This window comes from Magnolia sinica, chromosome 14, assembly GCF_029962835.1.
Source record: "Magnolia sinica isolate HGM2019 chromosome 14, MsV1, whole genome shotgun sequence".
In the NCBI taxonomy this organism is placed as follows: Eukaryota; Viridiplantae; Streptophyta; class Magnoliopsida; order Magnoliales; family Magnoliaceae; genus Magnolia; species Magnolia sinica.
The window spans coordinates 75,787,329-75,859,417 of record NC_080586.1 but is presented as its reverse complement, the minus strand read 5'-3'; the positions used below and the strand labels follow the sequence as shown (position 1 = coordinate 75,859,417).

The following is a 72,089-nucleotide window of genomic DNA, read 5'->3' as shown; positions in this document are numbered from 1 at the left end:
TGATGATTGGAGTCGATTTTATATAATCATCATGATGAGCCCAGTACAAATCAAGGGTAGACAAATCACATGTCAACCTAACTTTTTGACCTAGGCCTAACATGGGATTACATGTGTAGTGGTTAGAGTGGATCTCACATATACATCATGGTGGGCCCCACCAAAATTCAAGGGTAAGCATCGTGAAAGCTAGATCCATCCATCATGGTTGAAGCCGATTTCATATATTCATAGAAAGCTAGATCTATCTATCTAAAGTGAGATTCATGGAACTAATCATGCCTTTACACATGCGCCCGAATACATATGCCAATTATTGAGTCCATTCCGGCTCGGCCACACCACTTGAGGGTTAGCTCTAAATGTGCTCCATGGACTCAGCCAATCAGATAGTTGACACATGCATCTCCTGCATGAGTTGATACTTTTCTTGTTGAAAAGCCTCAAACTTTGAATCATGACTACAAAATTATTGGAATACCTTCCTCGAGAATGTTGTTGCTTCATCCACCATTAGACACCATATCCTGGAAAAAGACTAGCACTCTAATGCTAAATAATATAGCAATATAATGCATCGGTAAAAGAGGATATTATCATCTTTTTTTAAAAATAATAATAATTCCTAAATCTACAATGGAAAAAAAAGTCTTTAAAAAAATTAAGAAATCAAATTAATATTATTGATGAAAATAATCCTTACAACCTATCTAATAGTCTTTTATTAGCAAAAGAGACCCTAAACCCTAATTTCACTCAAGGTAAAAGATTTTTTAAAATATTAAAATTTACTAAAAAATATTTAAAATACGTTTAAACCTACTTAAAACTAGTAAACAACTTTTAAATGGCTAGGAGGAGGACACTCGATCACATTCGTGGTTTTTAAAAGCCGAAAAATAATAAAAATAAAACTTACTAAGATTAATATATTTTAACTTAAAATTCTAACCCGAATAGTTAGTTTTTCACCATCTGTGAAATGGTTACGCAATAGCAAAATTATAACACGCTGCAAACCATAGTGCTTAAAGCTGTTTTTTTCCCAGCCGCCCTTCTTTTTGCCATCCTAACCATCCGTCGACAAGGTCCACTATATGATGCCTTGAATGCGTTTTTGTACTTTCCACGAATCGAATATTGAGTGATAATCCTCTCCCAAATCTGGAATTCAGTCCATCTCGACGGTCTAATCGGATGGACTTCTCTTACCCAGATGAAAAGAATTCAAAAATAGATAAATCATCATTTAAAATATTTTTTTCTAAATGATTCCATATATGGATATCATCCACCACATGGACACGGATTGGATCTATCATCAGATTTTCCACATTTAATTTACTTGGCGATGAACATATGTTACTGACCCAGCGCGACGGATTGGACGAGCGTAGGTGGAATAAAAGCGAACGGCAACAGACAACGCACGCCGCGTCTTATCTCCTCGGGATTGTTACGCACGTGCTGAATAGGGGGCGCTGATTACGTGTTACCCGGGTAACAGCTCAGTGGTTGTTACCCATACTGTAGGGCCCACCTTGATCATATGTTTTATATACACTCCATCCATCAGTTTTCACAGATTAGTTTATGTGATGATCCCAAAAATTAAATATATCAAAATTCAGGTGGACCCTGGTGGACCACACCACAGGGGAAACTTATGATTGAATGCTCACCATTAAAAACTTTCCAAATCCCACTGTAAGCAGATACGTAATGTTTATTTTTCATCCAACCAGTTGATAAGGTAAAAAAGAAATGGATGAAGGGAAAATATAAATATTATCTTGATATAAAAATTTTGTTGCCTGTAAAAAGCTTTAAATGATCATTTATCACTTTTCCATTGGTGTGGTCCAGTAACGATTTAGATCTTCTTAAATTTGTGTATAACTCCATTAAATAATATTTAAAATCCGATGGATAGCGTGGATATGATAAAAAGTCATCAAGATTGTCCCCACACGGTAAGGGTAACACCTACTAAGTTACCCGGTAACAGCTAATCCGCACCTGCTGAATAGAAAATCCGCTGATGACGTCATCGTACTGCCTAAACCTATGGGTAATCGGACTGCGTACTGAGTTACTCAGTACGCTCTTGTCGTACTGAGTAAACTCTGTTGGGCCCACTGTGAATTCATTTGGTTTATCCACGCCGTCCATCCGTTTTTTCAGATCATTTTAGGGGTTGAGCCCAAAACTAAAGTATATCAAAAGCTCAAGTAGACCATACCAAAAGAAACAGTGAAAGTATTGATTTCCACCATTGAATCCTAAGGCCCCCATTGATGTTTATTTCTCATCCAAACTGTTCATAAGATCACATAGACATGGATGAAAAAAGAAATATCATCTTAATCTAAAACTTCTGTGACCCCCAAGAACTTTTCAACCGTAGACTTCAATTCACACTGTTTCGGGTGGTGTGGTCCACGAGATTTGGATATGATTAATTTTTAGTTTAAAGTTCTCAAAGTATATGATAAAACGGATGAACGGAGGTGATACAATGCGTGAATGACGGTGGTCCATTTGAACGTCCATCATTAAAATTCTCATAAGGAAACGGTAGTGATTGAATGTCCAACATTAAAATTATCCTAGGGCCCATTGTAATTCTTATTTGACATCCAACCTGTTGATTAGGTCATACAGAACTGGATGAAGGGAAAAAAACAAATATCAGCTTGATCTAAAACTTCTGTGGCTCTCAAGAAGTTTTTAATGGTGAGCGTTCAATCAACATTGTTTCCTTTGATGTGGTCCATTTGAGACTTGGATCTAACTAAATTTTGGTCTCATGCCATAAAATGATCTGGAAAAATGGATGGAGAGAATGGATGAAATACATACATCATGGTGTGGCCCACATAGCAACGACCACTAGCCATTTGCTGGTGGCACGGTCACAAGCCAATCTGCGTCCATCCCACGAGCGTACTGACAAATCTCGTTCGAGGAAAGAGAAGAACTTAGATGCTCCAGCAGATTATGATGGATGATACGCATGCACTTAAAATTTACTTTTAAATTGCACACGTATGATATAAGTAGTAAAATTGAACTGTCCAAATATGGTACTCGGTATGGATGTATCATGAACAAAAACAAAATTTAAGTTTATTTGATTATTCGAATATGGAATTGGCGGACATTTATTGGACGGTTCAAAATGAAAAAAATCCAACAATTCTCTTGCCACAATCGATTCTGTTTTATTTATTTGAGTTAATGTGTAACATGTGTACAATATTTTAGTGCCTCTGATTTTTAATTTTTGAGGCTTTTCTCCAGGTATTATATGAAAATCTTGCTCAAGAAGTATAAAATAAGAAATATATATAAATTAATAAATAATTTTAAATTTTAAATATATTAGATAATTTCTGAAAAGTTTTCGTGAATCTTCAATTTACCAAAGAATTCCCCCATGGATTAAAGTACTGGTATGGTTTTTTTAGATGAGAAGTTTCCAAATTACCTCTTATATTGTTTTCCATATATTACTTTTCTTTGAAAAATGATAAATTTAAGTTATGTATGACAAACTTGTTAAACATATACATCAACCATGATAATCAAACTTACTAAAAAAATTTGTCATCAAATCACCTAGTGACTATGCATGGCATTTTGAATCTTTTAAGTAGGGTGTATTGTCGTTTATGGTGTAGCTCACCTCATATTTAGATTGACTACTGTGTTTGTTATTAGAAACATCACGATAGATTACACCTATTGGATGGGTTGGATATTATAAAAATGTCATGTGGGCCATAAAACTCTTCACCTCATTATTTTCAAAATGAAAAACTATATAGTAAGTGGACTCGGTTTGGCCAATGAACATCATGATCGATTACATCTATTGGATGGGTTGAATATTACAAAAATGTCATGTGGGCCCTAAAACTCTTCACCTCATTACTTTCGAAAGGACAAAGTGTATAGCAAGTGGACGCGGTTTGGCTAGTGACCCTAACACAAGCCAACTAACTGGTGTCAAAGCTACAACCCGATCCTACCATATCGTTAATAGTTTGGGTGGTGTGTCTTATCAACATTTAGGGTGTGAATGATAACCTTCATCCTAGATATGATTGTCTATGGGTGACGAGCCTTAATATTAACCCGCTTAGTTGTATGGAGTATTGGGTGATGATTGCGTGCCAACCATTGCGCATATTATCATGAAATTTATTATTGGGTTGTGTTGCGGGTCAACCATTACGCATAACATCGCATCATGCATTAAATAACTAACTTAAAAATTATTTGTTTTGTATCGCTATCGTTATCTATACTTGATTGTGTTGATAACATCTGTAACTTGTTTTATATCTGTGTGTTGGAGGTAACATGCTTATGAGTATTACGTGTAGAAATATGTATTCTTATGATTTTTATTTTTTTATCACTAAGATGTTTTAAGTATAATCTTAGGGATATTTTTTCACTATGTTGACGTTTAACTACTTTTATTTCACATATGCAGATGACTCAAAAATAAAATTAGATGATTGTGCGCTTAAGGAGCCCTAATAAACTTATAGATCCATTACTTTGGTTAGTTGTATTTTTCGTAAATATTGTATTTATTGTGATTTATATAATTCTCATATGGGCGAACACCACGTTTGAAATTGTATCTTTGGATATTAGCCCTATATTTTTTTGATTTCATTATCTCCCACAAGCTGAAATGTGTTACTTTGATTATTTGTGTATGAAATGAATGTGAATCAGAATGAGGATACACATACATTTTCATTAAGTTCATATCTGAAAATTTGGAATCAGAGTCTCTGTATTCGAGAGTTGATTTTCAGTGCATGACATTCCTGATCTACCAATCTAGCTTATTAGTTGGTCTGAAATATGCTAATGATTCTCCCTACTCGATTCATTTGAACTTTCAATGATTTTTGGGTCTACAATCGATTTTATCAAAGCCAGGTTGAAGATCAAATAATAGTTTATTTTCATTTTGAGTGGGGTGTCTACAAACATCTATAGTTCACCAATCTAGACCCTCAATCTTATTGGACACACAAATTATTCAAATGATCTAAATTCTTTAAGGTTGAAAAGCCACGTATTAATTTTTTTAGACATTTCATTCAGCTTGTTGTAATTTTATTTATTTTGGCTAAACTGTCTATTTGTAAGACAAAGATTGAAGGGCAAAACCTTTATTCTCCAAGCATTTTAGGTTTTAGGTGCATGTGTGGCTCACTTGACAAGTGTGCATGCTAACCCGATTTTGGTACATTGCATTTTCGCAATGGCCTTACCTAATGAATCGTTGGGGTTTTTTACACATGATATATGCATGGAGATTTGACACGTCCTATACCTCAAATGAGGGTCGACCACCCATTTAGTGCAAAATTCTTAAAGCTTGAAATTTATATTAGTCAAATCTTGGCGAGCAAGAAAAAATAATAATTTTGGAAATTACAATTTAAATTTATGCATGAAAATTTGAGATCGGCGATAAAATGCAAACTCTTCCAAAAGTGGAACAAGAATTCAAACTCGATTAATAAAATATCAATTAACCCATAAAAGAGGATTCAATGTTGAACGAACATGTGACAAGAATTCTTGAATTTCCTTAGAAGTCTTTGTTGGCTAAGCTAACCATAGCACAAAGTCACATGCAATTAATTTAGGTCCCACATCCACAAGGTTGAACCTTCTCTATTATAATAAATGTGGACCATCCATTTTCCTAGCTATTGATGAGTTGTTCGTATTATCCAATTAATCAAAAGTACACCCCACATGATAGACGTTCAATAACCATGATCAGACTTTCTCTTTTAACATGATTTGATATTCTATATTTTTTTTTCTTGTGATAATTAATTAGATGGTTAGGATCATTCAATCAAAATGATTTTCTAGGAGGAATTTAAAATCAAAGAGGACCCAAATCATTAACCAGATGGAAAGATCTATGGCCCCATTCAGGAGATTTTTCTGGACTGGTCCACCAATATGGGACACAATAAGCTAATGGTCTAGATTTCCGTAGCATAAGGTCCCACTTGTTAGGATTGAGAATTTAAAACCATTTTTTTTTTTTTTTTTGGAAATCCACACGTTGGGTATCCAATACTTCTCTCCTTAGAACACTGGCAAAGACAGTCTTCTCAAAATGAAATTCTCATGTGTTTGCTAGCTAAGTCAGTAGATGGTCAATTTTGGAAGGATTATAGAAACTTGACAAATAAGCATGCATGTGACGCATATGATGCTGACATGTGGCCCTCCTGCGAACTGTTGAACCGACATAGAGGTCCCAGATGGGCCCCACTGCACGTGTATAGATGATTGTTCAACTTCCAACCTTTCTTATCTGTTTTTTTTATTTTTTTTTTAAGTGCCACAAGCAACATTAGATTAATTAAGCTTAAATAATTATAGTCTTTGTAGGACAATAGTGACATCTCTCCCACGATGATATTACCCCATTATAAATAATCTGGTGAGCCAATTGTATTGGAACCTTCTCATGCACATAGTTTCATTTGGACTTGTTGCCATCCACATAACCCCTCTGGGCCGTCCATTAGGTCTAGTCCAATATTTATAGGCTGCCTAGAAAATATCATATTCATCGAACGGTCCAAACTGTACAGTTGTGGCATGCAAAAAATGGATGAACAAGATATTTAGCTAAAGGAGAGTAAAATGGACATGATGGAAAGTCCATATAAGTGCTGGAAACGCCAAAATCACCATTTGCAGCTACGAAAGGTTTCTATACAATTAGCTCACTAGATCATTTCTCTAAGGAATGGCCACCATGGCTTAATTACATGTTTTAACATTAAACACTATTAATTGGCATGGTGCAATAGGGAAGTTTAAGGACTTTGATTCAGGTTTGAGTCCCAATGTAGAGTAGGTCGCGGACACTTTCATGACTAAGATGGACTATAAAAGGCCTGAGGCGAAAGTGATCAAGACCGTTAGAACCTTAAAATAGTCATAACTCGCAGAGTGGAATGAGTTTTTCGACATACATATATGATTTTAGGTAGGAGAAGCTACTTTAGCTAGCCAACCCCAGCAACCCAGTGGATTTGTGAGATTCCATCCAATTGACTGTAGAAAGTTTATTTTATTTCCGTTTTTAATATAAATAACAAGTTTTAATTCGATCATAACTTTTGATCTGTTGAGTTTTAGGAGTAGTGCCCATCATGAAAATGGCTTAGAAAAATTAGGAGAGTAACGCGGATAGACCAAATTAGACACTTACTATTTTTTGCCAAAAACCATAAAGTCTAGTAGGAATCATGACCATCTATAAATAATAAGTTTACCATTTATGGTAAGCCACAGTTTTGCAAAGTCTAAGTTGGATCTTGAGTTTGAAACTCCATCCTAAGTTTGAGTTCATTATTTAAATGATTGTAATTTCATTTTTTTATGATCAATTAATTTATTTTTAAATTTATTAAAATTTACTTCTATTTTTCTATTTTTCCTCGTAAATTCATGGAATCTCTCTAAGTCCGGAGAAGCTCCATCAATTCATAGTAATTATCCCTTGAGGAAGACAGTGATTGGCCTCATCACGTCCATCCTTGCGTCAAGCGCTGTGCTGTGCTCACACCGCCATTCATAAGGCGGGACCCGAAATGTACATGCCTTGGCGTAAGAACTCATTGATTGGGCTATGCATGTACAAAAAATTGGATGTTTAAAAGAGATTATCCAATGATCCACATTCAATTTGATTGTGTTTGCCACCTGATGAGCTAAATGGGCCGATCTTCGGGGACAGGGCCATAGATGGTGGAGCCCACTAGATGAACGGTCCCTGATCTTATGTGCGTATGCCACGCTACCAAATGTTCCATCCTACTTGAATCCAAATAGCTCATAGCCATCTAGAAAAGCTTGTGGGTCACAGATGCATAAGATACAGGTTGATGCTGATTGATGGCTGAAAGGAGCAATTTATAACAATTACAGATGCATAAGATACAGGTTGATGCTGATTGATGGCTGAAAGGAGCAATTTAACAATTTCGATCCAAGCGGCTCGAGATAGAATATGTAGAGCTGCCTGATGGTAATGGGACACGCCCCATTTATCTTTCATTTTCAAGTTTACAAAATCAAGATCATTATTTATATTTCAATTAAAATCCAAAATGTTGTTTGATCAGGAGGCAGATTTTCCTTAGTATGGACCTTGATGAAAGATAATGTATACTCTTTTAAATAACCAAATAAATACAATGAAGGTGTCATTTCAAGACTCGTTTAAAAGAGTGTGATAAGAGAGGTTTGCTCAAATACATATGGATGCATTGCAAATTTGCAATACAATACATCAGGACTTTGCTTTTCAATCTGGGTCATCTTCCCATGATCCAAGCTGTTTATACCATGAGTCTCACTTTGTACGGTGGAAATTCAACGAAAAAAAAAAAAAACTCTCATTCGGATTATTCAATCCTTTTAATAATTTTGGCTCTTTTGCTTTAAACATGAACGGTCACTGTAATCTTTGTATAATCAAAGGGTTGAAATATTTAATCTGAGAGTTTTTTTGGGGGGGGGCATCCACCATCTAAGGGAAGCTCTATTAAATAAACGGCTTGGATCATTGAAAAAACACAAATCCAATGGCTAGAGTCACAAAAAATCTTGTTGCAATATGTAAGAATGTATTCAATCAAACCTCCTGACAGAGATGCTTCTATTGTTATTCACGAAAGAAAATTTTTAATGGGCCGATGGAACACATTAGGCCATTAAAAAGCCATGAAACGACATTACATATAGTCACATACAGACAATTTTGTAGGAGCTGAGAGAAAAAAGAACCTCATTTGCAGGAGGCTTGACCAAACAAATTGATTTTAATTAGAAGAAATGTAGCTGAGAAAAAGACATGTAGATAAATGACCGTGTCCCAAAAATTTCACCTCTTAGATTTCTGGAGCTTGAGGGCTTGTTTGGACACATCTTATGAAGAGGTGTTTGAGGCCGAAATGGTTTTTAAAATAATAATAATAATAATAATAATCCAAACGGCATTGTGAATTTGGATGAACTTACAAGATTAGAAACTGTTTTTCTTTTTGAAAAATCACTTTTTTGAGGAAGTGCGTCCAAACGGGGTCTAAGGCCTGGCTTGGGCGTCGCGTCAAAATGAGTTCATTTACTCAGCTATCCTTGTTTGAATTGATTGCAGCCGATGCTTCGTGCTTGCCAACACATGGTGTATGGGGTTTAAAACAAAACAATTAGATCCTATAACAAAGTTATTTTTGAGAGGGAGGGATCATCAAAGGTAGTTGCACATAATGGATAGGCTGGACCATTATTGGTCCTTTCTTTTGTAGTATAATCAATATGTATCATCCATTTTTCTAGTCATTCATCATATGCTTTAAGTATCTTCAAACCCCTTACGAAGCATATGCTTTGATATAGATGTGAAAAAGCTTTCCACCTATTTTTAAATGATCTAGAGCATTTTATTTTTATTTTTTTATGTTCAACCTCAAACCAACCACAAATGAAATTATTTTTACAAGAATTAGCATTTTAGCTCACAACTAGAAATAAATGTGATATTGGTTTGAAGCTCAAACAACTAAACTAGATACTAAAAACTTCAATACTTACAGGAGGATACATGTAAAATAGATACACTCTAAAAGTCAGGAAGAGACTACTTCCTTACCTTAGAAGGTTCTTATACCATGATTTGGGGTCCTTCTTTGGTGCTTATCCATTGTTAATTTCATTTTGATGAAATGATCCTAAGAATCCGATAAATAAATAGGAAAATGAATATCTTATATTGAATACAAAGTTCAAGTGGACCACACCATAGAAAACAAGGGGGGATTGAACGCCTACAATTGAAAACTTCTTGGGGGCCTTAGAAGTTTTGGATCATGCTGATATTTGTGTTTTCCTTTAATTTTTGTCTATGTGACCCTATGATCAGGTTGCATCTCAAATAAATATTACAGTGGTTCCTACGTAGGTACGATGGATGTCATTATCCCCACTATTTCTTGTGTTGTGGTCCACTTGAGCTTTAGATCTACCTCATTTTTTGGCTCATGCCCTAAAATCATCCAGCAAAATGAATGGACAACATGGATAAATAACAAACCCAAATGGTGCGGCCCACAAAATTTTGGCACATAACTCAGGATAACTTCGTTTTCCAAGTAAGGAAGAAACCCAAAGCGGATTCAATGCCAACATCTTACATATGAAAATTACCATCGTAATTAATAAATGCTGAATATTGCCAAATTACTAGTAAATACAACAAACCAAACATGCCCTTAGCTTGGCTTGTAAGATAATGAAAAAATTCAAGCCACCGGTCGAAGCCCTCTTTTTAGTTAACCGGTACCATTACTGCAGTGCACTTCTTAATTAAGTATCAATTTGAAGGCCACAAAATGAGAAGTTAAATTATCACATCAACGAAACTTCGAAGGACTGGTCTAGCCACGATGTCTATTTGGGCACGATGAGTTGGGTTAAGGTCAACTTGGCTCTGCCTAATTATTTTTGGGCTAAAAGGTTAGGACCGCACTCTATCAATTTATTAATTGAAATTTTGATTTCAAAGATTTCAAACTCAAGCGAACCTATTAACATCATAAACTAACATCTTTTCACCATATTGAAAGACCTTAATAAAAACACTTAGGCCCTAATCCTTTATTAATCATGCTTGAAAGCCATGCCCATACCATACTCATGGGGCTCTATTACTTTTTGCTAACCATATCTGACTAGATTCAAAACCCAATGGGACAACTCAACCCATTGCTCCCTTGGCGGCAAATGCCTCCCATCCACTTTTCTGGGGAAAAAATGATTAGCATGCTATCGATTGCATTAGAACTTTTGGAATCAACTCCACTAGTTGTATTAGAACGCTGCGCATGAGCTCCCTATATAAACATCTCATATGGATGGATTAGGATCTGTGGACGATGGATTCTGAATGAAATTAACTCGTGCGTTCCATGGGTTGCCTCTCCCGAAGGCTTTTGCGTTTGTATGTCTGAAGGGGTTTAATATATGATAGGAGTCACCATTAGTCAGTTAATTTGATACAACTGTCAGCTAAACCCTCTAAAAACGCTTAGGAGAGAGAATCTGAAGATTCTTAACCTTAATATGACTCCTTAATTTGCGGCCAAAGATTCGAGCTAAGAGACCACAATTACCGAGATTGAAGGTATTATGCACCCACTCTAGCCATGCAAATATACTGTTTCTAATTCACCACATCTAACTTTCGAGGGTAAGGATTAGTTTTTAAGCACTTATGATGAGATAATGTATATGTGGTGTTGTGTTAAATGTAATGCAGTAGACGTGTGTGAAACCAATTAGTTTAAGTTTCTGATGGGCAGGATCCAACTATATCAGCAAGCCACATAGCAAATGTTTGAATTGACCGAATGCTGAGTGTTATGTATGCAATGTATATGGAATTATGATGTTGTGTTATACGCAATGCTTATGACGAAGCGTGAGTTAATCAACTGGGTTTCTAATGGGGTATGATCCGTTTATATCAACTAGTTGTAGAGCATCCGCCTGACCCAATTAGAGAGGTGACGTAATGTAATACGAAGATGATGAATTCAATGAGTAGGAGAGTTGAGAGGGGAATGAGTTATGCATTATGCTAATGCTGGGTTGAATGAAACCGATTAAAGATAAAATGGTTAGATGGACTATCATGTCGCATGGACTGAATTGACTGGTTTGGATCAACACATAGATATGCTCGAGAGGCTAGGGATTTGACTAGGTTTGGCTAGACTAGGGCTAGGCTCTCCCTCCTATGGCTATTTCCTCTCCTTGGTGGAGGGATGAAAATGGGTAGCTAAGAGACTCCTGCTTAGTGATGGATGCTTCAATGGTTACTGGATTATTCAAATGGGAGGGGGATAGTTATAGCCCCCAAGCTCGGTTTTTTGGTAATTCTAGGTAAGTTTAAGGTTTAAAAGGGTGTTGATGGTCTAGATTTAAAATTATCATGTGGCAACATCTCATGAGTTGGATGGGTTAGTAAAATAGTAAATATGGGTCCAAGTTAGGGATATCGGAGTCAATGCACATTGTTACACACTCGGGAGTTGCAAAAGGGAGAAACCACATGCGTAGAAGTATCCTGCCCACACAGGAAGAATGTCATGTGGCCAGCGACTCCCAAGGAGCTGCCAATCACACACAGGACCTCTTACCTTGGTAAGAGATCTCTCGTACTCATGTGGAGGATCTGCCTTCTGTGGTGTTAATTTGTTATTTGTCCTGAACTTCAATTGGGCTTGGGTTTGGGCTCGATTCAAGCCTAGTTTTAGGGTTAAGCTCAACTAGGTGAGTTGCTAGGTTGATAGATTGGGTAGGCTGGCCGGGCAAGTTGACCCAGTTAGCTGACTCGGTGAGTCCACTAGTTCAAGTAAGTTTTTTCTAGGATTAAGCTCTTAGGGTTAGGGCTCGTATTAGTGTTTGAGATTTAAGTTAGGGTTTAGGGTGTAGACTATGGGTTGGATTTGAGATTTAGCCATTCGTTTAAATAATTGAACTTAAATAAGCTCATCGACCTGAGGTGGGGTGTCTACAGGATCATCCTTTAATTTATTCTAATGCGGTTGGATTAGATTCCAAAACCCAATCATCTAATAATCCTATTCATTACAACTTCGGTTTTAAATTGGAGAAAAACGATAGATGGGTTTGTTTAATCATTATGATTTCTTAATTATTGGCCATGTACAATAAAAATCATTAGATGTATAAGAGCATATTAGGGTAATTTTCTTACCTTAGATATTTCTTTTTTATTAAGATGTAAATTTTTATCAATCTTTTATATTTTATATATATTCTTGTTATTCTTAGTTAGTGACGTAAATATGTTATAATTTCAAACTCAATGTGATCTATTATAGTTTAACAAAATAGTCAATCTTAGGTCACCTTGCTTTGGCACGTGTATAGTGTGAGGCATCTCATGCAATGGTTGTATTTTATCCAATATCTTCTTTTGCATGGGAAATGCATGGGTGGCCTGCTGGGCCCGATGAGACCCGCCTTGCTTTGAATCAGGCTTGGACCCATTGGCTTAGCCTGTGGGCCGATCCTGCAATCAAATTTTGGGCTAGGATTGGACTAAGTCATTTTAGCCCAGCTAACCCAACTTCATACATACATATGTAACATATCTCATATTTTACAAATGTACCATTTTAATTATGATTAAGCAACCCTTGGATATTGATTGTAGACCATCAATTTCAATTTTCCAAATATCTATTTGTTTATACATGTGTGGCCCACTCAATCAACGGATAAATTAGGAACATTCAAAGGAGAAATATGGATTTTATTAATTTTCAGGCCAGCGGACCTAGACCCAACTAATTTTTCCTGCTCGGATTTGGGCCTGTTATGCTAGCTGGGTTCGATCCTTGGGCCTCACGTACTTGTGGGTCTAGACCTGGGCATAACCTGGTCGGGCCCAAACCCGGCCCATTGCCACCCCCGGAAACTCCTTCTCACGAGCAAACCTTTCCAGGTGCTCTTTGCTCACATGTGCCAACTTACACACTATGCAAGATAAACCGTCCATCGGACAGAACTTGCCGTTGATGATGCCTTGGGTCAACAAGCAAGCAGGTTGCGTGTGATGAACGGCTTTGATCATACGGGTACTTTTTTTTTTGGCCAAAGCATTTATAGACATGGGTCCATGTGATGAACGGCTTTGATCTTTGGTATGAGCTGCATGTACAAGTACACGCGCTCGAGTGCACTTCGCTGCTGCTCTAGATCTCATTGTCCTCCTGAACACCTCCGCGGATCCGCCTACAGCGCCTCTCCCTGCAGCATGACCTGGCTCAAGCTCTGTGGGCCCATATTGATGTATGTGTTTTATCCACACCGTCCATTAACTTTTATGACTCATTTTAGGGCATGGTTTGAAAAATGTGCTAGATCCAAGGCTCACGTGGACCACACGATAGGAAACAGGCCCACCGTTAAAAGGCTCCTGGGACCATGATAAGTTTCGGATTAAGGTGATGTCTGTGTTTCGCTCCATCCAGGTCTGTGTAACCTTATAAACAGGTTGATGGTAAATTAACATTAGGGAGGGCCGTCGGAAGGTTTCAATGGCGGGTGTCATTATCCACATTGTTTACTGTAGTGTGGTCCACTTGAGCTTTTGAACTGCCTCGTTTTTGGAATGATCCCCTAAAGTGAGCTGGAAAATGGACAAATGAGATGGATAAACACATATATCACTGTGGGCCCACATACGTCATGCAAGAATAACCTTGGAGACGGACGCTGCAGGTGGTTGCCGTCCTGTTGCCATCAGCAACTCTGTATGGCCACCATGATGTATGTGTTTTATCCATGCTGTCCATTTATTTTTTTCATATTATTTTAGAGCATGAGCCAAAAAATGAGACAGATCCAAATCTTGAGTGGACCACGCTACAAAGAAAATAGTGATGATTGGACGCCTGCTATTAAAAACTTGTTAGGACCCATTGTAATGCTTATTTGCCATCCACCTATTGATTAGGTCACAAAGACCTAAAGGAAAGAAAACACAAATATCATCTTCAACTAAAACTTTTAGGGGCCCCAATAAATTTTTATGTGTTCCTTCAATCACCACCATTCCCTGCAGTGTGGTGCAAATGATATTTGCATCCCCTCTTTTGGGCTCATGTCCTGTAATGACATAGAAAAATGAATGGACAGCATGTTAAAACACATTAATCATGGCGGGGCTGTCCAGTAGCTACTGACAAAGCCAAATCAACCATACTAATAATAATAATAATATATTTAATTTTTTACCTATGCCTAGCTCTTAGAGATTTTTATGTGCTTTTCTCTTCTTCTTCTTTTTTTTTTTTTTTCTTTTTTTTTGTGGGGGGGTTTGTACATTTTATATCATCCATGTACATTTGAATACATGACCTAAGAACGCTAAAATCATATGCAGAGAGTCTAGGGAGAGTCCTCTTAGGCCCGTTTGGCTGGGCGGATTGGAAGGGATTAGAAGTTAAATCCTCGGATTGGCTGAGTGTACCAAACAGACCAAGTGATCTTATACCGGGATATAGCAATCCCATGGATCTTAAGACAATCCACTGACAACACCATCATTACCTTTAAATCCCATCCAATCCACCCTAATCCGTTCAAATTTGCCTGGGACGTGTTTGGTTCGAGGGATTGGAAGGGATGGGAAGGTTTAATCCTGTGATTGGCCGGGCGTGCCAAACAGACTCAATATAGCAATCCCATGGATCTTAAGACAATCCAGTGAGAACACCATCATTACCTTGAAATTCATGCCATCTACCCTGATACGATTCAATCCCTTCCAATCCACCTGGCCAAACAGGCCCTTAGGACCTTTATGGCTCCATCTCACATGTCCATTTTAATTAAATAGTTGGGAGAATTTCAAATACAAGCTTCTTTAATAATCTCCACATCTAACATAATAGGTCAAGAACAATTCTTTCCCCATGCAATTAGTATTAGGAGAGTACTGATGTTTGAGATTCTATAAAACATGAACCGAGAATTTAGCAGCATCAACAAATGGCATAGATTTTTGTGCATGAGTAGCTTGCTCACACCTCTCCTAGCTTTTACGCATGGTGCTATGTGGGGCCTATCATGATAACTGTATATCATCAATTTATTCATTTATTATGTAGCCTCATTATAGGACTGTGGATAAATAGGAGCTAGATTTAAAACTTTAGTAAGCCGCACAACAAGAAAAGGTGTGGATTGGTCGCCACCCCATTGGTGCCTTCTCTTTCCATCTCCCTGTGCATGTAGCCATGGTATTTCCTTTCATTCTTCTCTTATTTTTATTCTCCTTTTCTCATAAAGCATTCCTACTTCACATTCCAACTCACGTAATATTCCATATATATATATATATATATATATATATATATATATATATATATATATATAGAAAAGGTTCTGTGCATCCAGCTCATGGGAACTTTCCAGTGAGGTAGAGCTATGTGGGCCTCACCGTGATGTAAGTAGAACATCAACACTGTGCATTTGATGAGTCCCCTTTAAATTATAGGATATCCCAAAAATCAGCTATATAAGAACCTCAGGTGGGCCATACCATGTAAAATCATGTGAAGACATGCCTAGAACATATAAAATCACTTGGTGGGGCCCACTTAAAATTTGTATGCATCTGAAACTTGGTCTGACCTCTCATCCAAGTGAGACACACATAATGGATGGGCTAGATTTGTGAACCACATCTCGGTGGACCCAACAAATGATTATGAATGTTTAATAGGAGGGTAACCCCTCTCAACTTTTGTTTTTGGTGTGGCCCACCCAACTCAGGGATTGACTTGATTTTTAAGCTCGTGGCCCACCATGGGATGGTGCATCTGACTAATGGGGTAAATGTTCTACACGCATCACGGTGGGGCCCTATATGTGTGTGTGTGGAAAAAGTTCCATGCAATCGAGCTCATGGGAAGTTCCCGTGAGGTCGAGTTGTGTAAGCCCCACCGTGATGTGTGTCGACCATTTACCCCATCAGGCAAATGCACCATTCCATGGTGGGCCTAGGACTTAAAAATCAAGTCAATCCATGACTTGTGTGGACTACACCACATACAAAAGTTGAAGGGGGTTACCCTCCATTAAAACATTTATAACACTCGTTGGGTCCACCGAGATGTGGTTCACAAATCTAGCCCATCCATTATGTATGTCCCAATTGGATGAGGGGTCAAACCAAGTTTCAAATGCATCCAAATTTCAAGTGAGCCCCACCCACTGCTTTTATATGTTTTATGCATGTCTTGACATGATTTTAGATGGTATGGCCCACCCGAGTTCCGTACATGGCTGATTTTTGGCATATCTCGTAATTTAAAGGGGACCCATTAAATACATGGTGTTAATGGTCGACACGCATCACAGTGAGGCCCACACAGCTCAACCTCATGGGAGCTTCCCATGAGCTCGACTACATGGAACCTTTTCCCATATATATGGGTTGGGTTTGTTTAGCCCAAGCCCGGTCTTACATGCCTAGACTGGCCATAACCAACCCAAACACCTATCTATGCTAGAAGCCCACGAGCTGGCCCGCCCTAGACATGGCCAGAGTCTCATACTTCCATGCTTATTAGCTGGGCAAGCATGTCAAAACCACTGCAACCAACCACTTACTCTCAATGTAAAAGTGTGGCCCACCTGGTGAGTGGACCATTTGGGTTCTTGGTAACCTCAACATGTTGATGACCCCAATCCTGAGAGTGGATCAACCCAGATGTGTGGGCTAACTTAGCACGTGTGAAATCACCCCAGAATTTATATTTTACCAAATAATTCTTCACAATTAACTACCTCCTAGGCCTGGAATTACAAAAATTCTCTTGTCAAAGTTTTCTTTAAAAATAGTAAAGCAAAGTTTTCTTTAAAAATAGTAAAGCTCAAGACTTGTGGGCCCATATGGTATGTGTATAACATTCAATCTATAAAACATATTCACCGTACTATGATGATAATACAAAAAATAATAATAATAATAATAATATAATAAAATTAAAAAAATTTAAGACCAATCAAACCTTCACCTGAGTTACACTTGAATTAGGACATTTTGAACGGTGTATATTGTTTTTTACGAATGGGCTCACCTTATAATTGAGTCATTCATATTTATGATTGGGGCATTCATATTTGTAGCTCATTTGATAATAATGTCATTGTGCATTTCTTGGACGGTTGGATGTGAGACGTACACATGTGACTCATAATTTTCAATTTTCCAATTTGTCGTTGAGAAACAAAAAGGAAAAGCGAAGGTGGTCATTAATGTAATTTCAATTCTTTTAAAGCACCGCCCGGTAAAATCCATAGTTTTCTGCACCTGGTAATCAGTACTAAATGCACTTTTTCTTATTAAATCTGAGCCGTAGCTGGCTTTAGTCTTTACTGTCGATTGTCACGCCTCTGATGACACGGTTTGGATAGTCCAAACAGCATTACCTTAGGTCTCTGTCCCATTCACTATCGAAACTACTGCTGAACGAGCGGTCAAACGTGGTCCCACGTGTGCGGCAAGGACATTGAGGCACGGTACCTCCCATGTTCCCAGATGCACTGGATCAGCTACTCAGAGAGACGTTGATTGCTTTCTTCAGAGTTTTGCTACTGTAGGCCTCACCTTTAGGCCCGTTTGTTTTTCAAAGAAATGAGAAATGCCCGGGTAAATGGTAATAATTATTTCCCTCCGTAGTTACCGCACACTTCCCCATAATTGATTTGACGGCCTACATTTTGGAGGTAAAAGCAGCAAATGCTGTAAAACATTTGTAGGTCCTACCACGATGCATATCATATATCCACACCGTTCATCCATTATTTCAGATAAATTTATGTTATAAACAAAAAAATGAGGCATATTCAATGCTCAAGTGGACCACGCCAATGAAAAATGTGAATTAAATACTTACCGTTAAAAACTTCTTGGAGCCATTGTTTCTTTTGGTATGAGCCAGTTGAGTGTTGGATCTAACTCATTTTTCTTCTCATATTTCAAAATGTTGTGATAAAATGGATGGACGGAACAGATATATCATATACATCGAGATGAGGTCCTAAAATGGCCACTACTACTTTTGAACCGGTTTCCAAGAAGTGAGATCCCCGTGAATATTCAAACACGTGAAACGGTGATAATCACCCATTTCCAGGGTATTTACCTTTTCCCGGTGAAACGATGAAAATCAAACAGGCCCTTAAGCCATCAACCTTATCACGCCCCTCCAAACTTACCGTATTAAACTAAGCCCCTGGGGTATGGGTAACTTTTCACCTGACCAAAATACCCCTGCCATACCTTCCGGGAGCGGATTGGGTGGTGTGCGAAGACGAGCGCTGACGCTCCTTATCCTAGCAGCTCAAAAGATATCAAAGTTACATGGCCCCGCGGTTATGTATTTATTATATCCACAACATTCACCCATATTTTGAGATCATTTCAGAGCATTATTTTAAAAAAAAAAAAAAAAAATCATATCCAAAGATCATCTGGACCACACCATAAATAGCAGCGGGGAAATTGATTTTCACTGTTAAAAATCTTGTAGTGCCCACCATAAATTTATTTTCCATCCAATCTATTCATAAGGTCACAAAGACATGGATGAAGAGAAAAAGCAAATTTCATATTAATCCAAAACTTCTGTAACCCCTAAAAGGGTTTCAATGGTAGACGTTCAATCCCCCGCCGCCTTTTACAGTGTGGTTGACTTGATAGTTAGATCTATTTTATTTTTCGTCTCGAGCCTTAATATGAGCTCGTCAAATAGATGGAAGGTTTTATTTACTTCATTCACGTCGCGATCAATTTCAATCAGTTCGAGGTGAATTTCATTCACTTCGCGCCCAATTTTATTTACTTCACAATTAACTTCACTCTTTTCGCAGTTAATTTCATTCACTTCATTTATTTCGCAGTGAATTTCACTCACTTCACGGTGAATTTCATTCGATTTGCAATGACAAGGGAAGCAAATAGTGAACAAGGGAAGGCCATTAGGCGAATCGACCTAGCTGCTCGTAAGCTTCTTAAAGAAGTGAACAAGTGTGTGAACATTGGCAAGCCAATCTTCAAAAGCGTGCCCGAGGTTGAAATTGGTGATGAGTTCCACTACAAGGTGGTGCTTTCCATCGTTGACCTTCATCGGCCTTATCAAGGTGGGATAAATTACACAAAGGTAAAGGAAAGGATTCCGGCTATAAAATATCAACATTCCTCCTAGTCATTCATGTAACTCATTAAGGTCCATCAACATTCCTACAAAGTGATTGAAATTCACTGTGAAGTGAGTGAACTTCATCATGAAGTGAATGAAATTCATCATGAAGTGAATGAAATTCTAGGTAGACTACACCACAAGAAACAATGATCAATGGCCATTAAAAACTTTTTATGGGCCACAAAAGTCTTGAGCCATGCCGAGAGTTGTGCTTTGCCTTCATCCATGTTTGTGTGACCCTATCAAGATGTTAGATGGCTAATAAACTTCGCGGTCAATTTCACTCACTTCGTGATCAATTCCGTTTACTTCATTTACTTCGCGGTGAATTTTCTTCACTTCGTGGTCAATTCCATTAATTTCGTGATGAATTTCTTTCACTTTGTGGTGAATTCCATTCAATTCATCTACTTCGCGGTGAATTTTATTCACTTCGCAGTCAATTCCATTCACTTCGCAGTGAGTTTCCTTCACTTCGCGGTCAATTACATTCACTTCATTTTATTCGCAGTGATTTTTATTTACTTCGTGGTCAATTCCATTCAATTTCACGGTGAATTTCTTTCACTTCGCAGTGATTTTCCTTCACTTTACGACCAATTACATTCACTTCCTTCATTTCGCGGTGAATTTCCTTCACTTTGCGGTCAATTTCATTCAATCCGTGGTGAATTTCTTTCACTTTCACAGTGAAATTCCATTCAATTAATCTACTTCGCGATGAATTTCATTCACTTCGCGGTGATTTTCCTTCACTTCGCGGTCAATTGCATTCACTTCATTCAATTCACGGTGAATTTTCTTCACGTCACGGTCAATTCCATTCAATTTGTGGCAAAATTCCTTCACATTGCGGTGAATTTCATTCAATTCATCTACTTCTCGATGAATTTCATTTACTTCACGGTGATTTTCCTTCACTTTGTGGTCAATTATATTCACTTCATTCAATTCACAATGAATTTTTTTCACTTTGCAGTCAATTTCATTTAATTTACGGTGAATTTCCTTCACTTCGTTGTGAATTCCATTCAATTTATCTACTTCGCAGTGAATTTCATTTACTTTATGGTCAATTCCATTCACTTTGTGGTGATTTTCATTCACTTCGCAGTTAATTACATTCACTTCATTCAATTCGCGGTAAAAATTTCTTAACTTTGCGATGAATTTTACTTATTTCGCGGTGAATTTCATATACTTTGTGGTGAATTTTCTTTACTTTGCGGTCAATTGTATTAACTTCATTCACTTTGCGGTAAATTTTATTTACTTCGCAATCAATTTCATTCACTTTTTGGTCAAATTTCCTTCACTTCGTGGTGAATTTCCTTTACTTTGCAGCCAATTGCATTCACTTCGCGGTCAATTCATTCACTTCATTCATTTTGCGGTCATTTTCATTTACTTCGCGATCAATTTCCTTTACTTTGTGGTAAATTTTCTTCACTTCGTGGCTAATTTCATCTACTTTGTTTACTTCGCGGTAAACTTCATTTACTTCGTAGTTAATTCTATTCACTTTGGGGTCATTTTCAATGGCTACGGTTATAATCTATAGCCATAAAGAAAACCCCCACTTTTCATAAATCAGATTTCTGATAAATGCAGGGCCTACCACATGGGAGTATTGTTGGAAGTGAGGTATGGAAGCGCTTGCTAAGGTGCGTGGCTCAGGAAAAATCTCCTTTCTCCATCGACAGCCGCCCGTGTCAGCGGGACCAGCCCAGGTTTCACGGTAGAGGGTCGGATAAGAGCCGGACGAACAGGAATATGGTAGCGTCATCTCTTTGCTGAACACGTAACATAGCGGTAAATTAATCGCGTCCATCCAACTACTGGGAGCTGTCATGGACGGCTAATACTTCAAAGAACACATCACTTTCCATCAATATGCCCCACTGAATAATTGATCGTTTATATTTCATTTTCGACCGTTGATTTGTGAGATGCCTATCAGTTGGTTAGGATCATCCCATCGAAGTAGATTTTGAACCAGCTGCCATCTATTCTTGGTTTAACTAAACGGACGGATTCAATTAGCAGATAATCCCGCCATGTGTACTGTAGTAAAATGGGCTGTACCTTTTTCTGGTTCTTCCGGCAGTACCGTTTGTCTCGACATCCAAACACCGGGAGCGGATTAGGTGCAGCCCAGGCACCACCCACCACAGTACGTTCCTGAACGTGGGACCCACCTTGATGTATTTATTTTATATCCACACCATCCATAAGTTTTTTCATTTTATTTTATTGCACAAACCAAAAAATGAAGTAGAAAAAATATTTAAGTAAACCATAATACATGAAATAGTGGTGATTAATAACTAAAAACTTCTAATGAGTCAAAAGAGTTTTGGATGAAGATTATATTTATATTTCTTCCTTCATAGAGATTTTTTTTTGACTTCATAAACAGGTTGGATGGAAGATAATCATTATAATGAGCAATAAGATGGGCCCTAGGAAGCTTTTAATGGTGGACGTTCAATATCCACTGTTATCGATAGTGTGTACAAATGAGATTTTAATACATTTTATTTTTGGTTTCATGGATTAAAATGGGCTGATAAAACGAATGTACAGCGTGGATATAAAATACATACGTTAAGGTGGGCCCCACGGCTAAGGCCGCACCGTATTAAATCAGGCCGGGGCCGCACCTACTCCGCTCCCCCAGGCACCTTCCGTCCCGATGAAAAGAAGGGCAAACCTATTTATTCAACTCCTCCACTTTTCTCTCTTCTTCCCCAAATCTCTCTCTTTCTGCCTCTCTCTCTCTCTCTCTCTGAAACTCTAGAAACCCTAATTCCAATTGAGATTTCCATTGAATCGCTGAAAAACGCTTTGTTTGTGAGCTTCTCTGATTGATCTCGGCCATCAGAAGCCCCGGATTGAAGAAACGGGGCCCTGACCCGGTCTGAAGATGTCGACCTCGAGCGTGTCTTCAGTCTATCTACACGTTGTTGATTCCGTCGTCAGCAAGCTGCGGGAAGAGTTCCTCAATGAGGGTGTCGATGATTCCGTTCTCAACGAGCTTCAAGGGGTATGTTGTCTCCTTCCTTTACCTAATAACGGTTTGGATCTTTCTTTTTTCTTAGCATATTGTCTTTAATTTTTCTTTTTTCTTTTGAGGTTTTTGGTTGGATTGCAATTAGGTTATGTTTTTTTTTGCAGATTAGGGTTTTTGCTAGAAACTCGCATGTTTTAAAGAGGAAATATCCGTGCTTGCCCAAATTATGTTTGCTCGCATTTGGGTGTATGAAGGTCTCATCTTATAGTGATGCAGATCACTCACCGGGTGGGACCTGCCTCAGATGAGTGATGCTGCAAAGCCAATCCCTTCGGACAATTATCAGCATCTGATTGTAACCATGTTCATACACAATGGGGAAAAATGTCCACTTCTATGGTTAAATGTAGTGTCAATGGTTAGGCGATCCTGGCAGTTCATCTCGGTGTTAGACAATCTTAACCATTTGATAGCTGGACTCCAAATAGTTGGTTTAAATATGGGTCCATATGCAAGCTAATAGTCCACTACTTGTATGTTTAGAATGTTTGTCGGAAAACATTTTGTTCCATTGGCCATACATGGTGGGATTCATTGGTTTGATGATGCACATCACTGCAAGAAATCCACAGCATAATGTCGCCTTGAATTGGTATGCATGTCTCGTAGGGATCATCTGTGATGGAGATGGACAAGGGGAGTTGGGAGGTGGCGATGAATTGCATGAAAAGAAGAGATAAATTTGTCTTATTCATCGACAACATTCCTTTCCTGCTGGGTTGTGATGCCCCAGTGGAGGTATTTGGGAGATTTGGTTCCATCGCAACTGTGTTCATCCCTAGGGATGGGATTCTGAAGATAAGCTGAGGGTTTGCATTTATTCGCTTTTCTTACGAAGGCGAAGCCTATAAGGTGATGCAAGTGATGGACAAGAGGTTGCTTGGTGGTTGGAAATTACCGTACATGAAGCAACCAAGTTGGGGCATGAAGATGCAAAGAGGCCTTCCTAGCTGCCCTCACAAAAAGCGAAGATAGGTGGGGAGAAGATTGAGAAGAAGATCAGGATCTGAAAGCAAAAGGGCACGACATTTTGTTTTGCGAGGTCTTAGCTCAGGATCCTAAATTTGGGGTCAAGGATTCAATGGGGGTGATTGTCAAGAAGGTAATAGTTGAGAGAACGATGCATGAATTTTCTCAGTGTGGTGGCTAAATTTAACTGCGAAGGAATGTTTATCATGAAGATTGTGGATGGCATCAAGAATCCGCTTTGACAACGTCGAAGATAGTGTTTGTAAGATTAGCTCTAGGGTCCTTATTATCAAATGGAGAGATTGTCTAAGGATTAGAGTTTGCATAGAGAGAGTGCTCTGCCTCTAAGAGATGTTGAGAGGTGGAGACTGTTAGGTGGTGGCAAACAAAGGTGGCTGGGTAAGGCTACATGGGATTATGGCACATGTGTGGGTAGAATTGGCATTTAAAGAGTTGGGATATAGATTTGGCAAAGTGTAATAGATCAACCGTTTGGTTGTGCAGTGATCCTTCATGGTGTTTGCGAGATTGAACCATTTGAGTGCTAGTGCAGCTCTAAGCGTGGTGATAGATTTGGAAGTGGATGGGCTTTTGTTCCCTATTACAACATTGTTGGAACATCTAGTGATTAGAGTTGATAATGGTCATCACTAAGCCAACATTAAGAGAAGATGCTCGTGGCTTGGTGAGGGAGTCGGAAAATCGGTGTAGTGTCGATGCAATGTCGATTAGTGGTGGAAGTGATGAGAGTGGGTGATTGCTGGAGCACAGGGACAAAGATCAAAGGGGGGGGGAGGAGAGCCTCTGGGGACACCCTATGTGCTCCATGGGGGCAGCATTAAGAGAAGATGCTCATGGCTCGGTGAGGGAGCTGGAAAATCAATGCAATGTCGATGAGTGGCCGAGGTTTTGAGAGCAGGTGATTGCTGGAGCACAGGGACAAAGATCATTTAGGGGCATCACAATTGAAATAAATTGGTCCATTATATAAACTAGATTCTATAATTCCTAATACAAAGTTATGAAAATTTAAATGTCTACAGTCTCTTAAACATATTAGAGTGCTAGCATTTAATCCTTCTCGAATTAATGGTTTAACTGCCACTTGTACTAATTCAAGATGGAGATAATTATATTTCTTTTTGATATGTTCTATAATTGCTTCTTTAGAAAATAATCTTATTGTTTCATATTCATTATTTAATTCTATAGTTTGTTCTCTAGTTTTGATAGTATAATTAGACATAAATTCGAATATTCCTATCTTGTATATTTCTTTGTTTAGTATTTTTGGTAGTTTTCAAATTGTCAAATTTTTATGTATATTTTCATAATTTATTTGAAAACTATTTATTATATTATCATCTAATACAGTGGAAGAACTTGCTTCTGATCTGTGTGAGGTACTGCTATTGCTGCGAAGCTTATCCATCATACCACTATTTATAATACTGTTTAGAGACCAAATTGTTCATTTACGGGTTCATTGCGGCCATGTGGCATCCTCTCGCCTGGAGCCAGTATAGGTCCACACCTTAGAACAGTAGATCGATGCAAACATTGATCATAAAACAGTGTTGATCACGGAAAACACTATTTGCTACAGTACAAAATAGTGTGGTGTATAGTGCAAAATAGTTATGTCAACTAACTCTGATACCATTCTAGCCCTATTGATAATAAGCGTTTTCTGTCTTGTAATGACATATAGTTATCCCACTAGCCTTTAAGTTGGTCAGTAAAGCCTGAAAAGGATTTATTTCTCTGAAAATTGTCAGTGAGTATGATCGAGTGATGCCTTCCTATTATGGAGTAAAGAGCTTTATATAGACTGCGGATTTGAGCTTTGTTGAAGTCCGGAAGTTGCCTGGAAGATGCATGAGGGGAACTATGCTTGTTTCTTTTGCAATTATCTGCTGGTTGCTACAGTACTTCCATGCTACTATAGTGATTGTTGTAGTAGCAAATAGTGTTTTCCGTGATCAACATTGTTTTATGATCAATATTTGGATCGATTTACTGTTCTAAGGTGTGGAACCGTATTGGCTCCAGGCGAGAGAATGCCACATGGCCGTAAGAGACCCGTAACTGAACAGTAGTCTCTAAACAGTATCATAAATAGTGGTATGATGGATAAGTTATTTCGCAGCAATAATAGTACCTCACATAGATCAGAAGTAAATTCTTCCTATGTATTAGATGATAATATAATAAATAGTTCTCAAATAAATTACGAAAATATAGATAAAAATTTGTCAAATTGAAAACTACCAAAAATACCAAACAAAGAAATATACAAGATAGGAAAATTCGAATTTATGTCTGATTATACTATCAAAACTAGAGAACAAACTATATGATTAAATAACGAATATGAAACAATAAGATTATTTTTTGAATAAGCAATTATAGAACATATCAAAAAGAAATATAGTTATCTCCATCTTGGATTAGTACAAGTAGTAGTTAAATCATTAACTAGAAGGATTAAATGCTAGCACTCTAATATGTTTAAGAGACTGTAGATATTTAAATTTTCATGACTTTGTATTAGGAATTATAGAATTTAGTTTATGGAATGGACTGATTTATTTCAATTGTTATCCAAACCATGCCCCTAATTGAGCGGCGGTAAAATCATTTAGGGGCATCACTTGTAATTTTCAGGTGATTGCTGGAGTTGGGAGGCGGTGATGAATTGCTGGAAAAGAAGAGATAAATTTGTCTTATTCATCGACAACATTCCTTTCTTGCTGGGTTGTGATGCCCTAGTGGAGGTATTTGGGAGATTTGGTTCCATCGCAAACGTGTTCATCCCTAGGGATGGGATTCTGAAGATAAGCTGAGGGTTTGCATTTATTCGCTTTTCTTACAAAGGCGAAGCCTATAAGGTGATGCAAGTGATGGACAAGAGGTTGCTTGGTGGTTGGAAATTACCGTACATGAAGCAACCAAGTTGGGGCATGAAGATGCAAAGAGGCCTTCCCAGCTGCCCTCACAAAAAGTGAAGATAGGTGGGGAGAAGATTGAGAGGAAGATCGGGATTTGAAAGCAAAAGGGCATGACGTTTTGTTTTGTGAGGTCTTAGCTCAAGATCCTAAATTCAGGGTCAAGGATTCAATGGAGGTGATTGTCAAGAAGACAATAGTTGAGAGAACGATGCATAAATTTTCTCAGTGTGGTGGCTAAATTTAACTGCGAAGGAATGTTTATCATGAAGATTGTGGATGGCATCAGGAATCCACTTTGACAACGTCGAAGATAGCGTTTGTAATTAGCTCTAGGGTCATTATTATCATTTGATTCCAAGGAGAAAGTGGAGAGATTGTCTAAGGATTAGAGTTTGCATAGAGAGAGTGCTTTGCCTCTAAGAGATGTTGAGAGGTGGAGACTGTTAGGTGGTGGCAAACAAAGGTAGTTGGGTAAGGCTGCATGGGATTATGGCACATGTGTGGGTAGAACTAGCATTTAAGGAGTTGGGATATAGATTTGGTGAAGTGTAATAGATCAACAATTTGGCTGTGCAGTGATCCTTCATGGTGTTTGCGAGATTGAACCATTTGAGTGCTAGTGCAGCTCTAAGCGTGGTGATAGATTTGGAAGTGGATGGGCTTTTGTTCCCTATTACAACATTGTTGGAACATCTGGTGATTAGAGTTGATAATGGTCATCACTAAGGCAACATTAAGAGAAGATGCTCGTGGCCTGGTGAGGGAGTCGGAAAATCGGTGTAGTGTCGATGCAATGTCGATTAGTGGCGGAAGTGATGAGAGCGGGTGATTGCTGGAGCACAGAGACAAAGATCAAAGGGGGGGAGAAGAGTCTATGGGGACACCCTATGTGCTCCATGGGGGCAGCATTAAGAGAAGATGCTCGTGGCTCGGTGAGGGAGTTGGAAAATCAATGTAATGTCGATGAGTGGCCGAGGTGTTGAGAGCAGGTGATTGTTGGAGCACAGGGACAAAGATCAAAGGGGGGAGGGAGGAGAGCCTATGGGGACACCCTATATTCTCCATGGCACTAGGGAAATAAGTAGTATGGGGTCCAAATGGTGTCTAGTTGGACCATTTAGGGGAGGTGTGGGAGCTTCGGCGTATGCAATTGGGAGATTCAGATGGCGTTTGACATTTTCAAGTTTGCTAAAGGAGGCTAGGGCATATCTTTGTAAGTGCCTGGTGGAGGGTTTGTCATTGTTTAGTTCGAGACAACTATGAATAGAGTAATAATTAATGGTGAAGTGATAAAGAAGATACAGAGTATTGGATAATTTGGGTGGGAAGGGAGGTTTGGAGGAATTTTAACATTTTGGGATGTGATGATGGTGAAAAAATTAGGGATGATCTTGGGCTATTGGTCTTTGTAGGTCTTGTCCAATACAGTGAGGGGTAGGGGATTCCACCAGTGCATGTTTGCAATTTATGGGACTAAATGAGGGCGTCGAGAGTGGATTTCTAATAGGTGCTAAGCAACATTACTAATATCTATAGGTGTTAAGCATTGTTTCGAATATCTATTCTGAATTGCCTATATAATCTATTGACAAGTGTTTTAAATCGCTTACACTATGTAGCATGTAGCTTAATCTATATAGCATAACTTAGCTTAACGCACAACTGGCTGGTGGGCAGGATCTGCCCAAATGTAGGCACCTTTAACTAAGCACAAGAATCATAAACAAAGCAAAACAATAACTAGAAAATTTCATTCATTTCTAAGGTGCCTTGATTCTACTCATGGTAGGCCCTTAAACAAGCTTTTAGAAGTACAAATAAGTAAGATTTATAATGTCATTGACAACCAATGATTTGTTACAAAAATTAAAAAGTAATAAAGAGATGCCGTAGGGATAAGAATGTCATGCAGGACAATTAACCACATGCTCTAAAAGCTTGAACTGATAGAGCATGGTGAATCAATCCCTTTATCTCATAGCCTAGGCTCTACATCCCATGGGTTAGGACCTTGGCCGAACCCCCATCGTGGGCCCCACTTCACATGGGTTCCGCTTTACAGGAGCCACCCGCCTCACATGGGCCGCCCACCCCGAGTGTGCCCCTGCATCTCACAGGCCACCCCACTCAAGTCCGGTGTGAAATTGTCCCTGCATTAATCACCCTTGGTGAGGAGTCTCAAACACGAGACCTCTCGCTTTGATACTATTTTGATGCAGGGCAATTAACCACTTGCTTTAAAAGCTCGAACTGATAGAGCATGGTGAATCCCTTTATTTTATAGCCCGGGCCCCACATCCCATGACCTCGACCGAATTCCCCTCATGGGCCCCACTTCACATGGGTTCCACTTCACACGAGCCACCCACCTCACACGGGCGAAGCCCGCCTCACATGAGCCACCCACCTCGAGTGTGCCCTTTTATCCCACAGGCCACCTCACTTGAGCCTAGTGTGAAAATGCCCTTGCACTAGAATGCAATTAAGATGATTTGACTAATTGATTATTGCATAGCTAGTTAATTGATTTTGCTAGCTAGCTACCTAAATAGGAGGCTTGTGCCTCCTTATTGATGAGCCTATTGTGGGGCTTGGGCTTGTGCTTAACAGGTTTAGGCCTTGCTCATGGATTGTGGGCTCAGTCTAGCTTGCATCAATCCTCTTCGGCTTGAAAGAACTTGACTCTGGTGAGTTAATGGCCCAATATTGCTTATAGAGTCCAAGATTCAAGTACCAGAAGTATGTGGTTGTGATCCATGTAGCATCAAAGAGAGGTTGGCCTTGCCAACGAGCGAAAAACTTCTGATAACCACCGTGGCATGTGGAGATGATTTGGTGGTCGAGAGCATCAACGATTGTGTCAACATGTGGCAAAATGATTAGAAGTGTGATGGCTTGTTCTTTGATACCATCATTAATATGATGCCCTTGATAGATGGAAAGATCTTCCACATCGAAAGTACGACTAATAGGTAAATCTGGTGGGAGATCTAAAACATAAGCATTGGCACCAATCTTCCTTATGATTTTGAACAGTCCTGCATTGCGAGGATGTAGCTTCTTTGTGGTATTGGGGGGCAGGCATTTGGGATGAATATGGGCATGACTTTGTTACCTTTTGCAAATTTAAGAAAGCGACGTCTTATACATGCATGTTACTTATAACTTTCATTATTTGTGGCGATATTGAGTCAAACTTCATTATGCACCTGCTACATATGGCTCTACATATTGTGAATGAAATCATCAACTTCCGCGCATGGTCTTGTCTTTATGGGTAGAGGAACCAAATTGACCAGAATTCGCGGTCGCATACCAATTACTGCTTAAAAATGTGACATCTTTATGGACCTGTTGATTGTGTTATTATTATAGGCAAATTCAGCCATGGTATTGCTAGTTCTCATGTAATTTTATCATCGCGAACAAGACATTATAATAACTTGTCCAAGCTACGCTCAACCACTTCCATTTGACCATCGATTTGAGGGTGGTAGGCACTAGAGAACTGAAACTTGGTTTTCTTTGCCATCAATAAAGCTTTCTAGGAATAACTCATGAAGGTATTATGATCTGACATAATTGTCTTCGGAAGCCCATGAAGACGAACAACTTCTCGAAAAAATAATTGAGCAATCTTAAGAGCATGTACTATATTCAAGTGTGGTATGGAATGACATCTTAGAAAATCAGTCAACCACTAGAAATACTGAATCAAATTTCGTAACGATCTTTGGCAAACCTAGGACGAAGTCCATGCCAAGATCTTCCCATGGAGCATGTGGGATCGGCAGTGGTTGAAACAATCTACAGTTTTTCTTTTGACCCTTAACATGCTGGCAAACCATGCGTAACTGGCAGATCTTTGCAACATATGATTTTAGATGAGGCCAAAAGTATCTGTCTCTAACGAGGGCTAGGGTCTTATCACGACCTAAGTGACCACTACATCCGTTGGTGAGTAACTCCCTCACAACATACTCACAGATGGACATACTGGGTATGCAAAGTTGCGTCCCCTAGAATAAATAGTGGGTGTTTCGCATGGTCTCCACTAAAAATGTTTGTATAAATACGTTGGAAATCCTTGTCGTTAGCATACTCACACCATGTCTCTTAGAATTTTGAAACAGTAACAAGCATCGATGGCAATAAATGCGCACGCCGCACGGTGGCTCAATGCATCAACAACCTAAATATCCTTGATAGCTTTGTGACAGATGACAAAGGAGAATTCCTACAGATAAGCGCTCCACTTGACACGAGTATAGGATAAGCTCCTTGCCAACCAAATGGTGACGCCAATGCCGTAGAGTATGAACAACGACATAAAACTCCCAAGTCATAACTGGAGTACCGTTATTTTGCATCAACAAGCTCTTTGCTGTAGAATGCTATTGGATGGCCCTTCGGACTGAGAACTCCACTAATGTTGATGTTGGAAGCGTCACAACTCACCTCAAATACCTTCTCAAAGTCCGTAAGGTGCAAGATTGAAGCTTCGGTTGTCTTACTTTCAATCCTATCAAACGCTCATATTGTTGTACTTGTCCATTGAAACTCTCCCTGTTTCATGCAATTGACAATCAGAGCCATGATGTTGTTGAAGTTTTGGACAAAACGTCTGTAAACTGTGGCCAGGCCATAGAGCTATGAACTATTGGTGTTGGCTAATTAACAATGGCTTTCATCTTGGTGGGGTCCACCTTTACACCTTGTGACAAGATGATGTACCCTAAGAAGACAACAAATGTACTCATAAAGGTACACTTTTTAAGGTTGATGTAGAAGCGCTCGTGGCGAATGACTTCGAAGATGAAGCCCATGTGATTGATGTGCTCTTTCCTTGACTTGCTATAGATAAGAATGCCGTTAAGATAAACAATGCTGAATTTACCAATAAAAAGGTATAACAACTAGGTCGTGATGCTCATGAAAGTGCTAGGTGCATTTGTGAGACCAAATAGCATGACAAGCCACTCGTAAAGATCGTCATTCGTTTTAAATGCCATTTTACATACATCACTAGGTCGGATGCAAATTTGGTGGTATTCACTGCAAAAATAAATCTTGGAGAAGGCGTTAGCACTTGGCATCAAGTCTAGCATATCATTAAGTCAAGGAATGGGGAAGCACTACTTCACTATGATTTTATTAATTGCTTGGCAGTTAACACATACACCAACTTCCATCCTTCTTAGGGTTAAGGAGGGCTGGCACAACACATGGACTCGGGCTCTCTCGGATATATCCCCATTTTTAGCTACTCATTAACTTGATGCTTTAACTTGGCATGCTCATCAGGACTCATTCGATATGCTGGTAAGTTGAGTAAGGATGCTCCGAGAACCAAATCTATAACGTGATGAATATCCTGTGGTGGAGGCAGAATACTCGGGCAGATCATCTAGAAGAATCAAATCTTGGAAGTCATGCAACATGGATTTGACTTCATCAGGAATAGGCTTATCCCGGTCGGTAATCAACTCATGCACGTGTTTTGTGAGTAGAGTGAACATTACACCTTTCTCCTTGCTCTCTTCCTCGAATTTCCACATGGTGAGAATACGGGAGTTAGGGAGAGCAACCAATGTGGATGATGGGAGTGTAGATGAAGGAGATGACGTAGGCTACAATGGGTGAAGGTGGATCCGATGACCTTCCCATAGGAACATAAGCGTGTTGGCCTCATTGTGACTTTGTACCTTCCAATAAAAAAGCCAAGGTTGACCGAGAAAGATGTGGTTGACATTCATCATAATTATGTCACACTAAATATCATCCTCATATATGCTAATTTTAAAGGACACTAAACACCTTCGAGTCATAGGAATTGTTGTATTGTCGACCCACACAACCTTATATGGTTTTGGATGCATTTTAGTTGGCAATTTGAGCTTATTAATTACCTCCTGAGAGACAATGTTCATCGCATTTCCACCATCAAGGATCATGTTACATAACTTACCTTGGCATTTTACCCATGTACCAAAAAAGTGGTCCATCGCCAGTCTTCTCTCGTCTTCCTTGGTCGTGGTAAAGAGGTCGCCAGTCTTCTCTCGTCTTCCTTGGTCGTGGTAAAGAGGCGGCATATGATAAGAGTGGGACGTTCAACCTTAGCTTTGATCATCGTCTCAGCCGGGGGGTCCTCTAGCTATGATGTGGGTTTTACATAGGAATGTTCCATCTCGATGTGCTCGTCATAGTACTTATGGCCGTCCGGATAGTAGGGGTCCTCATTCCCACAATAATGGAAGTTCCTGACTTGCGGACATTCATTAGAAAAGTTTCCTATTTGTCCGCAACGATAACGGTCAACACCTCGTCATTATCGCTTGAGGGTAGGATTAGGATTACGATCTCGCCCCCTAGTGTCATGTCCTTGCAGTGTTGGTTGCCTTTGGTATGAGTTTCGTGGTGGAGGCCATTGCAAAGGTTGTGGTTGCCTTATAAGCCGAGTTTGTATCTATGCATGTGGTTGAAAAAGGTAGGGAGGTGGTTGGTAGCCCTGTGGTGGAGTGTCATTAAGATGTGGATCCAAACTTTTTCTCATAGAAGGTTTCCCCGCTTGAGAGCCAAAACGTTGGAAAGTGTGCAGCCACAGCTGCCGTTCAACTTGTTGAACATCATCGACTGACTCAAAATCATACATGACCATCTCACGCTGGATCTCTTGGCGTAACCTTGCCAAATAGCAATTAGTGGTTATGTGGTCTGTCTATACAAGCTTACAACAGATAGAAAGCTCATTGAGTTCCTTAGGTAGTCATTCACCGATGAAGTTCTCTGTTTGAACAGGAGCTCCTGGATAAGAGTATCCATATAGTCTAAAGACAAATATTTGCTTTCCAACTTCTCCCTTATGTCAACCCACTTGGTGATAGTAGGACGTTGTCAATGCTTCACCACCTAATTCTTGTTGGACCCGTAAACTTCACATTGACGAAGGCCACTTGGTGGACATCATCTATGTCATATCATGCAAAATAATCTTCTAGTGTTGTAATCCAATCAACAAAAGCCTTTGCATCAAGGCGACTCGAACCTTTGACTTAGAGGTTAAGAAACCATCACATGGACCAGCCTTGCAAAGAAGAGGAATGGTACTTTCTTGGTATTTGATCCTATCAAAGTTCCTGATGGTGGAGTCCGGAACTTCAACTTGTACTTTCTTGATTATTTCATTTTCCTTGGCATCTCTATCAAGGCGTCATGAGCTCTCTGCAAAGATGCTTTGCATGAAGTGATAATTGGACTTCCGATGACTTGTACCATTTTGATTCACTGAAGGTTTTGGTTGGAACTCTTGTTGTCGATTTGGGTCACCATCAAGAACTTCGATGGGATCAGGTTGTTCTCCATATGGTTCTCCTCGTAGTTGGTCAGCAACGATTTCCAGGCTGGCTAACCTTGTGAGTAACTCAGTGATGCAATTGTCTCACCGTTGATTGGTAAGCTTTCCTTGATAGACGTGACCACTACGGGTCGACATCATATCAATGGGTGACGTTGGGAAGGTAATGGACAAATTATAGGGCGGTTTTTGATTTAGAATAAAAGATTGTTGATGAACTGAGATTCTGGACTTTAATGGGTTGAAACATGGCTGGATTTGGAATTGTTAATGGTTTTAGATTTTGGATTTTTAATAGGTTGTAATGGGGGTTGGAATATGGCTGATTTTTGGGGGTTTTAATGGGCTGGAATATGGCTGATTTTGGGGGCTTTTAATGGGCTGGAATGGGGTTGATTTTTTGGAGGTTTTAATGTGCTAAAGTGGGGCTTAATTTTGGGGGTTTTAATGGGCTGGAATAGGGCTGATTTTTTGGGGGTTTTAATGGGCTCGAATGTGGTTGATTTTGAGGGTTTTAATGGGCTTGAATGTGGCTGATTTTGGGGGTTTTAATGGGCTGGAATGTGGCTGATTTTGGGGGTTTTAATGGGCTGGAATGTGGCTGATTTTGGACTAAAATAGGGCTGATTTTTGGGCTGTTACTGAGTTGGATTATGGAGGGTAGATGGCTGTCAAAATTTTGGCAGTCTCCCCATGTCAATTGGACTTTTTGGTTTTGCAAAAGAAAACAAAAAAAGTGAATGGGGGTAGGAAAGATGGATGCAATGGAGAAGATCAAGTAAAAGATGCAGAATTTTATGATTGAAAAACCTGGAAACAAAATATGGAGAAATCAAGGAAAACATTTCTTTGGCTTTTCGAGATGTATACATGTAAATACTCTTTTGTGAATTGAAGGGTGAATGAAATTCTAGCTTACACTTTTGGGATTGAGATTTTTGTTCGTTAGGCTGGTAGTTTTTTGATTGTTGGGTTGATTCTTTGTAATGCAATTTCATGGGTGCAGGGAAAATGTGACCCCATTTGGTCTTAGTATTTACTTTCAATTGTATGCGTTCATTTGTCTTATTTAGACATTTACTTTAACCAAATCCGAAGGGAGTTGATTATATTGCCGATTACCTTGCTGAGGTAGAGGCCCTTGGATCTCTTCTCATAGGGATGTCCTATCTGTTGCCTTGATGGATTTTTATATTTTCATACTCCTTTGGATTTCTCATAAAATGTTTTATTTATTTATTTATTTATTATTATTATTATTATTATCAATAATCAATAATAAGAAATAAAAAATCGGGGCCCACGTCATTTTGTTAGTGAAAATTCAAATTTGACAAAGGCAAAAGCTCTTTAGTGAGTTTTTAATTGTTCACGGTGTTTTTGTGAGGTTGTCTAGTTGTGGACGGGAACTCGACAAATGTTGTCCTTCTTGGGTGAGTTAAAGAAGTCCAGGTCATTGTGTTTCCCATGCACTTCAGGAGGTAAATTATTCAGAGGGAAGGCAACTCTTTGCATAGAGATCTCCTTGACTTCTTTTGCTCATGAATCATCATCATCATCTCATAGCCTTGTCCCAGCTAATTTGGGTTGGCTTTGCCAATCCTGTCCGAAGATTTGAAACAGACATTCTCATTATTACTTGCCAGAAGTTCAAAGACTGATTACCAACCTGACATCAACTCTACTTTACCGGGCTTTGGGATTGGATGCCGCATCATTGATTATTAAAAAATAAGAAGGAATAATGAAGAAGAAAAGTTAATATATTGTCATAAATGGTTGCATGAAAGATAACAAGCTCACACCATTATACCTTGAGAGGAGGGTACAAGGCTCAATGCCTTTGCAGCAAATCATGGGTCTAATTTTGAACCTTGGGTCACCACAAAATTGCTCAGGTAAAACAATTGCTTTTTGATTCTTTAAAAAGGAAAAAAAAATAAAATGGTAATTATAAGAAACATGCATGCAAAAAGAAGTTCGCAGTACACTCGTCATTCGAGTCCAGCTTACTATTAAAAGTATTTTTTCCTTGACATTCATTTTCTGGTAATGTATTGTTTCTCATGGTTCACACATGGGTATTATTTATCAGCTGTGGGAGCTAAAAATGTTGCAATGTGGAGCAGTACAAGGCCCTATTGAAAGAAGCTCTGTTCCTAGAGCAACGATTCCTGCCCCCGTCCATGATCTGAATGTGCCATATGAAGGGCCAGAAGAATATGAAACTCCAACAGCAGAGATGCTCTTTCCGCCGGTGAGCTTTATTCTGTTCGGATTATATTCATATTGGTATGTTTACTGTCTTTTGGAAATCGAAATTTCCTCTGCATAACTTAGTAGCCGAAGTCATCCATTTTGATTTTTTTTGGAAACATTTTCTGACCCTCTCATTCCTCTTGGAGCATGTAAGTGTATCAATTTATGCTCGTGTAAAGTTTTTTTCCCTCCTTAAGTGGCTTTTCTTGTTATCTTAATAAATTAAATTTCCAATATCCTCTCCCCTGAAAAACATTGCAGGACAGACTTTTATGCATATTAATCTTCTTTGTGTCCTAATGTTGAACCATACTCTCTCCCCACATTTCTCGCCTGAAATAGGCATTAAATAATACTTCATTATTCGGTCTCCTTCTCATTCTTCAAAAACCAGGAACTTGGTCTCGGCTTGGTTGAGCCAAGAGTTGAGACTTGGACGAGTCAACCAGGTAACTCGGATGAGTGTCATAAATTTTGACTGTCTAACATATTTAGTTTTTGCCGATGTTGGCACCAACTTGAACGCTCATCGTCAAGTTACCGATGTTGCCAATTGAGAGAAGTAACGACCCACTTGAATAATGGAGTGAGCCCATGTAAAACATCGGTTGTTCAAGGGGTGAAATGCTTTTCTAGAGGGAAGGTCACTGTAGTAGATGGCCATGTTGTATATATCTTGTTGGGTATCTAAGCTCTATGCGGTACATACGGCATATATGCATTAGATTTGAACTATTCGTCTGGTGGGCCCAACTGTGGAGTGGCCATAACTCAAAAGTTACACTGATTGGACAATCCTAACCATTTGAAATCCTCCTATTGTGTTTGGCACCCTGGATTTGAAATCCTCCTATTGTGTTTGGCACCCTGGATTGGGAATCAACTTTAATCCAAAAGTAGGTATGCATGGTATATTTACCGAGGTTTGAATTTAATTACTAAATCAACTTTAATATATCTAATTAGTGAATGTATGTAATGTTTGACAAAATGGTTGTAATAAGCCCGCTGAAATATATAGTTTGCCCCCAAAATGATGAAATTCCAAGTCTCGGATGGGCCACAAGCATGAGATCATGTCCGAGTGACTAACCAATGATTTTAACCATTGATTTACATGGACAATGTTTGGACGGCACTGATCATCATATTAAATTAATTATTGTGATGCAATTGATAATCTAGTTGTTTTGGGATAACATTAGTGAGCCATGTGCCCAATAGTTTAATAGTCTAGTGACACACATATTACACATGCAACTCTTGGAAGGATTTTATATGTAATCCAAGCTCTCACCATGGATTTCAAACCCCCTCTTTGGGGGGATTTGAAACCCCTAGTTACTTTATGGTGCCCAACAACTAGGGGATTTCAAATCCCCTCAAATCCCCCCGAATCCATGGTGCCAAACGATCCCTCATAGTTATGATTTTTAAGCCACGAGAATCTAAATCCCAATTACCGACCTATCAAACAGTTTAGCTCTAACTCTAGGAGTGCAATTGTGAATAGTGTGAGAAAAAGAAATGAGTTTATAAAGAAGGGAAAGAATATAATTTAGAAAGAAGGAGAAAAATAGAAGATTGTGATTTGGAAGTAAATAGTTGTAAAATCCAACTAAGGATGTTAATATATAAAGTTTTTTTTTTTTTTAATTATTATTATTATTATTATTATTATTATTTTTAATGACTTTATTAAGAAAAGAAGGCCAAAGGCAAAGAAAAGGATAAAAACATACAGATATGTCAAAGGTTTTTTTTTTTTTAAAGAGAAGAAAAGAAGAAAAATACGTACAAGAAGAGAAAACAGAACTAAATACAAGACAACACACAAATCAGGAGCCCAAGCCCGAACAAGCCTGTAGGAATACAACCCAAAGGTAGAAGAGATGATGCTACGATCTGCCATTGAATGGTAACGCGACCACTCTGAAACATCTCGAGAGATCGAGGCCACCACTCTCGTAATAGAAGGGGAATAATTTTGGAAGCAACGACCATTCCTCTCCAAATGCCCTAGAGAATCGCCATGATTGTTAAGTGCCAGAATAATGTGTGGTCCTTTATGGTACCTCTACCGTGCGATGTAAAGAACAAGTCCGCCACTTGGAGCAGCATAACCCAAGGGGCATTGAAGAGTGCTTAGAAGGCAAACCACACCCCATGAAGAGATGGTTGATTGACTCCTCATTGCTCATATAGAGCAAGTTCTAGCAAGAAACCATAGAAATGCAACCACTTTTGGGGGAGCTCTATAAGACCCCGAGTGAAGGAGGGGAACGAGCCTTTGAGAGCTAAGGGAGAAGCTCTGAGGAGCCTAAACAAGGAGCCCACCGAGAATTTGCCAGAGCCGTTCAGGGACCAAGATAGTGAATCGTCAACTGCCGAAGATAGACGAACACCATGCTAGAGTTGTAGAAGGTAGGGAAGATCCCCTAGCTCCGAATTAGACAAGTTCCTTCTGCAGGTAGGACGCTAAATGCTAGAGCTCATATTAAAGAAATAGTTGGCAATATAAATGAATTTATCCATAGTGACACATGCCAAACTAGGAAATAAAGAGAAGAGGGGCTTATCGGCAATCTAGCGATCAAACCAAAATCGGGTGCATGATCGATTTCCAAGAGAGAAAGAAAGCCCTTCCTTCACTTGGGGCCCCAAAAAGCAATGGCCTTCCAAACACCAAAGGCTCTCTAAAGGGAGATGGGATTCGAAAACCAGCCATCTTCAGCCATGGCATACTTACTGGCAATGATCTCTCTCTGCCAATTCCTGTCCTCAATGTCGAAGCGCCAGATCCATTTGTCAAGGAGGGCATAATTAATCACAGCAGGGCATAATTAATCACAGCCAAGTCCTGGATACCAGCTCTGCCTTCAGAGAAAGGCTTACAAACCTCGGACCAACTCAGCTGGAACTTTTGAACAATGGATGGAAATGACTTCTTAGTCTGGAGTGCACACTTAACTACGATTCAATGAGTAAGTCTAGTGGGGGAAAGAGGGTTAAGAGGGGGCCAGTTAGTTAGTGATAATTTTGTCTTAAAATGTTAGGGGATCGGGATGTAAGTTTAAAAGGCGCTCACATGAGAAAGACGTGTAAAAAGGCTAAAGTCGTTGTTATAATGCTACAGGAAACTAGGCTTCAAGCCATGAATAGGGGCATTTTGGACTTTGTCTAGGGGGTTTAAGAATAAGGAGTGGTTGACAGTGGATGCTATAGGAGCTGTGGGGGGTATTGTCGTGGTGTGGAATATAGAGATATGGAAGGAGGATTACTTTTCTGATTCTGTCTCTATCTGTGGTGTTACAGGATGTTTCTATTCTGGGTGGCAATGTGTTTTTTTTTCAGCTATTTATGGGCCTTGTGCTTTGGGGCAGCATGGGCAGTTTTGGGTTGAGTTGAGTACTATCAGATGGAGCTGAGTCGGGCAGTACAATTGCTTCATGGTGAAAGTTTTGGAGGGGTGAAACTTCTTGTGTAGGGGGCAAGATTCGAGCCAAAGCTAAAAAACAAGGAAACGAGGAGCTCCGAGTCAAAGAATCGCTTAGGTCATCTAGCTGGAGAGAGGAAGGGGAATACCTCAGTTGCCCCGGTCGTAAGAGAGACTACTGTTAGGGGAAGCACCTCCTACAAGCAAATAGTGGACGGAGGAGAGGACTCAACCCAACTCGACAACGGAAATGAGGCTAGAGGAGGAGCGTCTAACCAATTGTCGAATAGGTGTGCGGCGACAGAGATGTTCGAAGTTGAGAGTGGCGCGTCTAAGTGATGAAGCCTTCAAACACTCGTGGGAGTTGTTGCAACTTTCGGTGGTCGTAGTCACCAAGGAGCGACGATCCCTTAGGTCTGGACTTGGTTGGATGAATGTTGTAAGATGATCCCAGAGAAGTACATCATCAGGCCTATTGGGTACGACCTTTGGGTTCGTCTATGCTCAGGAGCCAATATCGATCTTCTGTAAATGGCAGCTATTCTTCACAGGGACAACCTTGTTCTCAGGATTTTTAGGTGGGAGGAGTACTCGTCCTTCGAGTATGAAGATGTTTGGTTGCTGATTTGGGTAGTGCCATTGTAATTTTGGTTGGATGATTTTTTTTTTTTTAATTATCATGACAGCCTCTTGCTTGGGAGAAGTTCAGGAGATAGATCCGAAAACGAAGCTTGGGGAGGAAATGCGTGTGGTCAGGGTTCGAATTCGGCAAAGGAAAGGAACGACAATCCCAATCTTCATCTCGACATTTGTCGGATAGAGGAAGGTTGTTATGTCGGTTCAGAGGGAGGACAATAATGTTGAGCTCCCTAAGTGGGCCAAGAGAGCAGGAGCTCCAGGGCTATGGCCATGCAGGTGTGGCTGTTGAGGAGGAAGGAGTACCGAGACCGTGCTTCACAGAAGTACCAAGTTTGATTGAGGAGCCGTGTGGCGCTGAGATTGGCGGAAAGGAAGGTGGTGAAGCTCTAACCTCTGATTGCGCGACACGTGGTGGTGCGCATCTCGCGGGAGCTTGAGAGGAGATGTGCTCGCGCCCAAGGTAGATTCAAATGGTAGCCTCGGGGAAGGATCGAGCTCCAACCCAGGAGGACCCAAATCCGAACCTTGGAGCAGAGATCATCTATAAGGTTTCAAGCCTGGGCCTGGACACAATGAGCGACAATGATAGCTTTGATTGCACGATTCTTTCCAAACATGTGTTTGATCCTCCAAGCGCCTCGTCAGAGGCACACGAGAGTTTGAGGTGTGTAGGGAGCATCAGAGATGTTGGGGCACGTGCCAACTTTTGTAGCGAAGCGTGTACGGAGACTTGTGAGAGCAATACGATGCAACTTACTCCTCTCGCACAACCTTTTAATTTTGTCACGTTCAGGAACCTCTGGAAATCCATCCTTTTTAATCCCTCTATTGTGGAGGTCCCATTGGGTTTACCCCATTGCAGTTTGTCTCAAGTCGGAGGGAAGAACATCACGGAGGATGAGGTCCCCTTAGAAGACGAGAGTTTAGTGGTGGCAAGAGAAGTGGTAGAGGCAGAGTTATATGAGGAAGCCCTGGATGTCACCCCTCGATGCGTTGAGAAAATGATCCCTGATTCTATGTCGATTCACTTGCCTCAAGAAACACAAGAAATGTTTGGGAATATATCCATAGAACATAGGAGATGGGCTAAGGATGTTCTGGAAAGGGTAGGGGGCTCGTGGGAATGTCGTATGGGGCTTCAGATGAACACGTGAAGGCTTTTTTTGAGTTTGCTTAGGCTAGGGCCTCCTAGTACTTTCAGGAAGCTCGACAACTCAAAGCGAAGTGAACTTGTAAAGGGTGGAGGGAATTGCTGAGCCTCAAGTACTCCATCAACTATTACTTAGCTACTAAAGGAATGGGAGGAAAGAGGGCGAGGTCGGGGAAGCCATGTGATCAATGATTATCCTTTCTTGGAATGTTCATGGGCTAGGGGATAAAGCCAAAAAGGCTCAAACTAAGAAATTCTGCAGTAAGCCAAAGGCCGATATAGTAATGTTCCAGGAAACAAAGTTGCAGGCTTTGGACAGGGGCATGCTCGATTCTCTATGGGGTTAGAAGGCTAAAAGACTAGGTAGCGTTGAACGCGACAGGGGTTGCAGGGGGCATTTGTGTAGCCTGGAACTCCGATAGGCTAAGATGCATTGATTCTTTGGTAGGATCCTTTTTTGTGCGAGGCGGCTTTGGGATTCCAGTGGGTTTTCTCTGTTGTGTATGGTCCTTGTGTATACAAACTTAGGCTGGAATTTTGGGAGGAGTTGGACAAGATTAGGTTGCTTTGGTTAGCCCCTCGGTGTATTGGAGGTGATTTTAACGTGGTTCGATTTTTGTTTGAAAAATCGACGAGAGGAAGAATCTCGAAGAGCATGGCTGCGTTTTCCGATTGGGTTAGCTGTCATGAGTTGGTGGATCCCCCATTGGGAGGAGCTAGGTATACATGGTCTAATGGGCAAACGAATCCAGTTATGTCGTGACTGGACAAATTCCTCGTTTCTCCAGAGTGGATCGAGAAGTATCCTTTTGTGTATCAGCGTGGCCTTCTAAGAATTATTTTTGACCATAGACCGATTGGGCTTCAAGTAGAAGAAGAAGACTGATGTCCCAAACCTTTCAGGTTCGAAATGGCATGGGTAGAAGTAGAAGGCTTTGATAAGCTAATATCAGACTGGTGGAACTCCTTTATTGATGGCTTTGCGGGTTTTAGATTATTTCGAAAGTTGGAGATGCTGAAAGAGAAGCTTAGAGCTTGGAAGAAAGAGTTTCTCGTTAAGAGGGAAGAGGAGTTTGACAAGATAGCAGAGTAAGTCCATGAGAAAGATCTTAAAGAAGAGGCTATAGGCCTATCGGTTGAAGAAAGAAGGGACAGGGATGCTTTAGCTTCTAGATATGCAGGCAGGGCAACGGAAGAAGAGATAAGGTGGTGCCAGATATCGCGTGTGGTATGGTTGAAGGAGATAATAACACTCGGTTCTTTCACAATTTTACAAGTTCCAGAGCCCTTGCTAATAGAATTTCCAGTTTGGGAAATTATTTACAACAAAGACTGTATATGCGAAGCCATAATATCGTTCTACAGGGAGCTTCTCTCTAGTGAGCCTTGGGACAAGCCGAGGTTTGACAGATTGTAGTTTTGTCAGATCTCAGCTAAGGATGTGGACTTCTTGGAAAGGAAGATTTTGGAAGAAGAAGTGAAAGTGGCCTTGGCCACATTGCGTGGGGAGGAAGCCCTGGGCTCGGATGGTTTTCCCATTGCCTTCTTCCACAAATTTTGGCATGTAGTGTAGAAGGATGTTATGGAGTTCATAGTGGAGTTATTTGATAGTGGTTGTTTGTCGATAGAGCTTGGGCATCGTTTATAGCCCTCATTCCAAAGATTGAGGGAGTTGTATAGCTGAAAGATTTTAGATCCATTAGTCTTATAGGGGGCCTGTACAAGATTTTGAGTAATATCTTGGCGCTGAGATGAGAGAGTGCATCTCTAAAGTTATCTCGGAAAATCAAGGGTCTTTCGTCTGGGGAAGACAAATCTTGGACACGGCACTGATCGCTCACGAGTGTATTGAATCTATGTTTAGATGAGGCAAGAGCAGATTAGTTTGTAAATTAGATATAGAGAAGGCATATGATCACATTGATTGGGATTTTATGGATCATATGCTCTAGAAGCCGGGTTGTAGGGTCAATTGGAGGGGATGGATCAAGGCATGTGGTCATTCGGCTTCTTTCTCCATTTTAGTGAATGGTTCTCTTAAAGGTTTTTTCAAAGCCTCTAGGGGTCTTAGGCAGGGAGACCCTCTTTTGCCTTACCTGTTTGTGGTGGTGTCTAAGGCCTTAAGCATGATGCTTAAGAGGGGTGAGGAAAATGAATTGTTTTCAGTTTCAAATTTTCAAGTCACTGTTTCCCATCTCCAATATGAAGACGATACTCTTCTTTTTTGCAAGGCGAATGATGGTTATGTTCGGAACTTGAGGAAGGTTGTTGTTTGCTTCGAGGCAATATCGAGTTTGAAGGTAAATGCATCAAGATCAGAGATGCTAGGGGTGAATGTTCGACAAGGTTTGTTTTGAATGGCAGTTGCTTTTGGATGTCGCACGGGAGCTTTCCCGTCTACCAACTTGGGGCTGCCTCTTTGCTTGGGGAAACCAACCAAATTTCTCTGGGATTAGGTTTTAGAAAAAATACAGTGGAAGCTCTCTACTTGGCATCGTCGATATCTTGTTGAGGGCCTGATTGACTTTGATAAAATAAGCTTTCTCCAATATGCCAGTTTATTTTCCGTCTCTATTCAAGAGTGCTCAAAATCGATGCTGGACAAACTTGAGAAAATGAGGAGGGATTTCCAATGGAAGGGGGGACTGAGATAGAAAGAAATTTCATGTAATGGCCGCTAAATATTTGGGGGGTGGGGAGCCTATGGAGGAATTTGATAGCTGCTAAATATGAGGTGCAGGAGGGTGGGTGGGTGGTTAAACCTTCATGTTCCTATAGAGCATTAGGTGCTTGGAAAGCAATTATGGCTACGCAACATATTGTGAGACGTGGAATCGCCTTTAAGGTCAAAACGGGAATTTAGATCAAATTTTGGGTGGACAGATGGTGTGGATCTCAGGTGCTTCAAAGTTTATTTCTAAGTACTGCTAGGCTTGCTTCAAATAGGTATGTCAACATGGCGGGCTGCTACTCTGGAGATGGGGAGAAGGTTGTATGGTCCCCTCCCTGCCGTAGAAATATGTCGGATGCCGAATTCGAGGAGCTTCTCGCATTGTTGGAGCTCCTCAATACGGTATAGCCAGATCCGCTCTAGGAAGAAAACATTGTTTGGTTTGGAAGCAAGTCTAGGAAATTCTTGCTCGAAGGCCTCTACAGCCTCATTTCTCAGATGCCTTCTTCTTCAGATCCATGCCACCCTTTCCATCAATGGTTTTATGAAGCGCCCCCGGGGTAGCAGCCTTTGTTTAGTTGGTGGGTCGGAAGAGAATCCTGAGAGTCGACTACCTCTAAAGAAGAGCGCTTGTTCTTCCCAACATTTGTCTAATGTGTATGCGGCGTGAGGAGATGATTGATCATCTTTTCATACATTGTTCTTTTGCCACTAGAGTTTGGGACCACTTTCTCTCCTGTTTCCACATGGATTGGGCTAGCCTAAGTCACTGGAAGACTTATTATGGGCTTGGTATGGCGGCGGTGGTGGTAAGGCTATGAAAACTATTAGACGGCTTCTCTTGATGGCAATTCTTTGGGTTATTTGGGGATCAAGGAATGATTGTTGCTTCTACAATATTTCCGAAGGGGAGAGTGATTATTGGAAGGGTTAAGAGGCTTGTTTCAAAGTGGGTGGTTGATGTTAAGGCAGCCTCGGCTACCCTTCCCTTTTAGCTTTTTGCAATGTGCTTGGGCTTGTATTTTTTCCGCTTTGACGTTTTTTCTAGTAAAAACTTTGGTTATCTCTAAAGAAAAAACCTATAAAAGTCTTTTATCTTGAGACCAATGGAAGAGATCGCGGTTGGATAATTTGGAATTTCTGTAATTGTTGAGTGAGGTTGCGATGTCTCTTGAAATTCTTGTCGCCATAGAGGAAGTTAAAGTTACTTTAAACTTTGTGTGGAGAGAAGACCCTTGAACCCAACAGTTTCCTAATGATGTTTCTCTAAAAATTCTAGCAAGTGATTCAGAAAGACGTGATGGATTGTGCTTTTGAATTTCACGATCATGGTTGCCTCTCAAATGGTTTAGGGGCGTCCTTCATAGCTTTTATTCCTAAAATTGAAGGGGGGGATTTGATAAAAAAAAAAGCTAGGCCCATTAGCTTAATCAGGGGTTGTACAAAATTGTTGCTAAAATCTAGTTGTTCGGTTTCAGGGGGTGCTTGCACAGATCATATTTGAGAATTAGGGGGCCTTTGTGATGGGTAGACAAACTTTGGATAGTGCTTTAATTGCTCATGAATTTATTGATTATGGGAATAAGGAATGGCAAGGTAGTTTGCAAGCTTGACACTGAAAAAGTGTCTGATCATGTTGATTGAGAGTTTCTTGACTAAATGCTCGGTAGGTTGGGATGTGGTCATAAATGGTGGGATTGGATACGAGCTTGTGTGCAATTAGCAACTTTTTTCATTTTGGTAAATGGGTCGCTAAAGGGTTTCTTTAAGGCCTATACAGATGATAAGCCTTCTGTTTTTGATGTGGATATGGCCTCAGTGGATGATTTGTGGAAAATCATTGTTTGCTTTGAAGCAGTTTTAGGGCTTAGTGTAAATGTTGCCAAGAGTGAATTGGTCAGAGTCCATGTGGACGGTGAGAAGTCACCCGGTTAGTTGCTGCCTTTGGATGTGAAAAAGGGACCTTTTGCTTCTACCTATTTATAACCTTGCTAGACACTTGTGGAATAAGGTTATATAGAAAGCATTAAGAGGAAGCTCTTGGGTTGGAGTGATATTTGTTATTTGGTGGCCGCATACTCTTATTAATGTTGCTTTTTCTAATATGCTAGTGTTCTTAATGTCGCTTTTCAAATGTCTTAAGTTAGTTTGGGATAAGCTGGAAAAGTTGAGGAGATATTTCTTATGGAAATGGGTGGAGGATAAAAAGAATTTTCATCTTTTAAGGTAGGAAGATGTTTGCAGGCTGATTTTCGATGGTGGATAATGTGGGGGCATTTTCACACTAGGCTTGAGTGGGGTGGCCTGTGGGATGCGGGGGCACACCTGGGGTGGGCGGCTCGTGGAACCCATGGATTTGGGGCCCACAAGGAGGGTTCGACCGAGGACCTTACCCATGGATGTAGGCTGTGGGCTATGAGATAGAGGGACTAATTTGCCATGCTCTATCAGTTCGAGCTTTTAGAGCAAGTGGTTAGTTGTCCTGCATTATTGTAGTTGGTTTAAAGGTCTGAAACCATGCATATGGCGCTGCTTGGGAAGTGGCTTTGGATTCTGAAGGAAGGTTATGGACGGAGATTATTGCAAGAAAATATGGAGTGCAAGAGGGAATGGGAAGTGAAAAGGGCTTCATTGTATCATGCTATTAGTTTGTGGAAAGTGGTTCCTTCGGTTGATTATCTCTCTAGCAGAGGGATCTCTTTATCCTTAGGGGTTGGTGACTGCATTCGATTGGGGTGGATCTCTGGTGTGGAGATTGGACGCCTCAAGAAGATTTCCCCAAAGTGGCCCACATCGCTTCGGATAGGCTTATATCCGTGCAAGATTGCTATTCGATTTGGTTCGTTCGTTTCCTCTCCTCCTTGCCATACGGATATGACAGATGAGGAGATTTCACTATCATTTGATTTGCTAGACCGGTTGATGAATGTGGTTCAATTGGCCCAAGAAGAAGATTCGATGGTTTGGCATGTCCATAGTTCGGGCCGCTTCTCCATTCCAATTTTTGCAATACTTGTGGTCGTATGGAGCCCCTCCAAGGGTGTCGGCTTTCACTTGGTTAGTGGGAAGAAAGAGAGTGCTGATTATGGATAATTTGAAAAGAAGATCCCTTGTCCTTCCCAATATATGTTTGACGTGTATGGGCGACGCAGAGTCGATTGATCACCTCTTCATTCATTCACTCAAAAGGTGTGGCACCATTTCCTAGATGCTTTTCATATCGCTTGGGTGATGCCAAAATCCGTTGTGGATCTTTTGTGGGCTTGGCATGGAGGGGTGGGAAAAGTTGGGAAACTTGTGTGGGGATTGCTTATTTCGGTGGTTTTCTGGTACATATGAGAGGATCGTAATAGGCGATGTTTCTGGAACAGTTCTTCGCCTAAGGAGGTCGTTTGAGAAATTAAATGTAGTGTTTTGGGTTGGGCTTCTTATGCGAAAGCAGTTAAATCTGCCAATCTCTCCTCATTTTTGCAGTTGTAGAGTTGGGTTGTATTCTTTTGCGCTTTTTGTCGCACTTCTGATAAATTTCAGTTCTCTCTCTCTCTCTCTCTCTCTCTCTCTCTCTATATATATATATATATATATGTATAATGCTCCCAAAACATTGGACATAGTCCATTTCACTTTCTAGTGTCAACTGTCAACATAGTTGCTCATTGATTCTTTTTCCTGTTCTGGTTCATGATTTTGGTACATTGCTTGGTATCCTTTGCAGACACCTTCAGAGACTCCCCCACAGACATCAATGATTATATAGATGCTCATATATAATGCTCCCAAAACATCGGACATTGTCCATTTCACTTTCTAGTGTCAAACTTCGTTTCTTTGATTTTTTTTTCCCCCTGTTTTGTGTCATGATTGTGATACATTGGTTGGTTTCCCTTGCAGACACCTTTACAAACGCCCATACAGACACCATTGCCTGTAGAACCTGGAGGATATCAATACTACCCTGCAGGTCCCAGTCCTGCAGGTCCCAGTGAATTTGGCACTATACCTGATACAGGGGCTGCTGCCGAGCTAAAAACTGCAAGACCTGCTCCATACATGGTAGGCCACTCATCTTCTGTCTTTGAACAATGATGTTTCATTTTGGAGTATTTATCATCTACAATTAAATTGATTTGTGCATCAGTTAAGGCTCATGTTTTTTGTTGTGTATGCTCTATGGTGTATGGTTAGAGTGATTGAAGTCTGCCATATAAAACTTGTATCAAATGGTTTAGTGTCATTTTGAAAGCAATTTCTTTTTTCTTTTATTGCAGCAACAACCATCTCCATGGATGACCCAGAGACCGCTTGGGGTTGATGTCAATGTTGGTAAGTGGCGGGTAGGAAACACCGAACATGATCATGGTTACGTGCAGACTGCCTTCCTCGAAGATAGTCATATGGAGTTGATTTGCAATATTTTCTAAGTTTTTTGTTTCCAATGTTTTAGCTTATGAGGAAGCAAGGGAGGAGGAAGAAGGGGGAGGAATATCTCAGCCACCCATGAAGGTAGTTTTCATTGTTAATTTGCTAACAATTTTCTTCTGATTCTTTCTCATAGAAGTCATTAAAAATTGGTAGTTAGCTGTTCAGCATACATCTTTTCATGTTGGTCATCTCATCATTATGTTTCAGTTCTATTTGGTGCTTCTTCTTCTTCTTCTTCTTCTTTTTCCTGGAAAAAATAGCAATTTATGTAGGTAAGTGGGGTGAGTTTATGGAGTAATCTTTCTTAATTCTTTGAAGTGAAAGTCTTTTCTATTTCTATATCCAAGTCATTTTAGAGTAAACATCAATAAAAGAAATAAAAAACTTAAAACTAGGAGATGACGCAACATGAGTGGGTCCCTAAACATCAGGGTCAACCAGCTCAAAAGGGATAATGGCCCTCTTATTTCTCCTATGAGGAAACACAGTTCAATGGTGTTTAGAGTAATCACAAGTTTCACAATGTTAATCATCAGAACTAGGAGTAAATGGAACAGATCTTTAAACTAGACAATGATGGACTGTCTAACCTGCAGTACCCTCGGGGCACATAGTCAATAGGACTCCTAAATGAAACAGTACCACTGACCATGTCTGTATCAAGGAAGTACAAATCTCCCTGCTCATGTCCTCCGCTGATCATCTTCTTCATTTGGAGATAATGGAAATCACAACGGGAATGGAAGAAATTAACATAACAATACAGTGACTTGGTAATACTACTAAGCTAAAGGCCTGTTTGATTTTCCATGATACATGTAAATCATGGTAAACAAGTAATTATTACTTTTTCACCATGTTTGAAAATATGAGAGTAATTCCACCTTGAAAATCGAAACAAAAGTGTTGACTTAAATATGTGGACCCCACTGTAATGTATATGATATATCCACACCGTCCATCTATTTTATTAGAACATTTTGGAACATGAACCGAAAAATGAGGTAGATCCAACACTCAAATGGCCCACACTAAAGGAAACAGTGGCCTTAATTCGTCCACCATTGAAAGTTATTTTCTTCACTGGGCCCACATTGAGGTTTTTTCATCATCTAACCCGTTCATAGGGTCACACAGGCATGGATAAGGGGAAACACAAATATCAGCTTGATCCAAAACTTTTAAGGGCCCCAAGAAGTTTTTAATGGTAGCCGTTTGATTCCCGTTGTTTCTATGGTGTGGTCGACTTGACCTTTGGATCTGCCTCATTTTTTTGCTCATGACATAAATTCGTCTGGCATAACAAATGAGCAGTGTGGATAAGTAACATACATCACGATGGGCCCCACATTGATGTTGTAAATTTCTCGATTAAAGTGTTAAAAAAGTAAGTTGTCACATCTACATTGGGAAAGATGTGGTAATTACCTAGGTAAATAATTATTACCCATTTACATGGTAATTACACTTGAGCTGGAAAATCAAACAGGCCCTAAGTGTAAATTGCAAGGAAATTGAAGTACATATGACACAAATGAGAAGGGAAGGGAGTGGGTTGCTTTGATGGAACCTCACCCAACAACGGGTGACTTGGTTCCATTAGCTAAGTTGCAAAGTTATAAAGGGTGAGACTTGTCAAATGACTGAAAAAAGTTCATCTTACCATTCATGTGTTCAGCTCCCGAGTCAATAACCTAAAGGTATGATTTATGAGACACATAAAGCAATTTGGTGGTATCTGAATGGGCTGATATAGCTTTGAATGAAGTAGCAGCATCCTTCTGTTTGGACTGCAGAAATGCTTCACATTCCTGTCGGGATATGGAAACACGTCCGCTGAGAGAGTAGGATGTTGGACATGCTAAGCATCTATCACTCACAGTCTTCCGGATTCTTGTAATGAGGCACTGTTCTTAAAAGTATTGGCCTACACTGGCCTACCAACAAGATTTTAACATCTATTGAGCATGATTCATGCCATTGCAATGAGGACAAAAATGATTTTATCCATTCTGTCGAAGTCCACGATCTCAGTTAGTATCTTGGCCTATACCAGTTTCATGGCTTCTATTGTAATTTGCATCATAACTACGATCACACCCTACCCCTCAATGTTGGTCAGATAGAACTAGAGACCATTGCTGTTCTGACATAACCAGGGTAGAAAGGATGATATAGCGGATTTATCATCATGAAACAGATCTTGCTGTTATGGGAAGTTGCTTCATAGTTAGAATTGGCTCCAAAATTTTGAAATTCTGGATTTAATGCAGCCAGAAAATGCATCCACCTGGTTTCATCCTGTTGGTTCATTTTGTTCATACCATATCCCAAGTAGAACAGCATAATACTTGCTTAAGCTCTTTCCGCCTTCATAATACATACCCTATAATGTATTGCAGATCTCCTTGGTGTGACTCCATGCTATTGAATAACCAACTCATAACTTGACACTTGACAGCTATCTTTCATCTACTGTATTTGAAATCATCATCTTAGTCAAGTTACTGTAACTGCTACCATTTGATTTAATGGTAGTAATTTGCATATTTATTTTCTAAGTGGCAGATGGGTTCAGACGAAGGATCCAAAGACTCACAATATACCTGTTAAGGAAATGGTACTGATTCTGCAGTCAGATATTACTTAAAAAATCCAAACATAATCAAATCATACCTGAATCAATGTCCAGTGGTGACCTGATAGAATTTCACATCCAAATATAATGAAATGATCCATATCTACAACTTCTAGACACTCTTCCTGATTCATGCAAGACTCCACAAACAAATCTGCATGAGGTCCATATGATATGGCACAAGCAGATCTAAGTCAATAAATGTTGTATGAACAGAGCTGCACAAAGCCCATGCCGTATTACTGAGCTATGGCCGGCCACGCTGAACAAACAACAATTGATGTTTGGGCTTTGAACTGGTCCATTTAATCAACAAATCTGATGGTTGCATGAAAAAATCTGATTTCTCTAGATTCACACATCGACATATCTGACATTAGATCACATGCTATGTGCAATCTTCATCTGCCAAACAGCCGAAAAGCAGGAACATCTACATCCATGGTATTCCGTAATGGTAACGGTGGTCGTAACGGCCACCACCGGTACCTTTACGATATGGGCTGTAACGGCTGTTACTGTATCAGCCCTGTAATGGACTGTTATGACCTTTACGAGGGGCATAACGGGCCGTTACAACCCTGTAACTGGTAACGGTTGCCACCATTACCTTTACGTAACGGCCGTTATGGCACACCATGCTTACATCCTATACCGATGGTTTCCTGGGTCCTACATTCAATACCGATGGTTTCCCATGTAGGTTTAAGGAAAAAATAGTTTTAGAAGCTAGATTGCACTGTATCGAATTAATCTGATACCGTGCAACCACATTAGTGTGATTTGTGATGTGTAATTGTCTGGTGACTCATCTGGTTTTGAAGGATTCATATGGGTTTCTGAACTGGACAAGTTGCACTCTGAAAGTAATATTTAAAACCCTAGTTGTTCCATAGCGATTACGGTGGCCGTAACGGCCACTGCCTTTACTGTTACAATACGGGCCGTTACGATGTTTTTTTTTTTGAAAAATCCTGCTTCAAGACCGTTATGGGGCCATTACAGGCAGTTTTTTCTGTAACAGCCGTTTCGGCCCCATAACATATAACGGCCGTTACATAACTGCTTTTGTATACCATGTTAAAACCTTGCTAGGAAAGGCTATGCACTCACAATTTCTCCTCCAAATATCGGTGATCTTACCTTCATTCACTTTTTCCTGCCATTTTGATTCCTGAATCACTCACAGCCATTATTTTTTAGAATCTGATTTCTGCACTCCATCCCAAAACCTCAGATGTTCCAAGAGAGGATCTTTATTGAACACTACAAGTCTTTGCCTCCCAATTTCCCTTCTGCCATTGTCCTCTGGTCTTCCCTCGCTGACTTGCTTGTCGTAGTTTCTGGTAAACACGAGTGGTGATCTTAAACATCTTTCCTCTTCTGTGATTTCCCCCTTCCAATTCTGAATGAACTATTTCCTATGTATTATGTTCCTTCAAAATTTCAAGCAGGCACTTCAGGTTGGTGTCATTTCCCGGAAATCAGTGGCCTAACTTCTGGGCAGCTCCTTGCAGATGTAACCCCACACGGCACATGTCAATATTGTCTTACTGGTTTGGACTTTGAACAACCAACATAAGGGAAAGTCTATATATAACACCTCATTTCATGGAGCTCTATGACAAGGTTTCATAGGTTTGTAGCAGAGCCTTAGTAGAGAAATGTGAAAAATAACCAAGCAACAACTGCTTAGATTCACACCTTTTTTTAGAATAAATAAATCATACCCAACTCTCCTTATATAAGAATTCTAAACCTACAACTTTCTTAGATTCACACCTTTATTAGAACAAATAAATCATACCCAACTCTCCTTTTATAAGAATTCTAAACCTACAACTTTGTGGACCCACCTTTTAGAGTAACTACCAACCTTGTCGATGTAGAAGCCCCAAATTCATAATTTCCAATATATTTCCAAATCTTATTCTGGGAAGCTTCCTAAGACCTTTTAGACAAGGAGATTCAACATGATATGTTAAACATTTTTATGGAGCAAGCCAATTTTGATGCTTCCGAGTGTTTCTGACAAGATTTTTGTATTGGTTTTTGTTTTTAAGATAAATGCATCACTATTATACTTTTTTATAATATCTAAATTGGTGGATGATTACCTAACCTGGGCTATGAGACATCTTGAGCTTCATGGTTGGGATTTGTTTCTACGGCTGTTGTGATCAGCTCTGCTGTTGTATTTTATCAATTATATTTTGTTGCCAAATAAAAGAGTGATTCGAAGGGGTATTTTAATTTTTGTCACTCAAGCCTGACCTTGTCTGGTTCCAAACGATGTTGAAACACCAGAAAATTGGTTCCATTGGATAACTAATTGAGTTGTCTTTACAACAAAGCCCAAGATCACATGGTTCTAATAAGAATATAGCAAGTCATGAACATTCGAACAAGGTACAGGGCTGTGGCAAATTTTGAGTATTTTTCTTGTTACTGGTTATTCTTCGAAAAGTTATTATTAGGAGATGACAACAGTGATATGGATATGTTTAATGTTTCCTAGTTCTAGCTTATTTGGTTTTGTATCCAGGTTTAAAATTCGTTAGGTTAGAATACTGATGGCTTCGGTGTGGGATTACGTGTTCTGATAATGTTTTTTGATGGACTCCAAAACTGTATCATATCTTTACCTTGAACTGGGTTCCTAGGGATAGCTCGACCTCTATAGAGTTCAATTTAAATAAAGTTTTAAATTGGAAGAATCACCCCAACAAATTAAAAGAGTTAGATTGCATGCTTGTTATGCAGATGAGATGGTTCAAATGTTTCTGTGCCCCTTAATTTGGCTTCTCTTTAGGCTGCTTTACTTTTAACAGAATTTCATACTGTCTATCTATGCATCATTCTAAATCTTGTTATTTGAAATTATTTTACTCTAATTTTGAGACAATTTCAAGTTATTGTCTGCGTGTCTTACCCTTCATCCAAATGTTATGTCTCGATGGTTTTGAACTATTTCTTCATCAATAATGTATGATACTGGTTAATTACATATAGGAGCTTCTCATTAATACATTTCTCCATTCAGGATTTTTTCATGCTAACTGCTGGTAAACGGAAACGAGAGGACTACCCTCCGCATTTGCTTCCAGGTGGTTATATTCCTCAGCAAGATGGATCAGGAGACATTTCCCCAAATCATTCTCTTCAAGAAAAGGTTAAAAGTCCAGATAAATATATCCTTGCAATTTTTCTTGTTTATCTATATATCATACTGTCCTTATATTTTGTACTTTTTTACTTTGTGGCATTCATCATAAGATTGAGTTGCACATTCACAAACTCACCAACATGATGTCAAAGTTAAAGGTCAATTATCTTCAACGATTTCCTGACGGTGTGCTTGTTGATTCTTCTATGTATTTTCACAATATTTTCTCTGCTGCAAATGCTTGAATGGATGTTCATTTTCTTCTTCTATTTTGTGCTTAAGCTTCCTAGACATGGTTAATCCATGAACCAGTACCCTAGTCTTTTTATAAGAATTCAGTTGATTTTTTTTTTTTTAGAAAGATGGCAAAAGTATATTATAAACAATTGCCAAAAAGGCAAAGGAATTATACAACAAAAGGGCTAGCAACCACCGAGTCTAATTACAGGATGGGAATGTAAAAATCTTAAGGAGACCAAGAACCAAGCTGGTTAGGAGTGAGTTGGTACAAGTTGAAGGCTCTATAGGGGCAAGGGAAAGGCCCAAAAGGACATGGTGGATGGAGGTAGTAAGAAAAGACTTGACCTATGGTCTGACTAAAAGTCTGGGCCTTGATATGGTGGAATGATGGAATATGACTCATGTAGCCGACCCCAATTAATTGGGATAAGGCTTAGATGATGACGATGAATTCAGTGATCGGATTGGAAAATCATAAGGGAGCTGAGAGTTTGCAAGTTGTAAATTTCAAATCAGTAAATCACAGCATCATAATTCATAACATTTTTATTTTTATTTTTATTTTTATTTATTTATTTATTTTAACGATTTCCGCCCCCAGAAGTGTAGGTTATCTAACATAATATAAATTTTGACAAATCATAAGGTTGGGTCAAAGATTGCATCTCTTTAGCATCTTTTTTAATTTTGATCAATGGGTTGCCAACCATTTTCTTCTCTTCTATGCAAATTCAACAGGGGGATCATTTGTCCCCTTTTTGCTTTGGCTTGTGCCAAAAGGTATCAGTCTCCTTCTAGAAAGGCCTTCATCCATTGTTCTGGTTACTGACACAGTCCATTCATTGTCCAGATTCTTTTGTTATCAGTAGAAAGCGACATACCTTTGAGGGCTGATGAGGTCCCACCATGAATGGAATCCTGTGACATACTGGATATGGAATGGGCTGGTAGGAAAGAAAAGAGGGTTCAATCAAAGGAGAACAAGCTCTCGACTGTTTTTTTTTTTTTTTGAAATCTTATTGGAGAAATGTTAGAAATGGCATCCCATAGGATGTTTGAGTTTTGGGGAAGTGAAGGAAGTCATTATCCCTTGCAGAAGGGATTCTCGGCCAAGATCAATGTTCGAAGTATCGGTATTGCTATAAGTTTCGCTAGCCGGAGATACGAAAACAATATTGATATCGCCGATAACCGGAAATGCAGGGAAACATGGAGAAAATGGTGGAATTTTTCAGTGAAACTTTAGAAGATGCTAAAATATACATATTTGTATATTTAGGAATAAAAAAAATTTACAAAAAGAATGGATACATAATCGGAAATGTGGTGGGGAAACATGGGGAAAATGGAGGATTTTTTCAATGAAACTTTAGAAGAAACTAAAATATACATATTTAGGAATAAAAAATTGCATAAAGAATGCATACATAATAAGTTTCTATTTAATAGGGACCTAAAGGCATGTGCTGTCGTAAGAAATTAGTCCAACTATCCCATCTATCCATCCAGCCTTCCATCCAAAACATCCATGATATTTTAGAATTTCAACAAAGTATTTCGCTGAGAAATCGTCAACAGCTGGAAAGGAAATAAAAGATTGGTCTCGATGTCACCCATGTTGCCATAATGATAATATCGTGAAGTTATTGATATTATTGTCGACAATTTGAACATTACATACAACAATGAGCCCAAAAAAAATTTGAAATGATTTTTTTTTTTTTTTAATAAATATATTTTTGGCAATATTGATACATTGGCGATATTATTGAAATATTGTCAATACATTGACGATACAAGCGACACCTAGAATTTACATAGTAAAAAATATTGGTGATACATTGGCATTATCAATACATTGACGATACTTCACGATACATTGTAACATCGCTGATACTTGGAATTTTTGTTGCTACCAGTGTTATTGGTATCACTGAGCTGGAGATCTGGATAAGATAATGGATCTTGATAATATCAGGGATACTCCAAACAATAGGCAAGATTAGGGGTTTTGCATCCGTCGGGTTTGGATCAGCTAAGGAAGCGGCCAGGGTTGTTTCAAAGATGAATGGAGGGAGCTTTTTGGGCAAAAACCTTACAGTTCAAAAGGCGGGATATGGCCTGGAAGTTGTAAATAGTACGGTGGAGAAGGAAGAGTGTTGATGTCAAAGTGATGAAGAACACAGGAATGTACGATGGCAGCTTAAGTCTGGTAAGGATATTGGGAGGTTGTATGGGGATCAAAGATAGGTTCTTCAATGAGGTAATAGGAGGGAAGACCGTCAATCTGCCAGCGACATGGTTGTAAGCTCCTCCTTCAGTCCCAGAGGCACATTGTTTGGGCTTGGGTCAAGGAGTCAGAGAATGGACGATTGATGAGGGTTCACCTAGAGGTTTCTCAAAGCTCTTTGTTGATGTTGGGCAACTGCCTAGTCACTATAATATCTGAAGTTACACCAATTAAGTAGGCGAGCACTTGGCTGACAATGAGATGTGAAGTAGTTGTTGAGGACTGTTATTAAACATCTCAACAGCTCTGTTCTTTCATCTAGAAGCAAATCCCATTATGAATAGGGGCAGTGGGTGGCATGTGGTGATATGGGACTCTAGAATCTGGAGCAAGGACAATTTGTGTGTAGAATTTTCAACTTCGGTGCTTCTTAGGGATGTGGCCTCTGGTTTTAAATGGGCATTTTCTTCTGTGTATGGGCCAAACAAAACGAATGGGAGGTCATTTCTACGGGATAGTGGAATTGAATCAAGTGCAAGCTAGATGGCAAGCTCCTTAGAGCATGGGCAGAGCCTTCAATGTAGTTGAGAGTTTCCTATAAACGAAAAATTAATAGGTCTAGAATAAGTAGTATGAGAGACTTTTTGCCTAGGTCAATAGGAATGAAATGGTGCATCTTCCATTTGATGATGTGAAATTCACGAGGTTGAATGGCCAGGAGAAGCCAACTATGTGCAGACTTCACTAGTTCCTTGTGTCAACGAACTGGGTGAAGGTTTCCTTTTGGTTAAAAAATGGGGTTTACAAAGGCCAATTTGTGATAATTTCCCGATTGTGATGTTGGAGGAGAATTGGGGTCCGTAGTCATTTCATTTTGAGCTTATGTGGATTGAAGTCGAGGGTTTTACACAATGGGTCAAGGAATGGTGGAGCTCTTTTCAGATGGAGAAGTGGGAGGGGCATAGATTGTCAGTAAAGCTAAGGCTTCTGAAGGACAAACTTTAGCAGTGGAGTAAAGAGTTCTTTGATAGCAATGAAGTAGAGAAAGGCATATAAATGTTTTGTAGAATCTTGCCTTTGCGGAGGACGGCTATATGTTGTTTGATGAGGACAAGGCTCGATGATCTAAACTCATCCTTGACTATAAAGATAAGCTTAAGGATGAGGAAATCAAATGGAGGCAACGTTCGAGGTCAGTGTGGTTAAAGGAAGGAGATAGAAATACAAGGTTTGTCCACGACATTGCAAATGCCAGGGCAAGATCCAACAAAGATTCACAACCTGATGGTGGATGGTTTAAGTACTAAGAAAAAAGAATTAATCATGTGATCTTATCATCAAGTTTTATGTGGAGCACTTATCAGAGGAAGTATGGGAGCGCAACCAAGGTTAGACAATTTACCATTTGCTCAGATTTTGATCGTAGAGGTAGAAAGTCTATAGAGAAAATGATTGAAGAGAGCAAAGTTAAAGTGGCAGTGTACTCGCTAAGAAGGGACATCGAGGAGCTAAGACAGGGTGAGCCGCTATCTCCTTTCTTATTATGGTGGCGGTGGAGGCATTGAGTAGAATGTTGGATAGAGGCGTCAAGGTGGGTCTCATAGAGGGACTTCAACTAGAGGGCTTGTTGGTTTAGATTTCACATCTTCGGTTTGCAAATGATGTGCTTCTTTTTCATGACTCAGTGAGCAAGCATGTGGACATTTTAAGGACAATCATCAGGTTCTTTGAGGTGGTTTCGGGCCTGAGGATTAACATTCGTAACAAAGAAATCTTTTGCATCAGAACAACAAATGAAGAGGTTCACGCATTGGCAGATATTTTTTGGTTCCAAAGTTGGTAGTATTATGTCTTCGTATCTTGGTCTTCAACGATTATTGGTAAACCTGTGAAGCTTCTGTGGAACAAGGCCATAAAGATAATTGAAAAGAAGCCCACAAGATGGAAAACTTGCCATTCGAATATGCTTGTCGCCCAACTTTGGTGGTGAATAGGTTGGAAAAGATTAGGTGTGATTTCCTGTGGCAAGTGCCGGAAGGCAAGCACAAATTCCATATATTACAATGAAAGGAGGTTTGTAAGCTCATCATGGAAGGAGTTGGGATAGGGGAGTTAGGTCAATGAACCTTGGCCTCTTAGGCATATGGTTGTGGAGGTTCAGGACAGAAGATAATGGTCTAGAAAGAGGTGATCATAAGTCTCCTAAAGAACATCCTATAGGAAGGGAATGCATTGGATCATAAGTTCCAGTTTATCAGTTGGAAAGAGGTCTAAAAGCCATTGCGATTTGGGGGACTGGGCATTTGTAATGTGGCGGAGAGGGATGGGTGCTCCTGAGCAAATGCTGAAGATTCAGGTAGGAACCAAATATGTTGTGGACAAATGTATTCGTGGAAAATATGGTGTGTCAGATGCTGGGGATTTATGCTCGGCACACAGGATCTGAGGTTTGGAAAGCCATCAGCAAGATGGCCAGCATAGTGAGGAAGTTAACAAGGATAGTTCTAGAAGAATTGGTGTGGAGTTTGGGAAAGGTATTCGCCTTTTCATCAGGGGTGGTTCCGAAGTGCAATTCTGGAGGGTTGTTTTGTTTGATGAAGTCCCTTTGGGGACTTCATTTCAATCTTTATTCATGCTTTCCACTGCAAAGGTGTGGAAAGTCAATGATTGCTGTGAAATGGCGGGTGGTATCACTGTCTGCAGTATTAGAGTGTGTCGGAATCTTTCAGACGAGGAGGCATCTCTTTTCGCAAATATGTTGGGTAGGTTGAGTGTGGCGCATAGTGATAGTTTAGAAGAAGATTTGACTAGTTTATTCTATGCAAGGTTGGCGAATATTGGTGGTGTTTCTCCCTCATGTGCTATTTTTTGGAAGGCTCATCTTCTCCCTAGAGTTTGAAAAATATTTACACTAGATACCTTAAAGCAGAATATGGCTCTCCCAAATATGATTCGTGTACAATAAAGAGGAAGAACTTGTTGTTCACCTTTTCAACTGTTGTATGGTGGCAATAGAGGTTCGCTGCTGGAATGGTATCGTGGGCCATTCAAAGGCAGAAAGGAATCTCTGTGGTAGATGGTATTTTTTTTGGATGTCATTGATTCTCTGGAAGGAATGGAGTAGAATTTTCAAGGGTATTGCCTTGCTGATGGATCAGTTGAGGAGAAGAATTTGGATTTGTTTGTGCTCTATTGAGATTGGTGATTCGAGTAGCTGTATTTCGTCTCATAGCGTTTTGGGTGTCCATTTGGGCTTCCCCTTGTCTATTTTTTATGGCCGTGGTGCTTAGCCTATTCAGTGACGAGAGGGTCACCTGTTGCTAGCAGCCTTTATTTTTCCATTTATTTGGTTTGAGCAATGAATTCTTTATCAGTCTGTGAGTTGATATCCTTTACAACCATTTCACCTTGTGTTTTTCTTTGTTATGTGAAATTATGTATTATGTGTCAAAGACTTGAAACATTTTGTTTGGCTTGGAGATCATATAACATCTTATTGTCTGATCCTGCTAGATAGATGGATTTTATCTATTGTAAATGAAACAAAGAAAGAAAGATAGGGGAAAAAAAAAGGAAGAACAAGTTGAAAAGTGACTTTCAACTGCTAGATCTGTACACATCGGTTGTTTAGTGGGTCAAGAAGTCTATCCTAAATTATTGGTTTGTCAATGAATCTGCCTGCATAGAGGGACACTTTTCCAGAATAAAACAAACTGCTGTGGGGGAATGTTTCTGACATACACTGTCCCCTATGACATGAGAATCTTCAGTTATATTTCCCCTATGGGATGATTATTTTTGTAATTTTGATGTATATCTTGCTATCAAATTCCAGATTCCTATATGAACAATGTCTATATGCTGAGGTATTATTTCAACCTACCAACACTGGATTTACTGCTTGCTGGCTTGCTGTTTGTTGATCCGAACTGTTGTTGACGCCTTTCATTGTGGATGGCGGATGTCTTGGAAATCTCCCACATTGGACAGTCCTAACCCTTCTATTGATGGCTAAAACAATTGGTTAAGACGCTAAAGTACCACTGTCCACTTTTAACAGATAAAAGTGCAAAAGGCAAATGCTTACGATAATCTAATCTGTGAGATTTCTGGGGCATCGCTAACCCACAGTGAGGGTCAACAGATCAAGTGCTCTGACTACAAAACTATGGGCACCACATGGAGGGGATCATGTTCGTCAATAGAATTGTAGGATTTCTAGTGAGCAAGACCCAAAAGTCCCTTACATAACTCGTCTTTTAGTGGTATGAATCAACTGTATGGATTTATATGGTCTGCCAGGATTTCCATGTCCCACCTTGTATTCATGTCCAAATTGCATGCTGCTCCAATTGCTCTTTTTCAATCGATAAGAAGCTGGCTATCTTTTAGTTTTGAAGGGAGCTCTGAAATGGATTATTTTGCTCTCTTTCTGCATTTCAGGTCCTTCTAGGAGAGAACCCATCAAATAAAGAACATTCTCTGGCCTTTAATGACAGATTAAATCTTCAAGCTAGGAAGAAAGCTGATGCTACAATTGCTTCAATGATTAAAATGAAGCAGTACCCTCTGTTGATTCCACAACAAGATGGTTTCAATGATGTTTATGATGATGTAAGTGAACATGTTGATTAAATCTCTAATATTTCGGTTGGCATGGTATAGTTTCTGATGATGCTTCTGTTTCTAAATTGGTGGAAAGGGTGGTGGCAATGAAGATTATAATACACCATCGTACTATGGTAAAGCTTAGATTTCTTTCTTCTTATCATGATTGGTGTGTACTATTAATGACAATTCTTGTATGCTATGTACATTCTCTTTATCATTATTCACAAGTAATGTTCTATCGTAAATGAAATTGTAAATAGCTTAATGACAATAGGAGGGTATTGACAAATCTTGCCTTTTACAGATCCACTTACCCCCCATAATGTGGGAACCCCAAAACCAACAAAAAACGAAGCACTAGAAGATGATGAGCCACCTCTAAATGAAGATGACGACGATGATGATTTGGATGACCTTGAGCAGGGAGATGAAGAACCCAGTACCAATCATTTGGTATTGGCTCAGTTTGAAAAGGTATCAAGTTGAACTTGTAGTTATCATAAACCCAGATCAATGCCCAGTTAATCAGCTGATGCCTATGTAACAAGGGCACCCCATTTATAAAAAAAACATGCCACGTTCCAACACCATGTCAGAGATGCATCAAGGACATTTTTTTTGAAGATTTGCATCAGGGACACGTTGACCCAACCATTATGAAAAGTCATTTTTTAATATCTTTTATTGTTAGTACTAGTAATGTGTCTTGTGTGATGTTGTCAAATCGCACTTGATCAGCATATGCTGTTTGCATATGTGATCGCACAATTGCATATGCCATGGCATATTTATTTTTTTAAAAAATAAAAATTGAAAACAGGAAAAAAATCGAAAAAAATTCCAAAAAAAAGGAAAAACTTGCCTAATTAGTGCATATGATTGGATTGGGTTATTTTACTTATTTCATTATAGTTTTGAGTGTTTCATTAAGTTATATATTTAATTACTTATATTATATAAATTTTAACAAAAGAATCAATAAGCTACATTAAAAGAGAATTAATTATTAAAAATTTTGAGCAAAGAAATTTTAATGATAAATGATAACTTGAAACAACTTACAAGTTATAACTTACAACTTAATTTACAAAAAGTAAGCACAACTTACAAAATACAAAAAATAAATATACTTGAAATAGTTGTAGAGAGATTTGGGAAAGAGAGGAGTAAGAGATTTGGAGCTTTGGAGTAAAGAATAGTGAAAATGGAGGGGATTTGAGTGCCCTATTATAGGCAAAATTTCTCCAAATTGAAAAAAAAATAAAATTGCTTCCACTCTGGCTATTGGGAAATATGTGATCGCATATGCAGTATGCGATTGCATACTCACATATGCAATTGCATATTGGTCACATATAAAAGTATGCCATGGCATATGCGATTCGATCCACAGTATGCACATATGCGATCGCATTTGACAACAATGGTCATGTGCAATACATGTGGAGAGGAAATATTTGCAAATTGTGCATGAGAGGGGAGGGGAACTGGTAAAATGTAGCTTTCTTTTGGTGAGCTAGATTCCTATGATTGTTCAGCACAATTTTGAAAATGGTGGCAGCTCTACAACCATGCAGATGGTCTAGTTGTAGGCTGATCTGGACCATCCAAAATTACAAATCACTAACCTAGTGATGGATGGAGAGTGGCCTAAGCACTAACATTGAGAACATGATATTTACCTTCTGGTTTTGTCCTCTGTTATGGACTACTCACTTTTTTACTTCTAACCATTAGTGTGATAGCCATCAATTGGATGGTTTAGATTGCTTCATCACTGTGATCTTAGAGATATGCTCCATGGATAAGGTGCCCCACATTTTGGATGGTGTGGATGGCTGTAAATGAGTGTTACATGTGATAAAAAAACAAGGGATCTTTCGTAAGACGTAGGATAGAGGAGAGCGAAAAAGGTATTGAAAATAGGTTTCCTTGGTGGAAAATTTAAGTGGCGTATGTCCTAACATGAATGAATCGCCCACTGCCCTTTAATCAGGTTTTGAAACCCTTCCCATGTCATTTGATAATGAAAGTTTAAGCCACCTGAAAAACTAATTGCCCGGAAGATTTTCTCACTGGCTACTTGCATTATATACACACTAGCAATTTATTTACATTTACATAATTCTAATCTGCAACACCTAAATGCAGGTACTGGTATGGACACTGACACAGAATCGAGGATACAATCCTCCATCTCATTTCTCAAAATTTAGGACATGAACACTTACTGATCCATTTTTAGCATGCTATTCATGTTCTAGTTCTATGACTTGAAATACTTCACCTATTCAATCTAGTTTTGTTAAACCGGTTACTGTTTATAATCTTTCTGGGATGCAAAATTTTATTAATATTTATGACTTTGTAGAGTATGTAGACATGTTTGATGACAAAAGTGAAAGAAGATAGTCAAGCAGTTCAAACATAATAAACCAGGAGAATATCCAAACAAGGTTTTAAATAACAGGGTCAATTGGAGCATCGGCCAGGCCCAAAATCGGCATGATACAGTGTGTATCGGATTATATTGGACCCATATCAGCCGGAGTTTTTCTTTGTACAAAAGTTTGGAAAAAAATATCAGGAAAATAGAAGAAAAAAATGTAAAACACCAGAATCTATCTTCTTCTTCTTCATTTGTCTTTAACATGTATTCAGTGGTTTATCAGAACATTCATTGTTAAGAATGCTATCTGTCTGCATGACCTATTGAAAGTCAACCAAATAGGCCCTACCTAATTGAACACAAACAAGCATGGTTTTATAGATTAGGACGAGTGGTTACATGTATCTAAGACTGGGGATACGTAAACATGTATCAGTAAATATTGCTGTATGAGGGAAATGTTAGGAAAAAGGTGAAATTTTCTGTGCGAGTTCAGGAGATGTTAAAAGACACGTTTTTACACATGTTGGAATCAAAATATTGCAAAAAGCAACTACACATAATAAATTTCAATTTTATAGGGACCTAACCTTGTGTTGTCAAAAAAATCGGTATAAAATAAATAATAGAATTTGTACCAATCAATAAATCGGCCAACACTCAATAATATATAAAATTTCCACGTTAGTTAATATCGAAAAACTTTTTTTGTTTTTTCCGACATAAAATGGAAAAATTAGAAATTCACCAAATTTCCCCATTTTCTCCTTAAATGTTTTTTTTTTTGGCCACAATCCATATCAATGCATGAGATTCATACATAGACATGGATTTCCATTGCAATTCATGCTAACGTTTGAAAAAAAAAAAAGGTTTCTTATGGATTTTTCGTCAAATTTGAGTTCCTGCTTAGTCTTTGTTTCGAGTTGAACTTTCTCCCCAAATCCAAACTTCGATTCAATAAAAACCAAGAGTGCTTGAAATCACCCAAGGAACAAAATTCCCCAAAAAAAATAAAAATAAATAATCAAAGCCGAAACAAAAACAAAAGATAAAAATCCTAAAAAGTGGAGATTTTTGAGGTTGGAATTTTTCCAAATATTCTATCAATTTTTGCCTATTTACAGATGTTTCCTTGGTATTGGGGATATTATCGATGGTATCACGCCGACGCCAGGGAACTTTTTTTAAGGATTCTTCTCAAAATATTGATAATATTGCCGATATTATCGAAAATATCAGTAATATTTGGAAAATTTTAAACTGTCAGCAGTTTTGGTATCATTGACCTAGCAATACCAATAATATAGGCGATTTTTGGAACTATTCTTAGTAGTGGTGAACCCCTAATGATTAGGACCCATTATATTAAAATACAATAAAAAGAAGATGAAAAATTACTGATAGTTTCCCCTCCTAACTTTTCCTCAAATGGTTCATTCCACTTTCAAATTCATTGAATATCACTCAAATCTTGTGTTTGGATCCCCAAAAGAAGCCTAGATCTAGCACAAAATGTGTTTTTGAGCTTCCTCTGTGGTTACTGAAGAAACAAGTGAAAAAAAATAAAAAAAAATAGAGAAATTTTGAAATAAATATTTAAAATGGGGCCTTTGTGGCCTTGTTTGTCTGTATCAGTCATATCTGATACAAACCTTTCTTTTTCTTCATGGACCGTTCACCATTGTATCATGTAATGGGGATGGCCAATGTGGTTATGGCCATATTGTAACAGATTTTCAAAAACATGATATACAAGCATCCTAGAGTTCTAATGCAAGGAGCCTTGGTGTGGGAGGTTCTAATGCATCTGCAGTTATTCAGGTACATTTTTCTATGAGCTATTATACAGGGCTTGGCCTGATAGTTTCTAGAGTACACTATCATTTATTTAGTTGTAGTGTATATATGGTTACACATACATTTTTCTGCTAGATATCATATAATGTTCAGTCCGTAATCAGTATTCATAGGGTTTCAATATGAGTAGGGCCTGTTATTCATTGTTCCAAACTGTTCACATGATTGGTCCCTTTGAATAACACCCAAGAGTGGAAGATCCTAGAAATCAAATATTTTGTTTTAGTTGCCTATAGGCCCTTTTGGTAGTTGTTTTCTTAACCATCTATTTGCCAGTTTTGGGGGATTTTTTGTGCATGTGTCATCCCTTGTGGGGCCATAATATCAATGGTCTGGATCACAGAACAATGGGGCTGAACTTGCACAAACTGAAAACCCTATCGTGCTTTAGGAACTCTTGGGCCAAGCATTTTATGATACCTCTTTTCCTATACATCATGCATATATGAAAATAAGAAAAATGAAATAATGCATTTCTCCATACCACTATATACCAGTATGGATGTGTTGACATGTCTGGTTTTTTAGGGACCCAATATCTCACAACATTTAACGTGTCCTTACCTAAGTTGCATATACTGAGGGAATCAGAATTGACAGTTTGTGACCTGTGATTCTATCTCAATATTTCTATTGTTTTATAAGTGCATGAGCATAGATTACACGATATGCTGCAAGCTACTGGTAATTCAGACTATATGTAGGTTCTTCACATGCTATGACTCAAGTACTTGTCAAAGTTGAATTGATATGGTTCTCTAACAGCCTTGGCATGTTCACAGGTAAATAGAACCAAGAGCAAATGGAAATGTATTCTCAAGGATGGAATAATGCACTTGAACAATAAGGACATTCTGTTCACAAAGGTTAATCTTAAGCTCTTATATCCTTAACATCCCTTGTTTAGTTGTTTTGATCATCCTTTTACTCTGTTGTTGGTAATGGAAAAACCACCAGCAAACAGGAAAGATGCCCTTGCATCCCATAGGCCACCCCACCCCACTCGAGCCTGGTGTGAAAATGCCCCCGCATTAATCACCCCCGGTGAGGTGCATCAAACACGAGACCTCCTGCTCTGATACCAATTTGATGCAGGACAATTAACTACTTGCTCTAAAAGCTCGCTCTGATAGAGCATGGTGAATTAATCCCTTTATCTCATAGCCCGAGCCCCAAATCCATGGGTTCCGCCTCACACGAGACACCCACCTCACACGGCCCCCAAATCCATGGGTTCCGCGGGTCGCCCACCCCACTCAAGCCCGGTGTGAAAATGCTTAAAATTAATCACCCCTGGTGAGAAAATGCCTAACATTAATCACCCCCGGTGAGGAGTCTCGAACACGAGACCTCCCGCTCTGATGCCAATTTGATGTAGGACAATTAACCACTTGCTCTAAAAGCTCGAACTGATAGAGCATGACAAATTAATCCATTTATCTCATAGCCCAAGCCCCAAATCCATGGGTTGGGTCCTTTAGCTGAACCCTCCTTGTGGGCCCCAAATCCACGGTTTACGCCTCCTCGTGGGCCCCAAATCCATGGGTTCCACCTCACACGAGCTACCCACCTCACACGGGCCCCAAATCCATGGGTTCCATGGGCTGCCCACCTCGAGTGTGCCCCGCATCCCACAGGCCACCCTACTTGATTCCAGTGTGAGAATGCCGCCCCATTATTTCCCTAAATCTTTTGAGGACTATTTAATATTTAAAATATAGTAATATATTAGTGTTGATGAGTTGGGTCAAGTTCGATCTACTTCCATTGAGTTCTTTTGGAGCTTTCTGGAACGAGTTGGCATAGTTGTGACTATAGTTGACAGTCATGACCAAATCGATCTTTTCCCTAGTCCGGATGAAATCCAATCAGGTCGAGACAAATTGAGTGTTTCTTTTTTCTTTTCTTTTCTTTTCCTTTTTTATTTTTCCAACTTTCTAAACTATGATTATATCCATTAAACTGCCTTAGTCTTCAAATCCTTTTTAGCCTGGCATGAACTGTTACACTCCATTGGAAGCCTTCATCAAGTGATTCATGCAGTGAAAATTTTCTCAGTTCTTTTATCCAAGATTCAAACTCTGATGCATGTTCTAGCTTTTTTGTATTCCTGTCATGTTAAGATAGTCTTTATCTTGCTTCAAGCACATTCTCCCGTCTGATGTTCAGCCATCACAAGCACGTGAGTTGCAATTCCATGTAGGCTTGAAAGACAACTATCAGGTGCATAAACTATACACGTCTGGTGTATAGTTGATCATCCCCCATCTCTGAAATGGTCAGGTATAAGCTGTACACTGATATTTGTGCACAGTAGATAATCCACCATCCATGTGATTAGTTGCCATCTTCTTGAAGCAGTCTAACTATCTCAACCTCCATTCATGGCTGGACAGTGGATGGTGGACAATGCAAGTAATAGTATGTTTAAGAGAAGTGTAATGCTCCAGTGGTACTCCATCATCATCATTTAAGCCTTGTCCCAATTGATTGCCGTCAGCTCAGGGTATACCAAAAACGGTTATGTTTCAGCCATAAAGGCCGATACGTATCAGTAATAGCCAAGGCCGTTATGCGATACGGGTCTGAAGCGGGGCGGGTTTGAAAAAATGGAATCATAACGGCTGATACAGGTTGTAATGGCCATTATGGCACCATGACAGAGAAGAAAACGTTAAAAGAAAAAAGTAAAAATATATATATTTATCTCCCATTTTTATTCTTCTTCTTCTTCTTCTGTTGCGACTGCAGTAGCTGCTCCAGCTCCTCCTCTTCTTCTTCTTCTTCTTCTTCTCTCTCTCTCTCTCTCTCAAAAAAAAAAAAGAAAAAAAAGAAAAAAAAAAAGAAAAAAAAGAAAAGAAAAGAATGTCAACAAAATCACTATTTTCCACCCTTCGGATTTCAAGAAGTGGTTATTAGGAATCCTCAAATACCATTTCCACTGTATTTACTGTGGTTTGGAATCCATAATTACATTTTCTCACGTCTTCACCTGAACCCCAGCATCGGATCTTTTCTGATTGGGGTCCAAACTTGGAAAGTTATTCAACTGATTAGGAAGGAGATACGACTCGGTGTGAAATCAGTTCTACTTTTTTTTTTTTTTGGTTCATATTCTGACTTCTCTGGTGTAACTATGGCAGGCGAACGGGGAGTTTGATTTTTGAGGCTAAGGTTGAGCCTGATGCACTAATCCCACATGGCCCCTCGAGTTTTTATTATATTGTCTTAATTCTTTTTTCCTGTTGTATTTGTTTGATCAGTTGATTTTCCTGTTCACATTTGTAGGAGTGAGAAGAAAAAAAAAAAAAAGAAAAGAAAAGAAAGAAAAGAATAGAAACCCTGAATTTTGTAAGAACCCCGTCTAGATATATTCTTAATTTTATATGAACATTGAGTGTTAATTAAATTGACCATCTTATTTGGCTCATTTCTGATAAATGTGAAATTGAATATTCAGAATCTTGCTTGTACGGAATTTCATCCAGTTTAATTGATGTATGTTGGGGCAGGTGTTAATGTTTGTTCCTTTCCATTAGTTTCTTCATTTACTATCAGATGAGGATTTGTAGGGTTCTAATGCGGCAGGACGCGACTTGTGTTTTTATAGGCCAAGCCAATATAAGCAGAATACTTGTTTTGGTAATCCAGACCGTTGATTTGTTTCGCCCCACTATGGATGCAGGATGCCTAGTCTCCCATAAGGGAAGATCCTAACCATTCGATCAGTGGCTTTCTAATCAAGCATAAAGAAACGGACAGCATGGTTCTAGGAAAGGTCAGATACTAGAAGGTTAAGATCTGAATTGGATTTTTTTTTGGGCCATCCCTTGCAGGGCCCAATGAGCGGCCTGGATACCAGATCATGGATCCCACAGTTAATGAGTAATGCTATGATCATTTACCGTCCTATCCCAACAAGGAAGAAACAGGTATAGAGATCTCTTCATACACCATCTTATTTATAGAGAAAACAAGGAGACAAGCAGCCCTAAATCTATGGGGGTATGGGACATGGCCCAACAAGCCCGTGCCATATCCAACACTTCCACTCAAGCTGGAACGTGATATGACACAATGTTACGAAACTGAGAAGAGGGGATGACTTCAGCAAGGACATCTACTAACTGGTGTGTAGAAGGGACGGGCAAGAGGTATATGACAACTTGCAAGTTTTTCATGCAAAGTGCCAGTTGACTTTGATGTGTGGAAGGGCACCTGTTGCCGCTGTTGCCGTGCTTCAGTGGTAGACTCAGAAGAGTTTCAACTCAAGGTCATGGGTTAGAGCACCACAAGAGACTCAGAAGAGTTTCAACACAAGGTCATGGGTTCGAGCACCCTTTGTGGTGCGAGTGTGGAGTGTGGGTGTGAGAGTGTCAATGTGAATTGCAGCTTGGTTGTCTCAAAAGAGAAAACTAAGGGGGTTGTTTGGCACCATGGTTTTGGGGCGATTTGAGGGGGTTTCAAATCCCCTGGTTGTTTGGCACCATAAAGTAAATGGGGGTTTTAAATCCCCTCAAATAGGGGGTTTGAAATCCAGTGTGAAAGCTTGGATTACATCTAAAATCTTTTCAAGAGTTGCATGTGTAACGTGTGTCACTAGACTATTAATCTATTGGACACATGGCAAACTAATGATATCCCAAAACAATTAGATTATCAATTGCATCACTATAATTACTTTAATACGTGATCAATGCTGTCCAAACATTGTCCATGTAAATCAACGGTTAAAAATCGTTGGTTAGTCGCTTGGACGTAATCTTGTGCCTGTTGTCCATCGAGACTTGGAATTTCATCATTTTCATGCAAAGTATATATTTCAGCAGGCTTATTACAACTATTGTGTCAAACATTACATGCGTTCACTAATTAGAGATATTAAAGTTGATTTAGTAATTAAATTCGGACCCCTGTAAATATTCTATGCATAGCTACTATTGGATTAAAGTTGATTTTGAATTCAGGGTGCCAACACAATAAGAGGATTTCAAATCCAGGGGATTTCAAATATAGGGGGTTCCAAATCCACGCTCCAAAACGGGCCCTAAGGTTGTTGCAGGAAAACTTTTGCAAAAGAGAAAACCATGGTTGTTACAGGAAAACTTAACCGAGTGTCGTGAAAAGAACTATAAAGCCAAAGTATATTTGCATGTGGTATAACCCATAAACCAGCAACGACCAATTGTTTTTTGTTCTTCCATGAGATGAGATTCTTACCAATGAAGGTACAGTAGCCAATAGTAGAACGGGGATCATTACACGAACCTGCTCTATCAGCATCACAACAGGGTTGAGATTCCTACCAACCAATGTAAAGTAGCCAATAGTAGAGCAACAATCATTGCATAACCCTGCTCTATCAGCATCACAATAGCCGTAGGAGTGCAACTACAATGGAAACTGCACCAATTTGTTTCTGTCAACACTTGGTGGAGTGGGAAAATGCTCTTTTCCCTGACGGGGGTTCTCCCAAACACCTTGGACCCAGCACTAGATGGATATCTCTATACCAGAAGCTGAGTGTAGCTCACCGGTGGTCCACCGAATGCTCCTCCTATCTCTTAGCAAAGATCATGTGAACGTGCATCGGGCCTTTAATTCATCAATTCCTTCGTTTGCTTCTTTCAGAGATAAGGGAACGGGATTAATTTCTTCGGGAAACCCCAATGACTCTTAACTAGTAGAAATAATCCTTTAGAAGGATTCCTCGAATCAATCTCTCCCTTAAGAGGATTACAAGGAATCCATCCGTGTTGTAACACCACAATCACGATAATAAGTCTCATTTCGAACGTAGTTACAGATTGTAACTAGAGAGGCAAAGATTCTCTGTCAAGAATCTGTGCATATTGAGCATGTTAGTCGGAATGCAACTCATTAAGAAACTAAAAAAAAGGCGATTTTCAAACAACCATCTCTTCCTAACGGTTGCAAAGAGAGTAGCATTCTTCTATTGTCAACCATCGATCCCCATCCCCGACTAATTTTTGTGGTTGCATGGAATTAAACAACCATTTCTCTCTGCCGTCAGCTAGCAAGTGTCAAAACTTTGTGGGACCTACCATGATGTATGTGTTTTTATCCACACTGCCTATCGATTCTGCCTCATTTTTGGGCATGATTGAACGTCCACCGTTAAATACTT

At 39.4% G+C, this 72,089-nt stretch overlaps 1 protein-coding gene across 4 annotated transcripts; it reads left to right on the top strand.

The window, feature by feature from the left end:
- The first annotated feature begins 22,595 nt into the window (after positions 1-22,595).
- Positions 22,596-69,403, top strand: LOC131226246 (transcription initiation factor IIA large subunit-like). 4 transcript variants are annotated; one of them, XR_009161698.1, is made up of 12 exons: positions 22,596-22,929; positions 36,326-36,487; positions 48,277-48,438; positions 48,654-48,708; positions 48,830-48,888; positions 54,489-54,617; positions 61,525-61,695; positions 61,784-61,823; positions 61,997-62,166; positions 65,817-65,905; positions 66,724-66,807; positions 69,085-69,403. XR_009161698.1 is itself a non-coding variant. In XM_058222027.1 (11 exons), the coding sequence occupies exons 1-11, from the start codon at positions 22,810-22,812 to the stop codon at positions 69,106-69,108; spliced, it is 1,176 nt and encodes a 391-aa protein (XP_058078010.1). In that variant the 5' UTR covers positions 22,599-22,809; the 3' UTR covers positions 69,109-69,403. The 4 variants fall into 4 exon arrangements, 3 of the variants coding, with proteins under 3 accessions (XP_058078012.1, XP_058078011.1, XP_058078010.1); XM_058222027.1 differs by lacking the exon at positions 65,817-65,905 and having other exon boundaries at positions 22,599-22,929; XM_058222029.1 differs by lacking the exons at positions 36,326-36,487; positions 65,817-65,905.
- The last annotated feature ends 2,686 nt before the right edge of the window (positions 69,404-72,089 follow it).

What these genes read in the sequence shown, in the direction of transcription:
- LOC131226246 (XM_058222027.1), top strand. Translation starts at nt 22,810, where the DNA reads ATGTCGACCTCGAGCGTGTCTTCAGTCTATCTACACGTTGTTGATTCC. An exon ending in TATCTCAGCCACCCATGAAG is followed by an intron (nt 48,889 to 54,488) that starts GTAGTTTTCATT and finishes TTCTCCATTCAG; the next exon opens with GATTTTTTCATGCTAACTGC. An exon ending in TCAATGATGTTTATGATGAT is followed by an intron (nt 61,696 to 61,783) that starts GTAAGTGAACAT and finishes ATTGGTGGAAAG; the next exon opens with GGTGGTGGCAATGAAGATTA.